The sequence below is a fragment of the Vigna unguiculata genome, chromosome 1 (genome assembly GCF_004118075.2).
Source record: "Vigna unguiculata cultivar IT97K-499-35 chromosome 1, ASM411807v1, whole genome shotgun sequence".
Taxonomy (NCBI): Eukaryota; Viridiplantae; Streptophyta; class Magnoliopsida; order Fabales; family Fabaceae; genus Vigna; species Vigna unguiculata.
In genome coordinates, this window is record NC_040279.1 from 32,435,292 (window position 1) to 32,507,380 (window position 72,089).

The 72,089-nt window shown below is 29.0% G+C and overlaps 4 protein-coding genes across 8 annotated transcripts; 2 read left to right on the forward strand and 2 right to left on the reverse strand.

The window, feature by feature from the left end:
- The first annotated feature begins 13,861 nt into the window (after positions 1-13,861).
- Positions 13,862-15,349, forward strand: LOC114175151 (protein LIGHT-DEPENDENT SHORT HYPOCOTYLS 4-like). The gene is made up of 2 exons (XM_028059922.1): positions 13,862-14,321; positions 14,599-15,349. Exons 1-2 carry the CDS (start codon positions 14,062-14,064, stop codon positions 14,948-14,950), a joined length of 612 nt encoding a protein of 203 aa, XP_027915723.1. The 5' UTR covers positions 13,862-14,061; the 3' UTR covers positions 14,951-15,349.
- A 21,023-nt stretch (positions 15,350-36,372) lies between these two features.
- On the forward strand, positions 36,373-38,075 carry LOC114174535 (probable arabinose 5-phosphate isomerase). The gene is made up of 3 exons (XM_028059373.1): positions 36,373-37,166; positions 37,243-37,466; positions 37,734-38,075. The coding sequence occupies exons 1-3, from the start codon at positions 36,510-36,512 to the stop codon at positions 37,888-37,890; spliced, it is 1,038 nt and encodes a 345-aa protein (XP_027915174.1). The 5' UTR covers positions 36,373-36,509; the 3' UTR covers positions 37,891-38,075.
- A 742-nt stretch (positions 38,076-38,817) lies between these two features.
- LOC114185542 (putative lysine-specific demethylase JMJ16) lies at positions 38,818-45,845 on the reverse strand. 5 transcript variants are annotated; one of them, XM_028073344.1, is made up of 11 exons: positions 45,570-45,845; positions 45,435-45,475; positions 44,312-44,384; positions 43,838-44,142; positions 42,866-42,937; positions 42,700-42,777; positions 42,059-42,571; positions 41,746-41,964; positions 41,418-41,579; positions 40,112-40,483; positions 38,818-39,887 (listed from the first exon to the last, which is right to left on the reverse strand). In XM_028073344.1, exons 4-11 carry the CDS (start codon positions 44,132-44,134, stop codon positions 39,063-39,065), a joined length of 2,538 nt encoding a protein of 845 aa, XP_027929145.1. In that variant the 5' UTR covers positions 44,135-44,142; positions 44,312-44,384; positions 45,435-45,475; positions 45,570-45,845; the 3' UTR covers positions 38,818-39,062. The 5 variants fall into 5 exon arrangements, with proteins under 5 accessions (XP_027929145.1, XP_027929136.1, XP_027929154.1 ...); XM_028073335.1 differs by having other exon boundaries at positions 45,435-45,486; XM_028073353.1 differs by having other exon boundaries at positions 45,435-45,495.
- An 8,718-nt stretch (positions 45,846-54,563) lies between these two features.
- LOC114178852 (protein CUP-SHAPED COTYLEDON 3-like) lies at positions 54,564-60,141 on the reverse strand. The gene is made up of 3 exons (XM_028064978.1): positions 59,787-60,141; positions 57,422-57,687; positions 54,564-55,281 (listed from the first exon to the last, which is right to left on the reverse strand). Exons 1-3 carry the CDS (start codon positions 59,953-59,955, stop codon positions 54,856-54,858), a joined length of 861 nt encoding a protein of 286 aa, XP_027920779.1. The 5' UTR covers positions 59,956-60,141; the 3' UTR covers positions 54,564-54,855.
- Between the last annotated feature and the right edge of the window lie 11,948 nt (positions 60,142-72,089).

Here is a 72,089-nt window from a genome sequence, read left to right on the forward strand (position 1 = left end):
TTTTAACGAAACGGAAGAAAAATAATGAGATGAGTGTGTATGAGTGGTAAATAAGTAAGAGGAAGGAGTGCTGATAATGAGTGAAAGAAACCTTGACTTGGAGTTCAAAGCTATATGCACTGCCCAAGAATTTATGTTATGTTAGGACGAGAAATAGATTACATGTAAATAAATAAATGGAAATAAGTTTTAATAAACTTCAAGTTAAAAAGTTTAAAGTTTTGGATATAGTGGAATAGAAAAAAATATTTTGAAAATTATTTGTTTTTATTCAATAAGAATTAAATACTTGATTTTGAAGTTTGTTCACCACAATCAAGTAACCAAGTATTGCTCAAGTGAGGAACTTATTTATTTGAAATATAGATGATAGTGAGAGATATACAATACCAATTGTCTCTCATATGTTCTTCCTAACATAATGTTTCATTTGCTTATATATATATATATATATATATATATATATTTTGTAAAACAAGTTGTGTAGTAAATATTTAGACGAGTACAAACACAAATATGAATATATTATGGGAATATAAAATATTTTTTATACCATCAATTATTAAAGATAAACATGAGTTGAACTTTTACTTTAAAAGTAAGAATAAATATAATTAAACTTATCACGATGGATACCTCTCCTACAATCAGTAATATTTACTAAAACATTAGTAAAATAGTAAAAAAATGTTTATATAAAAAATTAATTTAAAAAAAAACAACTTTTTTATGTTTACATTCAAATTTTTATTGTATTATTACTTTTAATTATTATATAAATATATATTTATAATAATTTATTTAATATAATTTTATTTATTATATGAAAATAATATGATTAAATGTATTGTTTATTTTACACCGTTTATAAATTATGATGTAATAAAAAGTTTGTGTTGAAAGGGGAAGCTTCCCCAATGAAGATGATTTTGATGATGTCCAAAGCTATACAAACATCTACATCAGTGATTTAGGCTTAGTCCTGATTTTCTATCTTTTGCATTTGGTGTTGTAGATCTAGAATTACATGTAAAACAAACTTGCATTGAATTGTATCAGCTATCAAACTCTTGAATATGACCAAAAGGCAAAACTCGTAAATAAATTAGCTACTTAACTAATAAATTAGCTGAGAGCACTGCACTGATGCAATGAAAATACACTCACGATACTCTATTAGGTGAATTCCTAATCTATTAATAACTGCAGCAGAACTCTGTATGAAATCAGTTTCTGAAATCAGTTTTGAAACAGAGAGAAAAATAACTGAATTATTGATAAACGAATTGAGAGACTTATGTTCTGAGATCAAGATTCACAAAGTTCTTGTGCTTGCCTGGGAGATCATTCAATTGGACATTCAAGAAGATTGATGGTGGATTCAACCTTGATAGTCAAGCTTGCATCTAGGATCAAGTGACAAATCTGCACATCCACTAGGTGTATTCGTTGCTTGTTTATTTTCTTATTGTATTTATGTTTACAATTGATTCACTGTGTGAAGTGAAGGACTAGGTGCAATTGTTTGGATGCATTGTATCTAGGGGGAGTTCTTGATTTGTAGATCAAACTCCTTAGTCTTTAGGGTCTTGAATTATATAGATGCTCTTGTAATTCTTGTATCTCTATTGATCTAGTGGAATCCTCCTACGTGGGTTGCTTAGGAAAAGACTGGACGTAGATTCATCTTGAATCGAACCCGTATAAATTGTTTGTTTCTCTCTTCTTTTACATATTTTCTTAATTGTTTTACACAATCCATTAACACATAACTGTAAAACTGGTCAATTGGGTCATAAAGGTTAAAGAAACTTTCAATATTCATTTAAAATCAGTAAAAGATTCAACAATCAGTTCATACCCCTTTCTTGATTAGACTATATTAGACAGATCTGATTCAACAATTTGACAATAAAGAATCAACTATTTTAACATCTCACACTTCAATTCTGTGTATAACATCGACGGTTAGTTACTTTTTTAAATGCATGCGGGTCATCTTGTATTATCTGTTAGTTACTTTTCTATCTGTTTTTTTATTCACTGTATTTTAATTTCTTTTTCCGTTTTTTACATAAGGTTTTTTTCTTTTTTTACATAGGTGTCCTTCATGGTGAGTTTTATACTGTAAAAAATATAGTGTATAACTAAATAAAATAATCTTATTAAAATAGACGGCTGATAAATTAGGAACACTATTTAAGATATTCTTCTCACACATTACTTTTAATTAATTAAAATTTATTAAAAACAATAAAATGAAGAGATAACTCACACAGCTGCATTTTCTTAGTAAATTAATCAATACAAGTTGGTATTTAAAAAAAGAATGTGTGTTTTTTTTCTTAATTGAAACATAGGTGGAAACCATCAACTAACTCCTTCATTAAGATGTTAAGATCATAGAAGAAATCGATCTTTCTCAACAAATGTTTTTCTCACACATACAAATTTGAGTTGTGACGTGAAATCTTGAACCACATGATATTGTAAAATATAAGATTGTTTCTCCAACGTGTTATTATTTGATTATAGTTGCAAAGAGTATATGAAAAGAGTTTGTTGTTAATAATTTTGTAAAAAAAAGTTGATGAATTTAAAAAGAAAAAGAAAAAAAAAATGACATCACGGGCAAACGGTGTGTGCTTTGAAGAGAGGAAAAGAGAAAGAAGAATTGTGAAAAGTGGATGTCATGCAATGGTTTATCAGACATGCACACTCAGATCTCTTACTGCTATTGGCTTCCGTTTGGGACCAATTTCTTATCACATAAATTTGCTCAAAAATACTGAACAACAAAACAGTAAAATATAAATTTTATATTCCCCAAGTTCAGATTTTAGACTATTTATAAATTACTATTTTGGAGGATTTATTTGAGATGATTTATGAGAGTAATAAATATTTAATTTATGTTATTTAGGATGATTAGTAGACAAATTTTGAAAAGTTAAAATATAATATGAAATGAAGAGAAAACGTGGAATTACGTGAAATTGTTAGGTTAATTACCTATTTAGCCCTGTATGCGGTGTGTAATTACCAAACCAACACTTATCCGTGAAGTGCCAAAAAAAAAAACTGACCTGACCCGTGAAAGCTAGTGGTGCCAAAGTCCCTCACGAAGCTCAATGTCATTTACTCTAAAGAGTAAACTTTTAATATATATATCTATTGAGCTTACCTTTAATAGTTATTATTGTGTAGTAATGAATAATATTTTTGTAATAATATTTTAAAAATATTAAATAAATATATTTTTAGTCTTTAAATTTGGACAAAAAATTAAAATTTATCTATGGTCGAAATTTAATACATTTTGATCTCCAATTTTAAAAAATGAATAATATGGTTCTCTTAACTCAAATGTGTTAACCTTTTTTTAACGGTAATCCAAAATTTCGCTTAACACATTAATAAAATTTAATGTAATTGGGTTAGACGGACTATATCTACTCGTTTTTTAAGTTTAAAGATCAAATTGTATAAATGTTTTAGACAAATTCAAATTTCATTTTAAAATTTAGAAACTGAAAATTTATTTCATCCTTTAAAAAGTTCCTTTTTAGCTTTTGAATATTCAAATAATACGTAGCTTTAACTGATATATGAAAATTCTTAAAAATAATTATACACCACTTAAACAGATATATGAACAAATATTAGCAAAATTAATATAAAGTTATTCAATATCTTTTACCAATCCTTCCTTAGGACGTATTCTTTTGAGCTGATTTATTGTAGGACTGTGATAGAGAGCAATGATCGTAGAGAATAATCATGTTTGTTTTCAATGAATGCAAAGGAATGAAAAATGCTGATTTACGAGATACACCAACATTTTGCATCTTGTTGTTTTGAAATATTTGAGAGAGGTTTTTATCATTTTACCAATTTGTCCCTTGTAATCCATAACACTTCTCTAGCTTTCCACAATTGTTAATGGTCATTCAGAGAGATAGTAGCAGTGACAAAGTGAATCTACAAGTTTGTTATAGAAGAAGTAATGGAACTAGATACATTACAGTTGGATCCGATTCCAACTTCAAAAGCTTTATCTCATTTGTCCGGTTCCAATATTCTTGTATCCAATTCCAAAATAATGAGTTATCTTGGTTCATTTATATATTTTTTCAAATCAAATATATTATAATATTTATTTTTCTAAATTAATAAATGTTAATAATTTTATTTATCACACAAAAATTTAAAAATCAATTACAACTTATCTAATTATTATTTTAAATTATTTTTAACACTAGGAACAATTTGGTAATCAAACTTTTTTCATCAATTACATATTATTTTTTATTAGTCACATCAATCAAATCATCCACAAAATTTATTTTCAAATCTACTCAACTACATAAATTACACTCTCAAATCCATTCAAATCAATCATCTCCGTCTCTCTCAGATCATTCCTCAATAAAGAACATACCATTAATGTGGGAAAAACAAAGATAGTTAATGGTTAAACACAATTTGCCCTAATGCAATACTTAATTTGAAATTTAAATGCCATTTTCAAAGGAAAAAAAGAGAAAAGAAAAAAAATCTATACCACTGTGTATATCGTTTTCATTAGAAATTAATGTGTCACTTTGGTTTGACGAACACAATGTTTTCACATATGTTAACCTTAGGAATATATTCCATATATTATTAGCACTTTGAAAAACATGGTGAAGGAAATCTCAGTTGAAAATCACAATAAACATATTATTCTTTGCTTTTCTTTGATAAAAGAGAAACATGAAAATAATGAGGGTAGATTTGCCTCATATGCACTAGCTTTCATCATTCAAATTGGATGGGAATTTACCTAAAGTATGGTCAATTTGAAATTAGAAATCTAACCATTCAATGCACTTAAACTATCTATGCTTTACAAGCAACGAAGGCATTGATGCTAAAAGAAAAGCAAGATTTCCCACTAGTAAAAAGTTACAAAGACATTTTTTAATATATTTTATTATAAATCAAAATCATGAAAATATAAGTCAGATTTGTTAATTAAAAAGTATAATATAAATAATTGCATCCACCAAGTTTTGTCTAATTGATTGAAAGTTGAGTCTGTTAAACTTGTTAAGGCTTCAATTGATGTTTGTAAAAATAAATCCTTCGTTATAAGATTTTATAATTGTCTTTTATTATGAAATAACGTTTGTTGTTGGTGGAGTTTATTCTTAATATAAAAACATGCTACTCCCTGTGTCGTGACTCGTGTCTAATAAATTAACTATTAATAAAAATTTTTATCTTTTTAAAATTTTATGACTTTGTTCATATGCATATAATTATAAATTTATACTTAGACAATTTTAATTTTTTGGAGGTAGGGGAAGCCACTTAAACAAGTTTAAAAGCAGAGAAAAGTGGAATCCATTATCTTTATACATATCATTTTCATCTTTTCTTCTTCTCACCTACTTTCTTTCTTGAAAATATTTTGATACTTCTTGTTTCAAAATATCTATGACATTTAAAGTTTTAAGTTTCAACATTTTAAATTAAGCAAATTGCTTTTTTCTCTGAAAACATTCTCTAGCTTTATTTGGATAAAAAAATAGTAAATAGTTGTCATCTTATATAATGTGATATAATTAACAGTGTACATGTTTAGTTATTTATACTTTATACTTATAAATTTAGTAATATATTTTTTGTTAGAAGTATGTCATTTAACAACTAAAAGAATTATGTGTAGCTTTTATCAATTCTCATATCGAATGTCATCAAATTTATTAAACATTAACACCATTAATAATAATGCGAAATTAATTGATTCAGAATATAAGAGTCTTTGCATCATTAACATATTTTTTTACATTTGCTAAAGTACAATATTTTATTTTAACATTGTGTCCTCCAATCAATCATCCATCCTCAAATAAACAAATTCTTCAATTTGACACACATTTGATAAATCTAACAATTCATCAATGGTTTATAATTTTAAAGAAAGTCATAACAAAATGTGTTCATTAATTTCTATAATATGTAGTATTATCAAATATAAATGATTATAGTAAGGAGACTTAATCTTCACTCCATCATCACTATCATTAGCATTATATTGGATAAATTGCATTATGTCAGACTTGATGAGGATATCTCAATCTTGAAGACAAAGTATGTCTTGATAAACAATAAAAAAATAATACAACATCTTGCAAGACAATTTGATTCCATACAAGAACAATGACATAAGGTAAACTAATTAAATTTAATTATATTTAAGTTTGCTTGATTTTAAATAAGATAAAATAAAAATATTTCTCATATCTACAACAAGTAAAATAAGAGAATATTATTATAGAAGAACATATTTTGAACCTAAAACATTAATATCTTTAATTATTGTACAAAGTATTAAATGTAAGTCATTTAAGTAACTAGATATTTTCCTTTATACCATATAAGAAAGAAAATGAAAAACCAATTAATAAGACTTTGAGAGGTGATATCGAAATTTAGATTCTCAACTGAATTTTTTATATCATTCTTTCTGTCATCAAAATCGATTGATACTTTAGAAGAACACTTTCAAAAAGTCAGTAAAAATAATCTAAACTTGTGATGTTGTAAGTTGAAGGTGAAGAAGATGCAAGAAGTTGAAAAATTCATTTAAGGAGACTTTGAATAAATTTTCACACACACTTTATATATACTATTTTACCTTTCAATTTTTATTTTTTTACAAATATAAAGGTTAATTTTTTACTAAAATACCCTTGAGCTGTAATTACGTTGTAATGTAAAAAAAAAAACATTTTCCTTGGTTTAATTAGACAACAATTAGAGTGTTTGTTGCTTGGTTATGGAACATGAATAACCCAGCTGTCTATGATCTGTATTATTGTTTTGTGGGTACACAACAGCAATGCTAAGTCCTATTTGTAGTTAAGACCCTGAATCCTTGGTACCATCACATAACTAAGACTGGGTCCACACCTTTTCTCTATCTCCAAATCAAATCAACATTATCACTCCTTTACTTCACCTAAATTATTAGCACTTCTTTCATGCACACACAAATTTTCTACTCAACTTTATCTACAAAAATTCATGTCCTTAGCTTCAAATTGTACTTCAATTTCCATCACTGGTACTCCCATCTCTGAACTCAAAACATCATCTTCATTCTCTCTTCTCAACATTATCAAATAATGCCACACCAAACAACCTCATCACTTCACTTATGATTTATCAATGGGGTTACCTACCATCAAATTTACCCCCTATGTACCACCGACACATATTCGGGATATCAAAACAATGCGACAAACTAATAAAATATTTCATTATAGTTATAGTTGTGCTTCTTAAAATTGAGTTATCGAACATCTAAAATCGTGTATTCAAGTATTAATACTGTATCATAGTCATATCTGTCCTATGTTGTCGTATCTAACATTAGTGTCGTGTTGAATTGAATCCATACAAATCCCATGTATGTGTCTCAGCTTTACCATTAAACTGTTATTTATATTTTCATGTCTTTTCAAATATAAAAACAACGTCCTTTCCCCACGTGAGAGTCTCACATGCACATCCATATATCCATTCTTCAATTTGCTGCATCAGAAAACAGTGCCCAGATTTCCAAAGGGCATATATATAGGTTGCAGAAGGAGATAGTGTTGGAGATTACATATTTCATATATAAGAAAGTGATATATGAGGAAATCGTGTTCAGCTCTTACAAAGAAGGGAAAAACAAAGGAAATTGGAGATTCCAAACAGTGGATGAATGTGATTCCCTACATGTACATAGGACTTGAAAATTCTACTTTAGCAAACAATAATCTCGGTAACCGCGCACACAAATACTAAGAATGAAATAGATGTTACTGTATATGATTTCTTAAATATATAATTTTGTTTTTGCTGCATATTTTCACAACTCATAACAGTTGTTTCATGACAGAACCAATGTCATCCACAGCCTAGAGTTTTGACCACAAGAAGTTTTCATATTCTACGAAATTTTTTCTGTAAAAGTTTAAAATAAAAAGAAAATATGAATTTTGATAGAAAATTCTTCAGAAAAATATAAAAAAAAAAATTGTATCTCCGATTGGTAGCACTCAAAACATTAGTATAATTTGAGCAGAGATTCTGACCCATGTGAGTAAGAAGAGAGTATATGAAGTGTTGTATGGAATTGATTATGTATATTATGATGTGAAAGGCACTTGATGAATTGTCAAGTAAGATTGAAAGTAACATTTACTTTGACATTATATAATTGAAAAATGAGATACGAATTCTTATATCAACTAAGTAGGATGGTCCACCCACTAAAGCTTATTTGGCGGGTGTGATTGAGATAATCTATGATCATGAAACATGTGGTGTCCCCTCACATAATTTTGAAATAATGTTTCTTAGTTGTTTTCCTTTTCGCAAGGGCATACATTTTGCATTTCAAGGATAAGAATATGTACGTAAGTGAGAAAACAAAATTTCTGAGTGCACTGTTCTGATGGGAACAAGAGAAGGAAGAGGAACCAATACAACAATTTTATATAATAACTCTCATAATATTGTGTGGAAGGCAAGAACACAGTCTAAGATCCTAGTACCGGATTTTGTCATCAACAATTAAAAAAATAATCCCAGACAAAAAATTCCCTCTCCTTATGGAATATTTAATTGCCCCACTTGTCCTGCCAAAACAAAACCATTTGCTCAATTAAACCAAGATGAACTGTAATACATGCAAAGAGGAGAGAGTAAAAACACCATAAGCAAGTTGAGAAAGACATGAAATATGACAACTATGATTTCAAACTAGTTCACTCATTTCAACCTAACTGTTTTAACAATATATACAATAATTACCGTTTCATTAATTTTTTTTCATTAAAAATGATCCGATAATGATCCAATATACCGGGATATGTTTAACAAATAATAAATCTTTAAATAATAATTGGTATAATAAATCAAACAAATAACAAATTTTATTAATATCAATGAAATTTATATGATGTTTTAACTTAATTTTATTCTATATAAGATGTAAAATTTTCAATAAATATTTTATCTTATTTTTAGTTTATTACTAAAAATTCTTATATTACATGAGATTTATTTTTGCAAATTTGTTAAAAAAATTTATAAATTTTTTTTTCTATCATTTTTTATAAGAATTTTAATTGACAGATAATTTTTTCGTGGATAATCATTTCTTACAAAATTATTAAATTTGTAAGTATTTTCTACAAAATTTGTTACGAAAAGTATTTTATACAAAATATTTTATAAAAAAATTGGTAACAATTTCTTGCAAATTTTTTTTCATAACAAAATTTATAAATATTTTAAAAAAAAATCAAAACAAAATTAATACGAAATATAAGTTTTTTTAACAAAATTTTGGTAGTAAATATATTTTCAAGTGTAGGGTTTTAACCGGAATATCAACAGAGGGGATGGCGATTGAAATAACAGTGAGTAAGGTGATGATGAATATAAATCTGTAACAGTAACAGTACGTGCTCATAGGAAGATAATTCAATCAACATGTGGTTTGTTAGTTTGACCTTTTCTGTTTCCTTTTTAATAAGAAAGAAATCAAATTGCCGAGGATGGTTGAATTTTTAATAAGTTAATTTTTTTTCAGAAAATTATTGCAGTAAAATGTTGTTTACAATATAATTTTCTTAAAATTAAATTATTGTTTTTATAAATGAAAGAGAAGAATATATAATAATAATAATAAGGTACACATGGATTCTCATATCCTTAAATAAAGTAGATATCTTCTATATAAAACTCTCACGCACAGCACACATTGTTAGCCATAGTGGTTAACGATGACTAAAATCTAAATTTGATAAACCAATCAATCACAAACTTAAAGATGACAAAGAATAGAGTTACTTGTACTCTTTATTTACGTACCTACATTTGAAAAAAAAAACGCACAACCTTTCTTAATTAAGTGAAGAGTTCTTAGATTGAAAATTTTATCTAACATAATTGTCAATTCCCATTGTATTCTAATTTACTTTCAACACATAAAAAAGAAAAATTCATTAATTTTACCTTCTTCTTTTTTTATCATGGTTAGAGCATATATGTGACAACAAAAATAATAACTTTTTTCGTTATTTTTTTTTTTTGAAAAATAAGTCGTTTGTTAAATAAGTGGTGTGTTTGGAATAATAGTTTTAATTTGTAAAATATAGTTCTTGAAAAATAAGCTATATTTTCTTGAGTCTATAAATCTGTATAGTTAATGTTCGTAAAAACTTGTAGTTTGGGATAAAATTAGTATTATTGCAAGTCCAATTATGACTCACTTTAAACATCAACAATTTAAATATCTATATATATGTATCACTTTTAGGATGTGACTTCATCGTGTAACTTCCACTTTTAAAGGTAAAGTATGTGTCCACGCTTAATTTTCTCCCGACAATTAAAAATTAAGCACAAAATAATAAAACATTTAAAAACATAAAAAATAAAAATAATATTTGATGAAAACTTTAGAACTCAAGTTTAGTATTTCAAAAACTAAAATAAACTTTTGTCTTGATCATGGTAGAAATACTTTTGGTATTAAATGTGTTAGAAGATAATGAAGTAGTTTAAATTACACTTATCTACTTGAAGTGTTCTTTACATTGTTCAAAATCTTCATGCAAAACCTAAACTCATTCCTTTACCTAAAACACCCAAATGATCTCTATTATGATGAAATTTAACCACAAAATTGGTTATGTAATCATGAAGGAAATAAAGTCTCACTTTTTCTTAACCTTCACCTTTTTCTTTTCCTAAAATGTCCCACATTGATAAGATAATCTCATATATCTTCACCTTTCTTTGTATAAGAGGAGACCAACAACATGAATAAAGGGGTAAGTTTTATTTAATTTTATTTTAAAAGATACCTTTTGAGAAACATGAAAAGTTTTGACCAATTGAATATGTCATGCTCACTAAAGCTTGTCTTTTTGAGGTAAACTTATTTATCATTTTTTAATGCTGTTTTTTTGTAATAAATATATCTGATAATAATAAATAATGAATACTAATAGTAGTGACATTTGATTATTGTGACTAATTAGTTATTGTGAACACTTAAAGCATTAATTTTTTTTTTGTGTGTTTGGTTCCTATGAAAGCATTGCTAAATATGAATTTTAAAAATACATTTAACTAAGTAAAAAATCAACCTAGAAATATTTAATTATATTCAACATGCTTAATTATATTATAAACCACAATAAAATAGCAACAAAAAAAAAACTTATTAAAGTTTTGTAGAATGAATATGTTCACACTTTAACCTCTATAGGTTATAAATTTATGGTATATGGATCTATGTTGACTAATAAATAATGTCCAACTTACTCCACTTTTTTTTTTTTTCACACTGTTAATCAAACCATAATCTATCTCTATTTTGTCATCCATCATCAACTTTTACTATCACTAGTATGTATGATCAAGTGAATTTTTTGGTAATAAAAAAATAATACTTACGAAGAAGTAATGATAATAATGATAAATAATAAAAATAAAATTGAAGACAATAATAAAAATAATATGTCATTTAAATAACACTGTTTGAATAAATTAAAATTAGTTATAAAAATTTAAAATGTACAATGTAGAGTTATGCAATATAGTATCTAATAAATTTGTATTAGTTCAGTTGCGTTTTCAAAAGATTTATATATTTTTTTTCGGTCTAATCTTATATTGGTGTAAGGAGTGATCTTGATATTTTTAATAAAAATGAATAAATAAATTACAAATAAAATATAAAATTTTCAAATTTAAATTATATTAATTAAATTAATTTTAATTTTCGATATAATAATTTGATATATATATATATATATATATATTATTTTTATTTTTATACATTAATTCTTTTTAAGAACCCATAAATCAAGTCTGTTTAAGTTCATTAATATAACAAATTAAATAAGCTAGATTATAAAATAATTTACTTTAATTTATGTCATAAGTTTTTGTCTGAATTTTTCAAGCCGAAACCCATCAAGGCCCATTTTGAATGAGGAGTCTAGCTCTCTCACATTCATAGGATGAGTAACTAAATCTAGCATTTATTGTACCAACAAATACCATATCAATAACCTTTTTCTTCTATAATATTCTTTCTAAAGTCCTTTTCAATTATTCAGACACTTGATCAATTAAGTTTAAATAAAATAAAATCTAAAACAATGAAAGGCAAACAGAGAAATTAGAACTAGATAACATATAAGTTCAGATTAACTCCCAACCTTTTACGAATTATATATCATATAATGATAAAAGACATATTAATTTTTGATACATTATTTAGTATAAGGAACTTCAATAGGAGTGAAAATTTGGATTAATTTCATTCTTTCTATTATTAAAGTATTATATTTTTTTCATTCACTTTTACTTATGAAAATCGAAATAGCAATGGCAATAGTGAATTATTAAAAATTTCAATTATTTTAATTTAAATATAAGCATATATCTTATATAAGAATAAGTACATGCTTACTTATGTTCTTCACCCAGCTAACAAATTAAAAGTTGGAATTTATTTTATTCTTGACATTAAGGTTATCTAAAATTAGGGGTTTTACATATGTCTAAATATAAGAAGAAAAAAAATAAGAACCACTAAATCTTAAAATTAGTAATACATCTTCTTAATTTCATCAAGTATATATGAAATTTAATCACCTCACAGTATTCAAATTTATAAGACACATGGATACTAATTAGTATATCAATGGATAAAAATGTGATTTTTTTTTCCTTAAGCTAGATATGAAGAGTAAATTACTTCATTAAACATTTCCTATGGTCAATATTTATACCTCTAATTTAAACAACATGTAAATCATATCAGAATAATATTTTAAAAGTAGGACTTCCTTTGGGATTTGTTTGATTCACATGTAAAATAGCTAGAGAGTAAATTTAAAAAACATTTAAAATTTTATTATATAAAAGAAAGGGTTTGAATTTAAAAAATTGATATATATATATATATATATATATATATATATATATATATATATATATATAAAATGAGGGTGAGAAGTGGACAAAGGTGGTGTCAGAAATTAAAGTTTGATCTTTGTAGAGAGAAAGAAAAGGTTAAAAGGGGTAAACTGGTAGGGGTATTAAGGTAAATTGAGAAGGAACTGTCATTCAAGGCTACAGGGTCAAGAAACAGAATCATGTTATTCCCTCATTTTTACCCCTTCAAACTTTTTCCTGTCTCCATCCAAACCTACTGTCCAACCTTTCTTTCCTATTTCCTCCAAAGCCCTAATAACTCTCTTCTCCTTCATCATCTTCTTCTTCATCTTCTTCTCTTTCTTTCTCTCTCTCTCTCTCTCTCTTACCTAACACACAACACAAGAAAGAATATTAACACAACCATTAACAAGAAACGATGAAATTTTGAGTTTGCTCCACCCTTTTAAGGAAAAAACCCAATCTCTCACCCATATCAGAAATCAAAGCTACTAAAAAAACCACCTTGTGACCTTTCTAGTATTGCTCAACACTCAGGGCCACTCACTCCCATCAATCTCATCACATTCTCAACATCAATAAATCTTCTTTTGCTTCACCATTTGCAGGTACATGTGTGTCACCTCTCTCCATCTCTCTCTCTCTTCTCTCCCATTGAATAAAAAAATAGAAAAAACCCCATCGGCTCTGTAACACCAATCAACAATTAATCAGACTTTGTTCCCTTTCCTTTTTTTTTCCTTTTTTTTTTGAATAATTTTCCCCTTTAAGGTTGTTGTTTTCATTTACAGTAACTTCTAAAAGGAAAAAACATTAAAAAAGAAATTATTCAAACAAAAGGACATTTCCTCAACTGTTATCCAAACTATAAGTATAGTAATTGTTTATCTCAATTAACCTTCATCTCTCTCACACTCCTCACTCTGGTCACTGTCTTAGGAACCCTAGAACAGCAACCCAGATACACTATTCCCAGACACACACACACACAAAACCCAAACAATTAACCTTGGATCTGCAAAGCAACCACAAAGAGCCATGGATTCAAATATTCAAGACTTTATAGACACATGTAACTCCGACAACACCTGCAACCTCATCGCCAATAGCACCACCACCAACTTAACCACTAGTGCCACCTCTTCCTCCTCCGCTGCTTCCACCTCCATCGCCAGCAGCAGCCGCTACGAGAACCAGAAACGCCGTGACTGGAACACCTTTGGCCAATACCTCAAGAATCACCGACCCCCTCTCTCCCTCTCAAGGTGCAGCGGTGCACATGTCCTCGAATTCCTAAGGTACCCTCATACAAATACACACCCTTTTAACTACTTTTACACACCATGCACCTCTTCTTTCTCTTTATTTCTCTTTTCCGAGTCTTATCTTCCCTGAGAATAACCAATCTTGCTAGAATCAGATAGCTTAAGAGATTACACGGAAGGAAACTTCTGTCATTCATCATAAATTCATCTGGTTATACCAAGATTGTTTTCCTTCCATTATACATGCGCTTGTTTGTTTTGAATGCAAACTTTTTTTTTTCTGTATTTTCTTTTTCTGCTATGAGTGTAGGTACCTGGATCAATTTGGGAAGACGAAAGTGCACACACCGATCTGCCCCTTTTACGGGCACCCGAACCCTCCAGCACCTTGTCCATGTCCTCTGAGGCAAGCTTGGGGGAGCCTGGACGCTCTGATAGGACGGTTGCGTGCAGCTTTTGAGGAAAATGGAGGAAAACCTGAAGCGAACCCTTTTGGAGCTCGTGCTGTGAGACTCTACCTTCGCGAGGTTCGTGATCTGCAGTCGAAAGCAAGAGGAATCAGTTACGAGAAGAAGAAAAGGAAGCGTCCACCACCTCAGCAACAACCCATGCCACTGCCTCATCATCCTCTCCCTCCTCCAGGTGCAAGTGCAACTCACTAGAGGAATTCAATTCTCACGCCATGCCGAAAATTCTACTCTTTTTCTCTTCCTCCTCAACTGGGATCTCTTAATAAACTTTTAGAGTTATGGTCTAATTTAGTATCACAACATTTAGGGTTTTTTCTTTTTTTCTTCTTTGTCAATTTTTTTCTTTTGTTTTTGTGAAAGCTGCTATATCTGGTCTATATAGACTGTTTGTCTTTGGATCCTGTTTGTTCAGGGAGAAGAAAAAGTTTAAAATTAAATTCTGGGATATCATGCATCTGTGCTTAAAAAGCAGACAGTGCGGTACTGGTAGTAGACTGATAGTGCGTGGGAAGTACTGAAAAGTGGAAGTGAGACTGTGAGATGAGATGAGATGAGAGTGAATGGATATACATGGAAGCCATGATCCTTGTGATGAGAAAACCAAAAGTATGGTATTATTATTATTATTCATAGTTCTACATATTTGTACTTTTCGATGTTGTCAAGCTTAGACTTGTGAAATTAATTAATTATGTCTCTTAATTTCATCATCTTATTTCAATTTTCTATTTTCCAATTTTACAACATATATACCTGCTAACAATTTCATTCCACAAATACATGATCATCATTTTTCTCATATCTTCAAATGAGTGTTCTTTCTCAACTCAACCTCCTTTTTTTCCTCACAGTTGCCACTTATGTGTGCTTTACTGTCTCCCCCAAAAATATTTTTGTGTGTAAAAACAATGATAGTGCCTCTCTAAAGCTTAATCATAGCAACTTCTGTTTCAAACTGACAAGATTTATTCCCTCTCAATCCCTTCTAACGGCTCACTGTTAAATAGATCAAGTTGATTGATGATACTGATTCATATTATATGCTGTAGTGCTGTCATTTCGAATGAAGTGAAATTATAAAACCCAAGCAAAATTAATGGCAGACAATGTAACAAAAACCTTCTATATATGCTTTTCTTTTACACATATAATAGACTAATTAACCAAAATCTCATAGTAGAGTAGGATGCATGTTTTCGTTTGAATTTGGTTATGTCTGTCAAATGGCGAAGTGAGAGTCTACAAAATAACATTTTCTAAAAAGTCTTGAATTTGAATGGTGATACAAAACGGTGGCAATTAGGTTTTTATAGTAGAAAACTAAACTATAATAGGTCAGCAAAAAGAAAAGGAGAAGAAAGTTACTTTGGTAATTTATGTATTTTGAAAGGAACTGGTTTTTATGGTTGTCGTTGAGACAGTATATTTTTTTTATGTGAAAAGTGAAAAAAAAGAGCCTATTCATTAGTGCATTCTATATTGAATATGAAATTTTGTAAATCATTGATATATGTATAAATTATAGTGCAAGTTGTTGAAACGAAACGCACAAATAGAATATGAATAAAAAAGAAAAAGAATTTGGCCGACAAATCTGTGTAATTTTTTGATGGAGGGTTTAATTTGTATTATGCAATTATTTGTTGAAAAGGAAGAAATTTGCAGAATCCGTGTGATGATGAAGAGGCAGGTATTATAGCTCCATTTGCTTAGCAAATACCAATAAGAGAGTGGATATATGGTGGAAAGATAAGTTAAGCTTCTTATTTTCCTTTTTGAAGTGATTCTAGTGGGGCATATATGAGACTACCACTTCAGACATAGAGGATCTATTCTTTCATATAATGATTTAGGTATAAATTTCATAAGTACTTTCGCCTGTATATGAGGGCCATACAATTAAAGCATTTTTTTACCTTTATCATGCAATTCTTTTTTAATAATCATAATGCAGTTAACATCGTACTAAATTAAGTTAACATTTCATGTTTTATTGTTAGTTTTTTTAACTGGAAAGGACTTTTATTCATAAAATATTTTTACCAAAGCATAAAGACAAATATAATTTCAGTATAAACAAATTTGCAAACCATCGACTATACGTACTGTTTTTTCAGAAACAAAAATTGGAGAAGATTTTGGTTTGCAAAGGAAAGAGGTTTGAAAAGCACTGTAAAAAATAAACTGCATTGTTTTCTTTTGGGGGAATGAGAGAAAAATAGTTCCGTTATTTTTCGTCTCCAATTTGGTCAACTTGTTTTTGTCTGTTTAATTTAATAAGATCTTTACGACTTTAATAATTATTTTTAATCATTCATACCTTTTAAAAATATGGAAATTCTACTCTGAAAAAAGTAAAGATAACACAGATTAAAATAATAACAATTCTTTCAAACAGATTCTGCCTTCTTTAACTAATAATGCTCTCATTTAAACTTGTGAAAAATCATTTTTTGATACTTCTTTGAAAATGTATTTTTCTGATAATACAAAAATATATTAGTAGTAAATTTCAGTTACTTATATTAGAAAACTAAATTTGACACTTCTTATTGTTTGTCAAACAAATAATTTTGATATATTTTATTACTGTGTAGAGTTTTTTTTTTTGTTGCCAATTAATATCCTAAAATAGTAGTTAAAGAGTTAAAAAAATTATTGGAAATATGATAAGTTGATGATATTAAATAATTAGAGGAAAAATATATTGATTGATAAAAAAAAAGCAGCTACAGTTGTTTTTTTTTTTTTTTTGAGATAGAAAAGACAGGAGAAAGATCTAATTACACTAAACTAAGTAACTTTAATCACTACAGCTATAAAATCACAAGGTTTCTTTCATCAATTCCCAAATGGAGCAAACTTCATTATGATCAGAAGCCACAAGGTCCCAAGCTACTTCTATCCACTACTTTTTGCCATGCAAATTTTGTCCTTTTTCATTTTATTTTCGGAACACAGCCCAAGATGTTGAAGATAATGCTCTAAATACTTGCAAGAAAAATTGCATAAATAATAATAATAATAATAATAACCTTATCAACCACAAAAGTCAAACCAAACAACTCTCTACAGTTCAGCAGCAAATGAGCAGAGATTCTCAGTTCATCAAAACAGAAAAGCACAAGACTCATTATAAAGAGATGATATCATAGTGCTTTTGATTAAGTTAATTATATGCTTAATCAGAATTATGTTCAAGAAAAAGTTCCATGCATTCAATGTAGAGTGATATTATGTGTTTTTATGATTGCATGTGAGTGCCTATCAGATTTTGGTGTTTGAAAAAAGATTAAAGAATAATTAAATGCATGCATAAGTAAGCATAGGTAATTTTTAATAGGCTCTTCTAAGTCAAGTAAAAGCTATATAACAATGATGATATATTATTACTTACTTGCATTAAGTCTTCATTTCAAAAATTAAATTGGTTATAAACAGCCTTAGATTTTTTTGGTAGAAAAAAATTCATGGACCAAATTGTCGAGGTCATACAAAATTGAGCGCATCTAAAATTTCCCTTTTGATATAATGGACCAAATTTTCGATTTTTGTTTTTGTACGTAGGGTTGTTTAATTAGTGTAATATGTTTTTTCAAGGAAATTTAATATTTAAAAGTTGTATATTACTTATCAGTATTTGCGGATAAAATATGGGACAAATAGAAAATATATATTTTGTTATAAATAGATATTTGTAGATAACACGTATGTGAATTTGTTATATCCGTATGTTAAAAGATTGAGTATAAATATATTAATATCTTTATTTGTAGATATCCTTACTTATGAGTGACTTAGTTTTAGTTTTTTCTCTTTTCTATAATTGCATATCTTGCATCTCGTTCTCATTCTTCAAACACTAATTAATGAATTTTTATTATGTTGAATACAATTTAATATTTTTATTTGAATTTGTATGAAATTGAGTATATTTAGATTTTGTTTCAAACTTATGATAATATTATATTGTATTTAATTTGAATCTATTTAGACGATGTTATCTTTGTCTTTGATTGAAAGTTTAAAATTTAGTTTTATATTTAAAATATATAGTAACTTACTTTTTCATACAACAAATTAACCCTTTCAAATCTTTCTAATAAGTGAATTGGAATTTATTATTCTCAAGATGAACTTAAAATTTTGTTATTCATTGATAAAATGTATTTCACATATTTGGTGAAAATTTTGTTACTTGAATACTTAATATTTCACATATTTGTTATGATTTTTATTGAATAAAATTATCCTACAAATTTCTTAAGGTGTCACAACATTTGTTACTAAGGAATCTTTTCTCAGTTATCCTTCTTTTCACTTCTAATTTATTGTGTTTTAGAGTTAACGAGTGTATATCATTTTCTGTTTAAGTAAAAGTACTTTAAAAATAAATATCATTTCATCAAATAAGTTATTTTAACACAAACATACTCATAATAAATAACAACAGAAACAAAATATGAAGACAGTAAATAACTATATAATCAATTATATTAGTACATAATTGATTATATTTGCACAATTCAATATAGTTAAATAATAATTTTGAATTTTGCATTCATTTTATGCTGCTTTCTATTTTTATAATTATTAGATGACAAAAGTATTTCTTAAATAAAAATGTAAACAAAATTTTAGAATACTTTTCTGTTATATTAATTTTACCATGTCTTAAATTTTTTAAAATATATTTGTATTTATGATAACTATTGATCTGAAAATGATACTAAATTACTTCATTTTTTCATTTGTATGCCTAAACCAAACAAATCATAATTTTTTTCTCTAACTAGTTGTTAATATCTTTGGGGTATATGGCTCCTTTAATTCCTAATTCTCTTAATTAATTCTCAACAAAGTTCCATAATTGTTAATTATTTAAAATATATGGATAACTAAAAAATTATTTATGATTTTTCTCTAAGTATTTTTACTATTTTATCTTATTACAGATATTTTTAGAATGTAACATTCAGTTATTTATTAATCAAACGTTAATCTAAATAAAATATAATTTAATTATATTTTCAACAACTTATTACACAACAAATTTATTTTAATCTAACAATTGAATTTCATGCTTTTATTTAGTATGTATACAAAATTTTATATTATTTAAAAATTAAGTTAACATTACAAAATTCACAATTGATTAAATATGCATCATGTAAAAAGTAATTGAATGGATAACTTTACTGACATTTTAAATAATCATGGTTATAAAAAGAAAATATGAAGAATCCACTTATTAAAACTAACTATCTGTCTCTTGATTTATTCCTTTGTCGTTTTGCCTAAGATATAAACACGTTGGAAGTCCTTCGGAAATTGTGTATTCGATGTTTATGACCAACCGAATACCATGTTTATGTTTGTGTATTAACGTTCTCCATCCTTCCTTGTCATTGATTTTCAATTCTTCTTAACAGATACAATAATATATTATTAATATTTTTAACACGTGATGAGAATGTTATTTAATATTAGGTAGTTAAATTTTATTTATCTAACTTGGGTTATGTTTGACATTTTAATATCTTAAAATTATAAAATTACTCATATGACTATAAGTTGATTAAAACATTTTATTAAAATTAATTTTTTATATTTATTTATTAAATAACTTTACCTAAAATATATGATAAACTAAATTTATCATGACACCTTTTATGTGAGTTGTGCTATGCTTTATTGGTGATCAAGAAGAAGAAAGAAAAACAATAAGCAATAATTTTCTTGTCCTAAAAATTTTTTGAGGATTTAATTTTTTTTAGCTAATTAATGATGATTTTAAATTTATGGATAAATGTTCATCCGTAATTACCAACAAAATTTAACAAAATTTAGTTATCGGTAATTATAAAAAAAATTTCAATCCTTCTCCTACTCTTATTCTTTCTCCTTTCATTTTCTCTTCGTCTTCTTTCATGTTGTCGTGGTTGTCACCTAATTCCTCACTACCACCTCTTTTTTCTCTATTTCTTTTCACCCATCTCCTCTTAATATACAAAAAACTTTTATTAGATTTGACGATAAATTTGTTATTCATTTTAACGATGAAATATTTGTTTGTTATAGAGATCACAAATTATAGATGAACTTAACCATCAGATATATTACCAACGGATATATTGATTGGTAATACAAATTCTAATTTATAAATCTTAACGATGAATTTTATCAATAAATTCGATATAAATGAAATCTCCGTTTGTAGTTTAGATTATAAAATTTGTAAGTAAGATTCATCGATAAATTTAAATTTACTAATGAATTTATTTTTGTCGGTAAAAATTCGTCGGTGAAAATTCTTGCAGTGCACCTAATATAAACAAATAAGATAAAAATGTGATTTTAACTTGTTAAATTAATTGTATATAAAAGGTTGACCTGTCATAATTGGTCATTTTTCTAATTCCAAGAAAGATGAGGTGTCTAATGTGAACTTACATTATTCTTATTTGGTTTTGCTCACCTACATGTGCCTTTTTTTTCATATGAGAGTAGGATACCAAAGAAAAATGTGTCGTAAGATCTTGAAAAATTGGAAGAGTGTTTGTTTGTAGACAATAATGTGTTGATGGAGAGCGATCAGGCCAAAGCACAACAATGTGTGGAATAGAGGCCATGGAGAATAGAGAGAAGGTGAATATATTTCAACTTTCTTCTTCTCTAAGTTGCTAGACATGTATGAAAGATTTCTTAAAGGTAAGAAAAAGTGTGGTAGGTATTCATAGCCAATAGAAGAAATGAAGATAGGAAACCAAAGCATATATTTTTTTCATGAATCTCATATATCTATGTTTGATTTTGTTTCCCTCTTTACAAAGAAAGAGGTTTAGCTTAGTGCATAAAATAAAATAATGATGAAAGAGAAAAGTATTTACGTATTGGTTGATAGTTAAAGGAGAGAAGCATGCAGAAGAGGGTGTCCAAAGTTTAGGTTCCCCATAACTGCGTGATTTAAGCTAGTGACTGCTATTTCTGATCAACCAAACCAAACACTTGCTCCAATCCAAGGGACTAACCACTCAACCTTTCTCTTCTCTGACCACCTCTCACGTTATGTACAGTATTTCACAGATCCAAGTGCAGACTCTCTCTGCTCTCACACAATTATTGCTCATCCTCAACAAAACAACCTCTGTATCTATACCAGGAAGCATTCTTATCTTCAAATATCACCCACCATTAATTACTTTATTAAACACTTTTCTCTCTCTCCCCTCCACCTTCATCAAAATATCTCACACCTTATTAATGAACTGCAATTTCCTTTAATGTTCTTCCACACTATTTTATTACTTGGGTCCACTATTTCATAATATTATTAATTACCTCTCATCTCACTCTGTCCCTCCAATCAATCACACAGACACAGTGTTGCTTTGCTTTTATTTCCCCCAGGATCATAAATACAATTTTAATTATGCCTTTAGTCATTCTTTTTTTAATTTTCCACCACTTTCAAATTTCTATTTTACTTTCTACTTTTTCTATCCAACGTACTTTTCAGATATTTTCTTTCATTTTTCTAAATCATTTTCTACCAAGAGTGTCGTAACACTCTCAATTTTTATTTGTTTTTGCACCAATCCAAATAAAATTTAAGAGATTTAAGTGATCTAGACATTATTTGTCTTTATTACTTCAACATGCAAATTGCACATGATTATGTTCAATCTTTCCTAATTGTCTTGGACAGATAATGTCTGTAATTACCCTCACAAATTTGTGTCTTCCCACAGACAGACAAAGCAGTAAGTTCTCTTTTAATAATTGATTACAATATTTTACTTCCATTGCAACATCAATCTCTATACAATAAAAAGAAATCTGCTTTACATAATGGTTTTGTTCAGGATAACAATGGAGCCATATAAATACAAATTTCATTATACTATTGTCTTTAAAATAAAAATTCATACTTCTTTTTGTTTTCATTATTGTCAAGTATAAAATTTTCCTTTTAACCCCATTCATGTAAGGTAGCCATATTCATATACTCTCTTACTATTTTAAGTATTAATTAAACACTTTTCTATCAAAATAAAAGTCACAATATTTAATTCAATATCAAAATTCAAGAATTTTACTTATAGAAATTTTAGAATATATTGTCAAATCTGAATAATTTATAAACAATGTACATAATTATAATTTATTATAACTATAATATCTATTATTTTTGCAAATATTGAAAGATAGAATACCTTCTGGTTGATTTAAGTGAATTTGAAGGGTGTGAAAATTTGTGATGAGAGATGAAAAATAATTTAAAGATTTTAGTCGATGGATATAGCAATCGAAAGAGATTGGAAAAATTGAAAACATAACATTAATCTCTTCTTGGATCCTTCAATTATTGATTACAATATTTTACTTTTACACCACTAATATTTTTGGTGTTTTCTCAACCTTCGAAAGTTTTGTATAGTGACTTCTTTGAACAACAATACAAACTGCATCGAGAATGCCAACAATGTAAGTATTCCAGAACACAAATTTTCCTATAAATGAAGGAATCATTTTACAAATCAATATTTTTTTAAGTTGGTGGGAACATGATAGTGAAATGGCATATCTCATCGAAAGAACGAGTCAAAAGAAAACAAAGATACAACAGAAGGGGAAAATTGTGTTGAGCAGTTCAAGAAATGTGCTTTGTAAAACTCAAAAAAGTGGTGTGACACTTGTTGATGATTGAGAGCTTTGCAATTTCAAGAAATGGAAATCCAATTACAAAGTCAACTACTATTAAATACTAACATAAATACCGTATCACCGTTCTTCTTAACAGGACACGCTTTACCTGATCCACACTGATATCATTCTCAACCCAAAATCTTAAGACAATAGATTTATGGGTCTTTATTCTTATATAGTGCTCTACTTTCTCATTTCTTATCAATGTGAAACTTAAACTCACATTTGGATTCCTAACAATAAATAATTATAATTTTACGGAAATTTCAAATTTATGTCATTTAGATGTAATTGTTTTGGAGTTGAAGAGCATAAGTACAGATTGATTTTTTGTATACTGCGAAAAGAGATGTTATGTAGATGATCCTTTTGGAATGATTTTTTAAGTTCATCAATGTTTGTATACTCAATCATTTCAAAGAAATAAAAACCATTTTATGGAGACTTTTTCCACATATATTTTAATTTGCAAGAACAATAGAATCTCAAATGTTTAACATCAAGTGAGCCGTTTGAGAATGGTGTAAAACTACAAAGATGAAAATTATAAAGTTGAATTGGTTCATATTAACTTATCTTTAATTATTGTTGAAAAGACCTTCCACTCTTATAATATATATATATATATATATATATATATATATATATATATATATATATATATATATATTGTAGTCTATTTATGATTTCAGTTACTAGATCTTCTAATGGTTTATCTATAGGTATGTGTATAAGTATCATCAATATTAATGTTAGGATGACAAAATAGATATGGGGATTGTCTCAATACGTCTAACTTTTTTTTTTTAATGGAGCACTCTTATATTATTTCCATGTAGGTAAGATTTGATTTTGAAGTAGGTATGAGAATATAAGATGAGTACGTAAACATTTGTCTTCTTTCTCTCAAAATATCTGTTTTAACTTATTAAAATATTTTTAATTTATTAACTAATCTGTAAAATATATTTTTGTTATTTTTCTATTTGAAAAACTTTTTGTATACAATTTTTTCATTTTTTTTTCTCTTTTTGTTTGATTAGTTTGATATTCATCAGATTCACTTAAATTTATGTAACATTTTTTCTCTCATCACAGCACCACTTGTTTATTTTTCTTTTGTTTAAATGATATAATGCATTTCAAAAAACATAAACTTTGATTTAATTGAATTATATTATTTATAGAACATAAATTTCATCATTTCTTTTAATAATCTTACTTGGTGTTTATTTTTTTGTTTTTATCAAAATTACATTATTGGAAGAACAAGACAAAAGAATTATATTTGCTATCATAAATAATGCTTGATGCATTATAAAGAATGTACACATGAAAGAGTTTTACATATGTGCATATTGTTGTGTTATATATATTAGTTTACACATGAATTAAAATAGTTTTATTTTTACAACTTTATATGGGAAATGAGTGAAAAGAAAGTACATATTATAACCAAATAGAAATTGAGTCATTAAAATATTCTATATATTATTTATATTTATATTCTAATATTAATGTTTCAAATTATGTTCTTTTAACAACATACTAAAAAGAAAGGGAAACAAATCTTACTTAAACTATTAAACTAAAGTATTTGTTAAAGCAAATAAAAATAAAAAAAAAACAAATGACACAATTGTTAATTTTATTCTATGAACTCAAAGTTTTCAACATAATATCTAATTCATAGTTAATATTATTTTCGACAAAAGGTAGAACTTTATGTCTTGAATGGAAAGGTAATTCAATATAATGCTACATGTGTGTTTACTTAATTTTCTAACTTCAAAAACATCTTACAATCAATTAGGGATGAGTGTTTATTGTTGTTTAAATCTCAACTTTTAATAGTAAATAAACCATAATATAATATAAACAATAAGAAATGAATAAAAAATTATCTTAATTTATTTAAATTAAATAATTTTTCTTTTCATTTATTTATTTATCTTCGGCATTAGGGACAGACCTCCATTTTACTTCTAACCTAAGCATCCCAATAAAATTTTGTTTCCGTAAAATGTGTATAAAAACTATTTTATTTTTTGAATGTATAATTTCCGGACATATTGACCGTATTCAAAGGAAAAAAAAAGATGCACTCACTAACATACAATCGTATATACGGGATAAAAACATACTCTATCATAGATTTACACGCGTGCAATTTTTATACTTGACTTTATCACAGAACGATAAAAAGAAGTATACAAACACGTGTTGATCCCTGAACTAGGTGGTCAATTTTCTGAGAGTAACTGAACCGAACATTGATCTTTTTTTTTTTCCTACATTTATTCGTATGACACAACTCGAGTTTGAAACACTTTAAAATAACTTAACTGCTCACATTTGTTCCGACATGTTTGCCCGGTTACTGAATTGTCGTCTACTACTTACCTCACTCACAGAAAATAAATTCATTCAGCTTCTTTCTTTCTGAACTTAAATGCCTTAAAATTTTCACTTTCTCTCTTTCTGAACTTAAAAATGCCTTAAACAACAATTGTTTTGGGCCTGGACATCCTCAATAAAAACTCCAGTTTACAGACATAACATCATTGGACTCTTTGTCCAATGTTTTGCAAAATGAACAACCTCATTTGATTTTCTCTTAGTATAAGATTTGATACAAGATGAAAAATAAATATTGAAATTAATTTACAAGTTGTGAATGATGCATATATAGTAGTATAGGGGACCAAGCTAGAAGCCGTATATTGGTGCTTGTTAGTAATAGTTTCATTGTTGTTTGAATAATGGAGTTTGAAAATGACGTTAGAGAATAAAGAAATGCCTGCAGATTGTTATTTTTGTTTTCGTACAAAAAAGGGTAACTTTTATCAAACGCGTGTGTTTTGGAGAAGACTTTTTCAATATCTCTCTTATATATATATATAAAGAAGACCAGCCCCTACGACTTCAACTATTTGTCCTTAGCTAAAGTATTCAAGTATATCAAAATTACAAGAAGCAACATGCAACTTGCACTTCAATTATCTTTATTTTCTATTAAATGTATATTATTTAATAATGAAACTGTAAAAAAATCTTACTTCAAACCGTACAATGCATGCACTTTTATTAACTTGTAGCTTTGTTGTTGCTGATAAAGAAAATGGAGATTTTTCTTTTTTTTGTTTTCATGATAGAGCCATTGTGGCAGAGGTTGGACAATTTCAAAGTTTTTTGGTGACAAAATGTTTTTCTCTGTTAAGATGGCCCATTACTAAAGCCCTGTTTTGTTTTAAGTTTTGTTTAGTACAAAAGAAAGAATACAGAAGGGAAGAAATATATAGGTGAGAAGATATAAGATGAGAAATAAAATGAATAATTTTCTTTTTAAATTATTTATTTAAAAAATAACAATTATTATTAGTTTTATTCTTTATCATTAGTAATGTTTCAAAAAATATAAATAAAATTGTAAAAGCACAGGGGTCACCATGTATTTTGGATTCCCATTATAGACAATGGACCAATTTTATATATAAAATGAAGTTCAAGTTACACCATCAACTGTGTTATATAATATAATTATTGAATTTCTTTTTTTAGTGCATTTTCCTTTTGCTAATTCGTGCAGAATTTTTTTAACCTCCAGTATAAATTTTAATATATTTTTTCACCAAAACACTTATTTAGAATATAACAATCAAGGATAACATGTGGTGATAGATAATTTTTTATACATTTTGGATCTGAATTATTTTAGTTTAAAAATAAATTTATTTAGAAAAGTATTTCTTTAAACATAAACTATTTTCTAGTCTTTCTGACTGAGATTGAGAGTGGACTGATGAAACAGATTTCTGTAATGGGTGGAAAAAAGAAAGGATGAAAACAATTATGGAGAACTCAAAAAAGGACATTTCAAAACATGTTTTATAATATGTAAAATTTCAAAATATGTTTAGTTTGACTTAAGTAAAATATTTTATTGTTTGGTGCTTTGAGCCTTCCTCATGAGTTGCTTTAGAAATGTTAAAAATCATTTTTCACCTTTTTGATAAGCTAATACAAAATTTTAGTTTTCAATTGTTAGATTTATCTTCTATGATTTTAAAAGAATAATAATAAAGTAAAAATACAGAATGAGGACAAGTGAAACTTCTTTTTTTTAATATGAATTTTTTTATTTTACTTTTGTATGTATAATGAATTTAGTAATTTCTTACCTATATTTTATTTAGAATGGATTGTTCATTGGATTGTTATCTAATAAGTTAACCTGATCCAATTCAATCCAGTGAAATTGAATTGGGTTTTATTTATATTCTGATCAAACTTGATCCAATTCAAATTAATCTACACATAATGGATTAGGTGATAAGTTTTGTATAGGTGGTTTGAACCCCACTTTTATATTTATGGTATAAGACAAGTTATGTTATATGTATTTTTATTTATTTTCATGCTTTAAATTAGTTTTGACAAACTTTTGACCTAATCAATCATTTAAGGATGAATTGAATTTAACTGAGTTTAATATAAAAAAAAATAAAAAATCACCTCAACCAAACTCCACAATTCTCAATAGGATGGATAATGAATTTGTCTAAACCCGGTCTAAGTTAGCCAATACTCTTGTACCAAGTTGCTCGTATTCAATTAAATTCTCAAATAAAAAATTTATTTTCATGAGAAATTGTTAATACACCACAATTAGATATTGTTGGAATTCCTAAATCTTTTTCAAATTTTTCTTTTTCTTTTTTAACCATATTTCTGTCAAAGGAAATATATAGTAAAATATATCATTGAAAAACACTCTAAAGTAAGCATTTTTAATAGGAAAATTATGTTCTATTCATATAAAAAAGAAATTTTGTACCAGATAAAATAGTTATAACAGTCGAAATTAAGAAATAATTCATTAATGATTCTTCAAAATGACATAATTATTTGGATGATTTGGAAAATGAGAGGTTATATATAACAGATTTAAGGATGTATTTGAGTTTTTTTTTTTTTTTTTAAATTAAAAAGTTAGTATCTATAACTTGTAACGTCCCAAAAACTGGATAACCTCAAATTAATAAAACATCACATACATGAATATTTAAAGAGTACGGAGTTTAGGGTATAAAGGTATACAATACGTCAGATATACCTAGATTACATGAAAAGGGCTCTACACGGCCCAAACAGAAATACACTGGAAAAACAAATAATTATACTAGGTCTTGTTCATACAAGAAAATCATAACTAATAAAATCCTTCAGTGATGAGCCCCACAGTGGGCCCAATACCCATCCAATTCATCAAGCTGCAGCATCCCTATTAACATTACCACTGCCAGGGGTTCTCACATATGCTCACATCAATGAAATTGATGATCATCGCAATAGAGAAAACCACGCACAACATACAAGCAAGCAAAAGGGTAAGCTACTGTAAAGGAAACATATATCATATCGGTCAACATGCAATTTACAAAATCAGTCACAAACAGCAGACATTCATCCATAGATTTACCAAATCATTTGAAACCCCAAGACTCGACTTATCCGGATATGTAAAGGGAGGCACCACCACCAAGCAGTGGAATTACGTCCTAGCAGTGAGGTGTCACCAGGAGGCCTTCGCGGAATTACACCCTTCCAAGAGGCACCACCACGTGGCTAGGGATGGCAACGGGGCGGGGCGGGTACGGGTATCATGATCCCATCCCCATCCCCATAATAAAAATTCATCCCCATCCCCATCTCCAAACCCAACGGGTATACAACTTTTGACCCATCCCCATCCCCACCGGGTAACGGGTATTTTCTTATACCCATACCCATACCCATTTTTTTATTGTTCCATATATCAATTAAATATTTTTTATAAAAAAAATTTAAAAATCACACCAACGGAATCATGATACTATCAAAATATTTAATATTAAAATAACATACTCTTTTTGATTTTCATGATGTCAAATATTAAGAAAAATATTATAATAGTATAAATCTCAAATTAAAGTATCAAATAACAACTAAATAAAATTCAAATAATTATATAAAAGCTAAAAAATTACACATTACTAAAATTTTATAATAACCAAAATATTTATAATTTTACAAATGATCAGTGGTTTCATTTGCATTCGATCCACCTACACATAGAAAAAAAATGAAAAATTAGATATGATATAATAATTGAAATTGAAAATTTTAATTACTAGAATATAATGTACCTTCTTCATCAGATTCATTTTCACTCATGAGAACATCTTTTCCTTTTAATTTTTTAACACCTACAAACACCAAATGTAGAATATTAGATGAGAATTCACAAAAAATACTAACAAAAAATATTAATAAATTTGAGTAACTTACCTAGATGGTTTGAGTTCCATATCCAACTTCTTGTACACATCAAAGCCTCTATAGTAATATGATGAAGTCGACTACGGTGAGAAGTTAATATCTGACCACCAGTACTAAAAGCAGATTCAGAAGCTACAGTTGTTATTGGAATAGCTAAAACATCCCTTGCAATTGCTTGAAGGGTTGGAAACTTTAACCCATTTGTTTTCCACCATGATAGGATATCAAATTCTTGTGTAACCGGCAAATTATCTTCTTCCAAGTAATAATCCAACTCTGTTTTCATAACTGTAGTTCTAGATTTTTTCTTTTTTGCCATAAACTCTAAAAATTCATTCGCATCATTATCAACATCCTTTCCCAACTCCAATGATGTAGCTCTATAAGAAGAAGTTTCATTCTTTTTTGATTGATATTCCAAAACCAAATCATAGCACATTTGACGAATCCTACTAAGTTTCAGATCAAAATCATTACCATACAATATATAAAAATAATATTCTAACATGTCCATCTTGTACCTTGGATCTAAAACTGAAGCAATTGCCAATATATCATGAATAACGCTCCAGTAACTTTCAAATTTCTTTAACATTTGTATTGCCATATTTTGAATGGTTATCTCAGGAGATTTAACCCAATCATTTATTGCAATCTTGATCTCACAAATCTTTGGGAAAAAGATGTTGGCAGTTGGGTATTTGGAGCCAGAAATGATTTCTGTGATGTCATTAAATAATTTTAGCCTTCGACAAACATCCTTTGCAAATTCCCACTGCATATCAGTTGGCAAAGAAGTGTATTGAGCTTCACGTTGCTTTAACCTAAAAAACACATCCTTATAACATATGGCAATATCAAGCATCTTGTAAGTAGAATTCCATCTAGTTGGGCAATCCAAACTTAACTTTTTAGTGAAAGAAATTCGCAATTGTCTAGCTGTTTCCTCAAATTTTTCCATTCTTTTAGGAGTTGCTGTCCAATATGCTACACTTTCTCGAATTTTTTCCACCCCTTCTTTTAGGACGGCTAACCCTTCTTTCACAATCAAATTAAGGATATGTGCTGAACAACGCATATGAAGCAAAGACCCTTTCTTAATGAGTGTGTCCAACTTCAACTTATCCTTAATTTTTTCAATCATGCTATCATTTGTGCTTTGTTCCATTCTTTGTTTCTCCACCAAGCAGTTTCTTGCAATAGTTACATTTAGCTTTGTATTTTCCATCAACTTTTATCTTTTCAAAGTGTTCCCACACAACACTTTTCAATTTCCCTTTCTCAGGCTCTACTTGTGTTGTTGAATGTATTTCATCATGAACTTCTGAAGGTGTTTGCGTAGATGGATTCAATGGAGATTGACTGTCATTATTGGAACTTTGAAAGGGAGTTGGTTGTTGTGAACACTGTGGTGGACTTGGTACCTGCAAATCTTGATCTCCTGTGCTCATTTTCTCTAGAAACTAACATACGTAACAAAAAAAATCAAACAAAGTAAAAAGGTTAATTTCTTTTTTAACAAAATATAAAAGGAAAACCAATAATCAAGTTTAAAAATATTTCAAATATTTTTTATACTATTAAAAATTTATATTATACCACTTAAACGAAATAGCACAAATAACAAAATTAAATTAATAATAATTCAAATTTAAACATAGATTCTTCATCTTTTGATCTTGAATTAAATTAAGGATTTATGCAATTGAGCACTTAAAATTGAGAATTAAACATTATCATGAAACAAAAAATAAATAATAAATAAAATTATCATAAAGGAGTAAAGATAATTAAATGTGTGACCCAAATTTGAGAATATCCATTTGAACATAACATAACGGAAAAAAAATGTATAATTAAGATTATGATAAAAGGAAAAGTACCTTGAAGATCTGCTTAAACCTTAAAGAACAAGCCAAACAATTAAAAGAGAGTAAAAAAGTGTATAACCAAAGTAACAAAAAGAAGAGCTACAAAATAAGAGTCAAACATTTTCATGAAAATAAATAAATAAATAAAGATAATCAAATGTGTAACCTAAAAATTATTTCATAGAATGAAATTGAGGAACACCTATTTGAACATAACCATGTACAGAGAGTAAAAATTATGTAATAAGAAGAAGAAAAATTACCTTCAAAATTAAATCTTAAAAAACAAACCAGACAATTGAGAGAGTAAACAAAGTGTATAACAAAAAACAAAGAGAATGAGAAATATGTTATATATATATATATATATATATATATATATATATATATATTATATTATATTATATTATATTATATATTATATTACTATGTATATATATATATTATATGTGTGGATATCTTATGTTTATATATATATATATAATTATTTATATATATTATATTATATTATATATTATATTATTATTACTATGTATATATATTATATGTTTATATATATATATATATATATATATATATATATTTATAGATATATATTTATTTTAAGTATATATTATATTATATTATATAATAATATAAATATAATAATATATATTATATTATTATGTATATATATTATATGTATATGCGTAGATATTTTATGCTTTTATATATATATATATATATATATATATATATATATATATATATATATATATATATATATATATATTTCTTTTAAATTTTTATAAATTTGTAATGTTATAAATTTGTTTATAAAAGATCTCACTAGTTAAATGATTAATTTGTTTTATACGTATATATTATATATATTATATTATATTATTATGTATATATATTATATGTATATTATATTATATTATATTATATTACATGTATATGTGTAAATATATATATAAAAGTATATTTTATTTATATGTATATATACTATATTATATTATATTATATTATATTTTATGTGTAAATATATTATTTATTTATATATATTTTTTAGATTATTTAATAAATTATAAATAGTTTAGTAATTTAAGCGGGGACGGGTATTTGGGCGGGTATATATATATCCCCATCCCCATCCCCATCCCCAGTTGAAAATTTCGGGTATTACCCATACCCATACCCATACCCAGTCAAAGCGGGGATTCCCCGTCAAAACGGGGACGGGTTCGGGTGATACCCACGGGCACGGGTTTATTTGCCATCTCTACACGTGGCCTTCGTGAAATTACGTCATGGCCTTGAGGCACCACCACGATACTCGCGTGGAATTACGTCCTTATGTCGAGGCACCACCATGAACTCTCACCACGAGGTTCATGGAATTAAGTCCACCTGGTGAGGCACCACCAGGGGCTCCCATTATGAAGGTCCATGAAATTACGTCCAACAGATGAGGCGCCACCAAGAGCTCTCACTACAAGAGTCATGGAATTACGTCCTACCACACTTAGTTCATGTTTCACCAATCCATCAGACAGTTCTCACAATACTAACATCATGTATAAACAACCAATCATACAACTCATGTTTTCCAACTCATACACAATGAAGCAACATATCTTTTCCACCTCAATCTTATATATATTATGATATATATATATATATATATATAAATATATAAATATATATATATATATATATATATATATATATCATGGCATCATTCCTCAAACCATCCTAGTAAAGCATTTAGATCAGGCAAGCAATCCACACATCAGTAAACCATTCAACGATAGTGCCAAACCTACCCGCAGTCTCGCTCAAGCTAACAGGCCTCGCTCAGGCGAGAGAGGCCCTCTCGCTCAGGCGAAACCCTTCTCGCCTAGGTGAAAGCGCGAAATGGGAACAGTGGACTCTACGAGGTCTCGCTCAGGCGAGCCCCTTCTCGCCTAAGCGAGACCACTCCTCGCTCAAAAAGAACGCACGTCGCCTAGGCGACAATTTGAGTAGCAGATCCTGGGCGAGCCTCTGATAATCTCGCTTAGGCGAGACTAGCTCGCTTGGGCGAGAAAACCAGAACTCGCCACTGTTTTCTCGTACAATAGCCAAACTCACGAATCAAAACATGCTTTAACATACTCCAAATCTAATGCAACGACAACCAAGCCACACAAACACGAAACGACAGCAAAGCAGCGAAAAAAACACAAGAAACAGAAGGTCCTAGCTTCCTTTACCTGGAATAAGCTAGTACGAGACTCCCAAACCCAGATTCAGCGAGCACCGCAGCTCCGAGTATAGCGTAATGAACTGGAGATTAGAGGAACAGAGTGGGTACGGGGTCAATGAGAGAACTTCGGTTGAAACCTCGACAACATAGCTAGAATGAGGAAAGAATAGTGGAGAGGTTAACTTACTTGGAACAACGGTCCTTCCAGCTCAACGTAACGGTGAGAGCAAAACCCTAGTAGAGGCAGCAACAGCAGCTCAAGGAATGCAGAATCTGTTTTACGCAAAAGCACCAAGTTTAGGGTTTGGGCAAATTTAGGTAAGTTTTTTCCCTCTGGGCCAGCCCGAAGGCCCAATGGTTAGGGGCAGCCTTAAGAAGAAAGGGCAGCACGAAAAGTGAGCCTTACATAACTCATGATAAATTTAAGAACCATATAAATAATATTGTCTTTGATTTGTTGGTTGTGAATTTTTTTAATATTCAAATTAGGAAGAGTATGGTGATTTTATTTATGAACGTAATATAATGATGGTGGAGCTAGAGGTTGTCCTAGTTTGACTTCGTGTGTTAATACTTTTAGAAAAAATTTGGGTGAATATGTGAATACTGGATAGTTTTTTAGCTTTTTTAGGAGTACAAATTTTTATTTATGTTAAGCTATCGAGACCATTTATGTTTTAGAACATTCTCGGAGAAGGACTTTAGAAATTTTAATTAGAAATTGATTATTTTTTAGTCTATCATGATTTTTTGAATCAATGAGTGACTTTTTAAAGTCTTAGAAAAAATTACATCCGTACTTACATTTTTTGTATGTGAATACAATTCAAAAATTTTCATGTTTTTTTTAAGAAAAGTCATAGTACAAATAGATTGATTAATTTAACTTTCATTTATAAAGAAAAAGTATATATGATTTAACGTTGATTACAATACATTTATTTAGATTTTTTTTCTGATAGGTATAATTTATTTATTTCTCGTGAAATATAAGTTTTATTATAATTTGATTAGTCTCGTATGATTTGTATTCTTTTTATTTTATTTTTTTATGATTTAATAAATATTCATTATGAGATTACAAATTATAAATGTTAAAATTATGTTTAAAATGAGTTTATTTAGATATATCAAAGTAGTTAATTGGATAAAGTATTACAATATTATCATGTTTTATCATTATAATAAAAAATATAATATTTAAATGAGAATAAATTTAACTTAATACATATAATATATTATCATGTTTTACCATTATAATAAAAAATATAATATTCAAATTAGAATAAATTTAATTTAATACATATAATTTGATTACATGCATGTATATTTGTATATATGTTATGGTTTGTTTTCTTTCAAAATAACAGTGTTATTATTTTTGAAAAAAAAAAGTTATTTCTGTTGAAAAATTTCAATTACTTTGACTGAAAATAGAAGCATCCTAATATTAATTAAAAATATTTATACAAACTTTTTACTTATGTGATGGGATCCACCCGGAAGTGTCCTGTCAGGTTAGCAGACAAAGATGACAGGTGTGCACGTGGGGCTTCTGCTTTTGGACTGACTTTGAACGGTCCTATCCAATGTGGGCCTCTCTCTCCCTTTTCTTAACACTCTTTTCACTTTCTTTTTCAAAAATTACGATGCAAGTACACAACTAAATTTCCACCTGGATTTCGTTTTTCTTTTGCTGCTGTCAAAATATAAACCCACAACTTATATTCACATTTATTCAAATCAAAGGAAATATAAATTTAAAAAAAAACATAACAAAATTATCTTTTTTACTACCGGTGATGTTTGATAGAAAATACAAGCAATGTGTTAAACTGCACTAAGAAAATTAAGCATGGAAGGATTTTTCAAATATGTTGGACAACTTAGGGTTACTATTTTAGCGAAGTTGAGAATTTTATTAATTTTTAAGATTTTTTTCTAAGAAAAAAAAGGAGAAATATTGAGAGTAGAGAAATCTTACCATAACATAATCTTATACAAACTCTTAATATGTGAGATGTGATTGTGTGAACATACAAATGGAAAATTTATAAAGTTACTTAGCCCAAAGAGAACGAATATAACTCTGTACCCTTTAAATAGAATAACTCATCATGCAAGTTTAACACTTTTGGACATGGGCCTTTCCCCATTATCATTGTTATCCAAAAGTAGGAAAGGTTTTGACCAAAAACACACTAAGGTCTGATCAGTTTGTAAAAAATTCAAAACTTGAAAAGAAGTTGAGTAAAACTTGAAACGATAATAGAAAGATCATTCAGCAATTTTTGTAATAAAAAAATAGAAAGCAAAATGGCCAAATTTATTGAGAGTGGGCCGTATGAAAAGTACTTAATGTAATTAGGCGGGCCATGGGATAGAAGATGGGCCTTATTGTATGGTCCATTTGTGAAAAGAATTAATTTTAATTTTAATTTTAGTTTAACGGCAGCAGCAACGCTCGTTTTGTTACCGCGTAAATGAAAGGCATCACCTCCATCAATGCTATTATATGAATCAGAGAAAAAGGGGAAGAGAAAAAAAAACCTGTTTGTTTGATGTTCCTTTCTTGTGATCTGAAGGAAAAGCAATAGTCCTTCGTCACAAGATCGTCGCGATGGGTTCTCTTCCTTCGCCGGCATTCCCAGACGCGGCGGCGAAACATAGCCTTGACGAGAGCAGCCACATTGACGAGAGCGCCCTCACGACGCTGTTCAAGTCCCAGCAGAGCCACCTCAACTTCTTCTTCGAACACATAGACCACTCCCAAACCCTAGCCTTCACGCGCGCCCTCCTTAACGCCACAGGCACAGTCTTCTTCACTGGTGTCGGCAAGTCCGGCTTCGTCGCCCACAAGATCTCGCAGACGCTCGTCTCGCTCGGCATCCGCTCCGCCTTCCTGTCGCCGGTCGACGCGCTCCACGGTGACATCGGGATCCTCACCGAACGTGATGTGCTCGTCCTCCTCAGCAAGTCAGGCGCCACCGAGGAGCTCCTCCACCTGGTGCCTTGCGCGAGGGCGAAGGGCGCACTCCTCATCGCGCTCACCTCCGTCGAAGGTAACGCGCTGGCCGCGGCGTGCGACATGGCCGTGCATTTGCCTCTCCAGAGAGAGCTCTGTCCGTTCAACCTTGCGCCGGTCACATCCACCGCTATTCAGATGGTTTTCGGGGACACCGTGGCCATCGCGCTCATGGAGGCCAGGAATCTCACCAAGGAGGAGTACGCCGCGAACCATCCCGCCGGCAAGATCGGGAAGAGTCTCATCTTCAAGGTCCTCTTTCTGTTCCCTTGCATGTACATTTGTTTTCCCCTAATTTGTTGTTGTCTGATTGGAATTTGAATTGCAGGTGAAGGATGTGATGAGGAAACAGGACGACCTTCCGATTTGCAGAGAATCGGATTTGATTATGGATCAGCTTGTGGAACTGACGAGTAAAGGATGCGGATGCCTCCTTGTGATCGATGACCGGTACCGTCTGATAGGAACGTTCACCGACGGTGATCTTCGTCGCACTCTCCGAGCCAGTGGGGAAGCCATTTTCAAACTCACTGTGGGGAAGATGTGCAACAGGTAACAATCATCATCATATCAATACATGCGTACATACTACCTAGAAAGCTCATAATCAGAACAGAATTTCACAGTAAATGTCATTCATTAGAAACAAATAGGTAAAGAGCAATACTCAGATGCTGTGTTTTCTTCCATTCTAAGATGAAACTCCAATCTTGATCAGAGAATGGTATCAATAATACATATCATTCTGCATTCGAGTTATGTTTGATGCTTGGTTGAGGAGACGAGTATATAACAGTGAGGTTCTTTTGTTGATGTTAGGAATCCAAGAATTATTGGCCCGGAGGCTATGGCGGTGCAGGCGATGAAGAAGATGGAGGCACCTCCGTCGCCTGTTCAGTTTTTACCTGTGATAAACGATGAGAATATTTTAATTGGGATTGTGACCTTGCATGGTTTGGTTTCTGCTGGCTTGTGAATTGTGGTTTTTTGTACTAATAGATATATAATTGCTTCATTCTTTTTAGTTTTTACTTCGATTAGCATTGAATCCCACTCAATTTCAAGTGGGTTTTCTTGTGTACTGTATCATCTCTAATAGGATTCAGAAGCATTTGTATTACCCTTTCTTTTTCTCCTAAAGGACTTTGATTATTTTTGGAATGTCGCACCTGCCGACATTGCGGGCATATTTATATTACCTGTTTTCGTGCTGTAATTATTGATGTAAAATGTTTGACCTTTGATGTTTCTTATTTTCTTCTCAAAACAAATGGGGTGGTGGGGAGGGTAGCAAACAAATTATGAAGTGACAGCATCCATCGATGTTTACACATTTTCCCCAATTTCTGGCTTTTTAATTTGAACAGAAATAAAACAAGAATGGAAGTTCTAAAATGTTGTTGATTCGCATCTGTCCGAGTGTCTGAGGGTATTTGGTCTTTAGTCGAGAGTAACGTTACTCGAAGAAGAACGTGCAATTAAACAACGTAAGGAATGAACTCTTCATTGTCGCTAAACATAAAGTGACCCTGTATGATGATCATATATGCTGTTCAAGGAGAGACATAGACATTGCAACTAATTCTGAGAAATTAAAAAACTGCTAAGCATATATTTGACATTCTTCAGACATCGGAGCTCAATAGTTCTCAATTTAAAGGACTTGAAAAAGAGCCTTTGGCCACTGTATACGTAATATACGTCTATTATGTTGCCATTTCTGATGACTCTAAGTACTGCAATTAAACACCCATCAAATACTGCAAAAATGGTTGTGCACAAATCCTGTTGAACAGAAACATATATAATTTGTACAAAAATAACAACAGCCGAATCAAATTTAGCAATTTAAAGTTATTCAACCATAGCCAATCTATAAAAGAAAAACAACTTCGGCGGAGGGTGCAGAAAAAAGGCAGAAACACCAAATATACCAGATAAAGAGACAAAGAATGACAGTTACAAAAACTCAGGATACAATATGAACCAAAGGACCTGCAGTTCTGTCTATATTAAGTTACAAGGCAATTTTTTTGTAACTATATCTAAAGTATACTACGATGGATGTAGCATCCAAATTCCTACACTGATAAACCTACGAAGAACTACTGATATCTTTCCCGCTTGTAGAAGTTAGCCATTAGCTACTTATGCAGCTTCAGAATCCGATGACGAAGAGCTACTCATACTATCAGATGAAACATCAAGTAACTCATGTTCTTGTAGAAAAGACAAATATCTTAAGTTTGTAACCGGAGCAACATTAGATGCTTTTGGATCTTCTTTCTTTGAAGTTGTTACCTTGCTCCCAACCTTCTCCGTATCAATTTTGGTGCCAACAGAATTGATTCCTTTCTTACCACTTGCACAGCTTGACCGAAGCAAATCTGTCTTCGTTTTCGAATGAGTGCCACCAGAAGTTTGCGGGACCTGGGAAACCACTTCATTTTGTTTCTTTTTGGAAAAACGTGAAACCGCTTCATTTTGTTTTCTTTTTGATGAATTCAATATTTCCTGCAATTGACGTCGTTTCTCTATTGATTCATTTGCTGCTGTCTGGGATATAGATTTTTTCATATGCAAGTCTTGGGAAGGGAAAGTTGAACCACAAACATTTTCTGGGCGTGGTTTTGATCTCACAGAGTTCAAAGTTAATCCGAGATACTCTTTGGCCCATTTAAAGACTGCACTTAATTTCCCGTCCAAGGCTTGACGAAGAACATTCAACTCACTGATTTCATAACGGAACAAGAGAATTTTGTTGCTCCAAGTGCAAGAACAAAAATGTTTTGCATGATCAAGACATGCAAACTTGTCATTTGAACATGAACACCCAACAGCAGACAAGTATAAATCACACAGGCAAATACTACATTCCCTCCTACAGGTGGCATAAAATTTTTCATCCATCCTTTGTGATACTAAAGAACTGGTAAGAAATTTCCTCTTCAAACTTTCACTCTGAATGCGAGACTACACAAAGGAAACAAAATATAAGAAGAATGAATGCAACCTGAATGAAGCAAAACAAGAAAATTATAAAATGAAGGATGGAGAGAAGGCCTTCAGAACTCTCTAATATAACGTCATTTCAGTTTATCAAGATAAATGATTGAAGAATTATTAATGATCAATGGAATTTGAAGTTGATAATAAACAACTTCAGAAAAACTAGGATATCGAGCTGAATGACTTACGTTGAAAGCTTTTGTTAAGAACTCATTTTTCTGATAGGCACCTTTATATGTCAAGCTGTCGGAGGATGTGCTCTTCATGCACAGACCAGTTTCCCATTGGGCCCTGACAGCTTCATTTGCAGCTCCTAATAAAAGCTTGTCATATGAAAGTAATGTCTTTTTCCTCTGTTCACGATAAAGCTCTACAACATTCTGTCCATGAAGCAGCCACTCAAGAGGAGCAAAACTTACTGCTTCAGAACAGTTGAAACCACAATCAAATCCTGAATGATATGCCCCAGGGAAGACGAGAACAAATTCACGAGGATACTGAACACAACGATATACAGGTATACCCTCTGCCTTCAATATGGAGCATGATAATTGCCTCTCCTAGTAACAAAAATTAGCATAAAGACCAACCTCAGTTTCACATATAAAAATAGTGTTTCCTTTCGAAACAACAATATATACCTAATATTTGAGGTGACAGGAATTTATCCATGCTGAATAAAAGTAGTTGAAGAATAAAATTTTACACTACTACTTTCTCTATCATAAATTGATGGCAACAATTATTAAAGTTTCAACAAAGCCAAAGACATATTACTGCAAGCAGAAAAACAAAGTTTGGCAAACTTGGAGCCTCGATGAGATTGGGCTTTATTCTGAAAAAAGGATTGTGAATGACAACAGTTTCAACAAAAGATTGAGCTGCTGAGGTTTGAACATTTAGCAGCAAGTGTTCTTCACATTTTTCAAGGTAAAAAGAAAAAACCCACAACTCAAGGACATTGCATCGAACATTTGGTATTGCAATAGCATTTTTATAACAATAACGTAAGCTATACTTAAGCAAGGGAAAACATAGATCCTATAAGTGAAGCCTTTGCTTCCTTCTCTAAGTGCTAGTAGGCCTATTGAATATCAGTTGACAAAACAAATGAACATACAATTATTCTTCGTTGAAACCTAGGAATCAGCTACTACAAAGACTGTTACTTTGTATTGTCAATGAAACTTTTGACATTCACTAGATGATATAAAGAGAGGAAATATGACAATAAACATGTGGGATGGAGAAACATGTTCATAAATGGTAATAGATGGGAGATACCGACAGGAAATGGGTGGAATTAGTATACAAATAATCCTGCAGAATCAAAATCCACCCGACCAACAATATGATGTTTATCAGAAAAGCATGCATGGATTCATATTGAAAGGGTTAACAGAAGTCACATGAGAAATAAAAGGATGTTAGGTGCGCATCGCAGTTACTTTTTAAAGAACAACAATTGTTCATAACAAGCAATCATATTCTCACCATAGTGTCATGCATATGATGCTTTCCTGCATGCAAATCTGGTAGATACTTTTTCCGAATTGTTTCAAAGTTGACAGCAAATCTTCCTGGGACGCTATACCACACTTTTGGTTCACCCAGATGTATGTACGATAATGAGTATAAGTGGTGTTCTTCAACTTTCTGTTTACGTCAAGTGATTGGATAGAGAAGTAAACAAAAAGGATTCATTAATCAAATTTGAAAATCAGTCTGGAAGTTTCCCCCAGAAAACTATTAGGAGATAGAGATAGTGAAAACAAAGATTTGATATGCATGCAATTATAAGGTAATAAAGCGATTGTATTACCCAGTTGACAGCAGAGAAGCACATTCCCACACTAACATTGGGGGCAAGGTTACATGAAACATCAGGGCTTTCAAACGAAAGAAGGGAACCTGAAAGCATATTATTCAAGTTCCATCCAGATTTCAAATATTCAGGGTAAGAGTGTGCCCCCACAGAATCGGAAACTTTAGGAAATCCACTGCTAAATATTCCAGCCTCCAACTTATTACAACAAAGCACCTAGCATGTGATCAATTAGAATTTCAGAATGAATCAAAAACTGAAGATGGAAAAAGCACTGCATACTGCATATTGAATTTATTCATCAATATACCTCAATTTCTTCGGAAGGATTTTGAACAATTCGGCCATATTCACCCTCAATATTCTCCACAGATGGTTCCGACTGCTGAGGAATAGCTAATTTTACATTGGAAGCTATGGATTTCTTCTTATCATTGTAATTGAAGTACTCGTTCTTAAACACATCTGCATATTCCTTAAATGTTTTGAGACTGAATTTAGGACCAGGTTCGGACTCACAATCACATTCTTCAACATTATGGTTATTTGGGGTGCTAGTGTTTCTTTTACAAAGCTGAGAGCCCAAAGCTACTTTTACATCTCTTTTTCTCTTGCTTTTTGTATTTTCACAAGCACTGGCCATAATTTTTTGATGTCCATCAATTCGCTGAATCTGAGCAACAAATTCAGACTTTTCCCATATGTGTTCTCTCTGAAGAAAGCATGGTGGTTTCCAGCAAGTAGGAGGAACAATTCGGCAAATTCCATAAGTTTCTGCTTTGGAACGTACACTTGCAATATATTTAAGCGTATCTTTGAATTCCTTCATAATGTACATAATTACACAGATATTTTATTCAACAATCACAAGAATCCACATTTGAAAACATAATCAAGATGTGCACAACGCGACACAACGAAAGCATACAACTAGACCTAGGTGGTTGGTACCTCTTCTGTTGGGCGAAAGATAGGAGCTTCTTCCAAAGCTTCTCTTATTGCATCCTTAGGATGCCACCTTGCTGTTACCTGATTCAAGACTTTGATAAACAAACAAAAATAAAGGATGCATGGTCATGCCTACTCCAATGTGGATAGGTAAAGTGAGGATACATACCTTCACACAATTACTGCAACTAGGACATCCACGTATGGTCCCCTTTGGACGAAGAGGATTTAATGGTAGGTTCTAAAAATGAAAAAAGAAAAAAAATATCATTAATTTTCTTTATCGTCAGAAAATAGAAGAGAAACCAGTCATGATGAGATTATGCTCACAAAAAGCAAACGAAAAATTATCAAGTCCTGCAATCCAGAGCCAAACCAACACAAACATCACACAAAACAGTTTAAATACACTATTTGTGTCTAAATGAATCCTAATAACTATGTAGAACTCAAAGAAGATAAGATCAGAAAGATTATGTTCCAATTGTTGTAAGTTACCCACCATCTAAGGACATATGCGGTGAGGTATCTTGATTCTAGTATTCATTGTTAAACAATTTGAATCATACGATTCTATCATTAAATGAATCTCAAGTGAATTTGAATCTCCCAATCAATGAATAAACTTCATTTTGTATCATTGATGTGAATCACATAAAAAACAAATACTTTTGCTTTTACTTTTCTTTCACCAATTTTCACAAAAGAAAATGAAAAATCATGTAAGTTTAAATTGTTAAATCAAAAGAACTTGGAAGAAGGCTTCTAAACTTATCCTATTTGATTATTTCATTACTTCATTTGTCAATCACTCAGCCAATGGATGCACTCTGTTGTTTCATTGATTCATTTCCATTCTTTTAAAATAGAGACTTCAGAATCTTCTATAAAACTAATAATTTGTTCTCAGACTTATTACATTAAACACTTAAACTATACATCATGTGATATATTTAAAGTTACTTTTCATTAACTTCAAATACTACAATTCAAAACAAACTATGGTTACATTTCCAAAATAAGCTTAATAGTTCCCAATTTGAATCTCAATTTAATAACTTGTCTAGGACTATGCCTTTCTAGTTTGATTTTCTTAGCAATCTAACCACTAACCAAAAAAATGCAAGATTCCCAACTTAACCATAGGAAGATGCTTTGTGTGAGATTCCTCAGGCTTGTGGTTGTTGCTCAGGTCCATGTTTATCCATGGCCGATGCATAAGACCCTGCCTATAAGCATTAATGTCATTCGTCTCAAGTTCAGTCTTCATACAGTTTGGCTCTTGTTCAGATGCAGATGGAAAGGTTGTAGATTTATCATTTTTCTTGACATTTCCACCCTTTCTCAAAATGAAAGATGTGAGTGATACAAAACCAGGGGGCACCGAAAGATTTTCGTTCTCCCGAAATTTGGGGTAATCATAACCTGCTTCTTCCATTATTATCACTGCAGGAAAAAGCCAAACAAATATTTTCTAGAAAACCACTTTTTGCACCAATAATTCTTTGAATAGAAAATGAAATATTAGGCAGACAATTTGCTATCCCGCTAGTATTCTTTATCATTCAACAGATTGAACTTCAAACCAGTACAACGGCTCTTTAAAACACCCAACCTTTCAGTAATCAGGATAAGAGAAGATGTCCAGAGAATAGCAAGGTGTCCAACTCAAGATGTTACTCAAGACTCTGGAAGGGGAAACAGAGAACAATAAGTTATGGACACATATCCTTCAAGATTCATAAAATTCTTATATTTGCATAAAACATAACATAAATAAGAGAAAAAAAAAAGCCTGTTTAACACAAATCAAATACTTAATTAAGTGTAAATTCATAATCATACATTCATAAGTTTTAGAACGTCAATAAATAAAGTCATAAATGACAGACATGAAGATATGAACACAACCTGACAACCCAATTAGACAAACAGAAGCCAACAAATTGCTCATGGACAAAGCAAACAGAACCAAGACATACAGAGTTGCAGAAGAACATAACAGAATTGACTTAAACTGAGACGAGCTCAAACGTGGCTGAGAAGAACTCCGAATGTGACAGAAGCTCTGGTCATGATGGATTTTCGTCCAGCAATGTGGGAAAAGGCTTGAGAGGTTGAACATGCAATCACAACAAAAATAAGTGTTCTCCTCTTTTCTCTTAAGAGTAAGGGCTACAATTGGAAGGGTTTGGAAATCAATTGCTAGGAAAAAAGGAAAGAGCGGAACCAATTGATGGTGCAGGCCCACTCATTCTCACTCAGGCTCAGAAATTTACATCACTCCTTTGTAGTGTGAATGAAATTGAGCTGAAAATGAGGGGCGGGTTATTCTAATTAAGAATTTCTCAAGGTAATGTTCAACCCTACCAAGTAAGAAGAAAGTATAATGATTTCCAATCTTCTCCGTATTTTTACTGTCTCAGTGAGTATCCAAGATGAGAAAGTAAAAAACCCATCATTTTCAGCCCCTCTCCACCTTTTATAATTCTACCCTCTATGACATGCACAGAATGAAACATAAACAATTGGAGTTTTTGACCTACTTCCAATAATCCTTACATTAATCATCATAAACATGGATTTCAAAGAGAACCCCCAATGGCGAAAAATAGCGTATAACACGCGCTTAGAAACGCAGAATGAAAAACACAAAAATAAAAAAACTGAAGTAAAAGCTTACAACTAAGAAGCATTCAAACAATGTACAAAAGAGAAAGATGCAATTTTTTACGTACCCAGAATGTCGAAATACAGAGATTGCCCCAAAACCAGATTCCTGCAACAAAACTGAAGAGACTAAAGTAGCATGCAACCAGCAAAACAAAAACAAAAACAAAAAACAAAACATGAATTGAGAAAGGCAAAGTTACCGAGAGGAATTGCTTAAATGATTAATGATTTGTGAACTAGAGAATGAAAATTAAAAATTGAAAGGATATGGAGTCTTCTCTCCCCATCTTGCCCGAACCCAAAGACTACGGATTATCAAACCCTAAAACTAAGCATTAAAATGTTTCGGTTAAATGAAAACCGGCAAGTTGGTAACAAGGGATTCGCAACTCAGAAAATGGAAAGGTGAATACTAGTAACACACGTTGTCGTGGGTTTCATGTGACCTACCCAAAAAAAAAAATGCTTTAGTAAGTTCTTCTGTTCAAATTTTGTTAAATAGTAGTGAAATGTTCATTATTATTGTAGGTAGAACAAGAAGAAGTGACCGTAAGATTAAATTGAAAAGTAATTACTATGAATCAATGCAATGACCTGAACATGGAGAGTATCCCAGTTTTTAAGTAATTTTTCTCCATTTTTTTGGACCCACAATTCTTTACAATTAATTATGTTCTTATTCCAACAAATTCTGATAATATTTAAATATTATTATATTAGCCTTGAGAACAAGTTATCAAGTAGTTTGAGTTTCAAAAAACTATTTTCCCATGATAAAGCAAGTCAACCAAGTCGTTTCTAATTCGATTTGATTAAATTTTACCTTAACAGAAAATATTAAGCAACTAAAACAATTTAAAAGTGGGGGACTTAATGACAAAAGAAGATTTAAACTAATTTTTTTGACACATGCTTACCTAAATTTAAATATATTTGCATATAACTTTTCTTTTTCATATAAAAATAATTGTATTTAGAGATGCCTTGAATATTAGTTGGTTAAGTAGGGAAAATTAACATTAAACTAATTTATTTTTTTACCATAGGCACTAAAACCTATAAAGTATGAAGAATGATATGATCTTCCACATTTTTACTACTCAAATCCAATTGACTAATTGAATTAATCAATTAGCTGTGGAACATCCTAACAAACATAATTTTACCTAAAATATGAAAATGCAACTACATACTGTTTTATTTTCAAATCCATTTAATATATATTCAAACTACATATCCATATAAAATGGGAAAAAATAAGGAAAAAAAATAATTTTTTTTAGTAAAACATGAAAAAACCATGCGTTATTGTATCGAAATATGATTATAATAAATTTATAAAAGCAAATTGTAATATTATTTTTTACCATCATGATTAATTACTTTATATTAAAATCAATTTTAACTTAGTTAGCCTTCTTTTAATCCCTTATATAAGTAATCTCATATTAGTTAAGAGGGAAATCATGGAAGTGTTGGAAAAATGTCAAATGTAAAAATATAAAAGAAAACTTGCAATGAACATCACTTGATTCACACTAGCACCATAAAATCATATTGGCACTTCTGGGAAGACTTGTAAATTATTAGTGTTTTCTTGAAAATCTTCGTGCTTTGTCTTGTTATCTTCCTCTAATGTTTATTATTATTTTTTTAACTCTTCATGACAAAGAGTTAAATCCATTTTGTTGTGATTACACGTAAACAACAAAACTCTCTCTGATCAATATTGTTTATATTTATTTATGTTTTTCCATCCAATGGTAGTATTTTGCGTCCATATTTAATGTTTGTTGTAGTTTAATTATACATAGTTTGTTTTATTAAGTATTCAAAAATATCTTTTGTGATCTGAGACTCGAATAAAATACTAATGAAGGTTATGTTTAACAATAGGGTTTGACTCATAGTTAACCTCTTGATACGAAAACGAGTTTGATTTTCAATGAATTGAATTTTAATATGAAAAGTTAGGCTAATTCTACTAAGGAACTAAGGTTCAAGAAAAGTTTTGGATCGTCAATAATATTAATTTGGAAAGAATTTGAGTAATTAGGGATGAGAACACTTTGATCACAGCATTGAACCAAAATAAACGAAAATATAATGTAATCGAACTTTGAAGATTGGATTAAAATTATGAATTATCTAAAGTAAAATTATTCGTTTTTCTTATTTAAAAATTAAAAACAAATATTACATTTAGGCCAAAACATTTTTTTCATTTCAAATAACTTGATTTTATAATATAAATATAAGTTATTTTTTGAAAAATATATTTAATAGGGGCTTAAACATCGTAATATTATGTTCGGTATTTATGTTATCATGAAGTTGGATATCTTTTTTAATATTTATTTATCTTTTTACTCCATCTTATAGGTGTGGAAAAGTAGGGTTGGCAAAACAAATCAATCCAATCTGTTTTGGCCCGCTGTTGAAAAATGAGTCAGAAATTGTAACCCGCCTCGTTGCAGGATGGGTCCGCCAGTTTGATGGATTAGACAAACCGGACAAAAATAGGCTGACAAGTTGAAAACTCCAATTCAATCTGTCATTTTGTTGGGGGGCTGGTGGGTCAGTCCAGTGAGTCAGTATGATTTTTACATTTTCTTTAACTTAAGTGAGTCGGTATTTAAGAAAAAAAAAACTAAATATAACCCCTTTTGTTAAATTGATGTTTTCTCATATGTAAAAATTTGGGTCCTTTTCCATCTTGAAATTTTTATATTTTTTTTCCTCAACCTTCTTCCACCTCCTGTTACTTTTCAGATGGAAGAAGACAATATTCTTAATTATACAATTCAAAACATATTCTTAATTATATAATTAAAAATATATTTCAGATTCTATACTTCATAATATATTAATACATTGAAAATCTATAAATACATTTTGAAATTTATAAACTGAAATATATTTTTAAATTAGAATCTAAGATTACATTTAGAATTAAATCATTTAGAAATCTATAAATATATTCTAGAATACATAGTCAAAATTATAGAAATGTATTATAAATTAGATAATCCAAAATTTATTTATGGATTACAAAATTTTGAAATACACACTATATTACATTTCAATTAAATAGAAATTTTCAGGACTAAAAGTAAATTTTAGATGGTATAATATGAAACATGTTTCTCAGTTTTACAATACCCAAATATGAAATATGGATATTTTAGATCTTTGTAATAACACCTCATGAAGATGCTGAAAAATATATCAAGGTGCAAAAAGTAATTGAGCATGGACTTTATAACTGACAGTCATCGGATTGTATTGAAAGCCTTTTTGAGTATTTCTTCCAGCACCTCCCTTCTGTCTTTTTGCACTCCCTTAAAATATTTTATCACCATCTCACCCCTAAATAAAATATATTAAAAATGATTCTCTTTCTTCACACGGACCTCCCTCTTGGCCTTCTCGCTGCCATCTCCTTCATCTTCCTCACCATAATCAATTTCATCTTCATCATTTTCACAGAACTATAAACACAATAAATTTCTGATTAGTTTATCAGAAATGCACTTTCGAAATCAGCAATACATACTAATTACCCAATCCGAAAACTTTTTAAAATACACTGAAAGAAGAACAAGAAGATGAGATGCACTGTAACGAGATGCACCCTCAAGAAGAAGAAGAAGGCACTGCTAGAAGCAAGGAGAACAGTTTAATTATTTTTTATTTTAATATCTTTTAATAAAAGCAAATGTGGATTTTCAAAACTTAGGGGTGCAGGAAGAAAAAAGGAGTTCTAGTACGTTTGTGTATATGCACTTTTTTCAAATTTGATATAGCTTATTTGGTAAGAGTTTCAGAGGTTTTTTCGAATGATTAAACACATTTTGTAGTGCTTTATTTAAAAACCTTTTCTCTCTATCATTATTGTTAATTATCGAAAACATATGTATTATCTGTGTTACCTTTTTATAATAACAAAAAATAATAAAATTATAATTATAAAAATAAAGCTTAAATACGGGTTTAGTAATAACTTTCGTTAAGTTTTTTAATTTGGTCATAATATTTTTTTTAATTTTTTTAGTTTCTTCATGATATTCGTTAATTTTGTTTAATTTGGTTAACACCGTTTAAATAATTAACGGATAGTGAACGGTAATTATTATGAAGTGTCATTTTGTGTTTTTTTTTTAAATTATTTTATTTTAAAAAAAGTCTACGTGTCAGACTAATATCATGCCACGTGTCAAGATCAATGTTACGTGTCAAAGTCAATTTTTTATATTCAATTTGGTCATGATATTAATTATTTTTGTTCAATTCAGTCCCAATTTTTTTTTCAAATTGAGCAATTTTGTTCTTCTCCAAATTTAGATCAAATTTAACTTTTATATAAATATTATACTGATATTTTTTATTAAAATTCACATTTTTATTAAAAATTTATAATTTAAAGTTAGAGTTGATTTAAAATTAAAATGAAGAGTTTAAAGGTGGAGAATAACAACATTGGTTTAAAGTTTTAAGAGGTTAAAGATCAAATAAAATAATAGAATCGATTAATATAATGTTGTATGACATATGTGATTTTTAATAATTTATGTGATTTTTAATCTCTTTAAATTTTAAATCACCGGGTTCTTACCCATTTTTTAAATTTTTGTTTTAATTTTAAACAAAGTGTAACCTTAAATTAAAACTATTTAATAAAACATGTGAATTTTAATAAAAATATTAGTTTAACATTTATATAAAAATTATATATTTGATCTCAATTTTAAGAGGGACAAAATTATTTAATTTTAAACAAGATTGATACTGAATTGGACAAAAATGACCAATATCATCATCAAATTGAATCTAAAAAGTCGATACTAACACGTGGTACGATACTGACTTAACACGAAGACATTATTTTCAAATAAAAAATTATAAAAAACAAGAAAAAAACATAGAATATGTCGCAATTACTGTGCACCATCCGTTAATTATTTAAACGGCATTAACAAAATTGACGTATATTATGACCAAATTAAATAAACAAAAATTTTAGGACCACACTGAAAAAATTAAATGAAATTTAATACCAAATCAATATTTAAACCTAAAAATAAATATAAAAAAATTTTACAATTTGATTATAGGTTATTTTTATTTATTTTATAAATGATTTTTATTTATTTGACTTAAGAAAATAATTAAATTTAAAAAAATGGTTAAATTTGAAAATACAGTCATTTGAAAGATAAAAGTAAAAACAACATGAGAAATCATTTTTATATAATACCAGTGTTAACGTTTACTTTTTTATGATCTATAATAAAAAAATTAAAAAATAATTATTATAATTATATAATTCAATATAAATATTTTTATAATTTTATTATAAATATTTTTTATTTATTTTGTTGGTAATTTTTTAATTAAATAATGGTTAAATTCAAAAAAAATAATCAAATTATAAAATACATATATTAAAATTTAATGAAACGGTCATTTAAAGAATAAAATTATTAAAATATTTGCTTAAAAAATAAATATATACACCAAACTAAAGATAAAGAATAAGAATTATGATATTATAGGTGTTAATTGTTTTAACCAAATAATTAAGGGACGTGCTTGAATAGACTTCTGCGAAATATTTATAAAAGAAAAGAACTGAACAGAAAATATAAAATTAACTCAAAACGATTTACACAAAGTTAAAAAACAAAATTTTGAAAAGTTAATACGAAAGTAGCTTTTATAATTTAACTTTTACATCTAATTTTAATTTAAAATGAAATTAATATGATTTTTCTTTATGTTTGCCATTTTTTTAAATATGTCAAATTAACTCATATATATATATATATATATATATATATATATATATACTTAAAATTTGGAGACAATTGTTTCAAATTTGGTGTTTTTTCTATACTTATAAACTTCTCATTTAGTGTATATCTGTCGAATACTATTTAGTTAAACAACAATAATTTAGTGATAGTTTTTTATTTATTTTAAATTTACTGAAAAACACATAACACCAATAGAATCTAAGTCAAAAATTCGTAACAAAGTGACATTATCTCAAACTCAAAACTTTAATGCAATGTATTTATTAGTGTTCTTTTCTATCATATGTAGCTTATAATTCACAGTTGAAATTTCCAATAATGAATTTCTTAAGCCTATATTGAAACATTGACATGGCAAAAAGAAAACAAAATCATTGGCAACTGGACAAATTAATGACGAAAAAATTGAATAAGTGAAAACGTACTCATATGTGTGATTTTGTTCTACTATATTCATCACTGCTCTATGGACTATCTCCTACATATATTTATAGCATGACACATGATTGCAATATAATTTAATTTCACGTAGGTGATAGGGTTGAGTAGAGACCTACACATATCTACGCATATCTACAAGATTAATTAGAAGACAACAAAAGAGTATGATGAGGAGTTCAAAATTCGATAAATTCATATTCAATTTCCCATGCTCAAGTATGCTAATTGTAGCCACAACCAACATCATTAAATGTATTGCTACTATGAAGTGTCAGTGTCTACGTAGTTTTACCTAATTTCTTGTTCCTCTTACTTTAGTGTTACCTAATGGTGGACCAATCTAACTCATAATATATTGCATAACTTCTCACACCATTTTTTTTTTCAACCGTTAATTTCCTTGAAAAGATTATGTCAGAAATTATTCAAATTCATCTCTCAATTATGGACCTCATAACCTCAATTATGGCTATTTGATGAGTCTTTATCAGCTGAAAGCTTGGTACGTCGTGGATTAAGCAGTCTCAATGCAACATTCATAGGAACAGAGATGAAGTGAAAAACATAAAAAAGGAACAGAAAGCAAACCAAATCTGCGATGTTGAGTGAAAGAATCTTGTATGGTAATTGGGTCATAGCGAGAGACATTTCAATGTCAATCAATTATAGTAGCGACAAATAACTAACACACAGTGAAATACGTTAGAAATAATGAAAGAAAGAATCATATATATGACTAATCCTTCACTCATTAATGTTGAAGTGACTACCTACAGAAATAATGTGAGAGACAAAGTAAGATCTGAACTGAAGCTCTGTGTGTGCCTTGATCTCTGCCTCTTTATTTTACTTTAATGTTGTCGTGCAAAAGTTATGTATGTTTGCATCAACCACGTGCACTTTTTTCTTAGTGTTTTGATTTGTCATGCGATGTTGTGTTGTGTGTGTTGTCCATGCACTTATTAATGGATTTAGGTGTCTAATTTTCGTCTTTAAACATGAAAAGATGGAAGATTCCGTTTCATTTCTTTTCTCACATGGTTAACACATAAATCAAATGTACTTCTTTTCAAACTTGTTTGACGAAAACATTTCTCCTTCCTATGGTCGATTTACACGTTTGTGTTCTGCATTGTTGTTTATGGAAAAAGTTAATTAGAACCCTAATATCCTATCCTACCCACGGCTATGATATGTTTATTGGTGAGATATTGGAGAAATCGGGGGTGGGGTTTCAGTTTCAACGTTGCCTTTAAGGTAACTTGCTCTATACAATTTCTTAACATGTTTCAACTAAAATATATAAATATAACAAGTTTCTGTATGTAAAGTCTTTAGTTAATATATTTTATGTCATGTCGTAATCTTAAATTCAAATGAATTTTCCCGTATACCATTAAAGTTGTTAAAATAAAGACAATCAATTATTAGTTCAAATGACACAGAACTTGATTTGATTGTGTAAGATTTCAAGTTTAAGTTTTATAAATCAATTGTAAAGAATTCAATAAAAACTATAAAAACAAATAACACCTTCCTCAAAAAAGTTCTAATAACAGTCCTAATCTAACTCCATGGAAGACTTGATGTGAATAATGTACATGGATTTGATGTACTAAATAACATGATATGACAATTACAATAAAAAGAAAACGTTTGATTTTTTTTTTAAGATATTAAATTTATTTAACATTTTCCTTATAAATAATGACAAAAATTAGTTCAATCAGTGTTATAAAGTTAAGATTATAAACATTACTCTTTAAATAAATATACCATGAGTTGAGAGAGCTTTGCTCTCTTAAGATCTATCATCAAATTATTTGAAATATATATAGACATGTGCAAACGAGTGTCAACCCGTGAATTAACCTAATTCTACATGGATTTAAATTAGATCAGGTTGAGAAAATGATTTTTTTTTTTTATAGACAAAAAAATGGATTGAATTTACTTAAAGCATGAGTTATGCGGGTTTGAGCTGGATTTGACTCACTTAATCTATAATCCAATTATTTTTTTAAAAACCTACAAAGAAAGTGAATAGAGTTGGACTCACATTTTTAACCCAATTTCTGGTGAACCAATACCTATAAAAAAACACAACTTTAAGAAAAAGAATTATAATAAAAAGTGTATATCGAGATGCATTATAAAAAGGTTAAGGAAATAACTAATTTATAAATAATAGAAATTATTGTTTCAACGTTTTTCGGTCTAGATTGATTAAATTAATATATTTTGGAATAAAATATGATCTTTGTATCCCTGAAAGATCAAGGTTCAGATACATCTTAAAAGATAATATTGTCAATTTCATTTCTAAAAGATAAAACAATAAATAATTTAGTTTGATTTTACATCAATTTAATCTTTAAATAGGATAAAATGTTTAGAATTTAATTTTTAACGCTACAAGAAAAAATTTAAACAATAACCAAATTTAATGACAAAAAATAATTTGTCACTGTAGTGATCAATTTATATACTAATTTATAAACTAAAACTTATTGGTAACTAAATTGGTTTAAAAAAATTATAATTGATTTTTAAATTGGTAAGTAACAAAATATTTTACATTATGAATTAGTATCTAAAGTGGTCACTTACATTAATTACTTAGATTTTGATACAAAAAAGTTGATTTTTAAATTGGTCTCTAAACAACAAAATAAAATTCATAATATTATTAAATGAATCTCTATATATAATAATGTCTAATATAAACGGTAAAAAAATCTTGTAATATTATTGTTATTATTATTGTTTTTCACTCGTCTACTTTAATCTCACATCTGTTTTCTATTCACAAAGGATATATGTTAAGTACGACAAATTATTTAAAGTACTAAATAAAGCTTTTGATGGTTTTTGAAAGATATGAACTTTCAGTCTCATCGAAAAGCTTCCAGTGACAACAATAAAAGAAATAACAAGTAAAAGAAGGTAAAATATAAGCAATGCTAATTACATTACAAGCTGTATACATATATGATTAATAGTTCCTAAAATAATAAAAGTAAATAAGAAGAACCTAATGGACCAGAGTATTATACCCTACTACTTCAACAATATACCACAAACTTGTAGTAACAACTAATTCCACCCAATCTATCATGTGACTTGTCCCTCAGACCCAAACACCATAAATACATCACAAATAAACGAATCTTGACAATTTCCGACACATGAACCACATATATGTACACACGACATGACTCATCCTTAACTATAGGAACACCATATTATTTTCATTATTATTATTATCGATCTCGAAGGTTATAGCATCCAAGTTTGAAGCCACGGCATCTTGTAGGCCATTTTCTTCCAAATCCATGTCCCATAAGAAACCATATCCATCATCACCTTTGGAAGTAATTTGAGTAACGATGGTGTTGTTGGTGTTGGTGTCCCGAGAGAAGTGAAGAAGATCCATGAAAGAAGAGTTTTGGTTTGCGTTGAAATGGTGATGATGATGGTGGTGGTGGCTTGGCAATGGCATGGAGGAAGGGAAAGAGGTGGAAAATCTGTTCATGGTGGGCGATGACGAAGCCATGGTTAGGGATTGAGGTGTTGTTTCATACTCGTACATCATTTTTGAACTGTTGTTTTCTTCTTTGCTTTTGTGGAAGACTCTACATAGCACCCAGTCCTCCTGAAACAAATGTTTTTAATATATATTAAGCAATCTTTCAGGTTAATGAAACAATTTATATCAACTGAATAAGTCAACCTTGAGTCTTTGATTTAGAAAACAAGTTAGGTTAGGATCTTACAAGACTTAACCTATACCTAACTTATTTTTTCTCTTTTTATATATTATCATCATCTGTTCTATGTATGTGGACAAATCAAATTGTTGATATGAATAAATCAAAATAAAAAAAGTAACGTTTTTGTATAAAATATTATTTAGAAATAAAGATATCAACAATGTTTGTTTTTTCTCTCATACCTCTGTTGCTAATTAAAGTACACAGGGAAGAAAGAGATTTGAAAAATTTGTCTGGTCCCTCTTTAGGGAGAATCTATTCCCACTTGTCCAGTCAACAACTTTCACCAGCAAAGCATGTCAAGTATATCTTAAAACTAAGGTATAAATTTAAGCATCCATTAGTATTAAAATATTTTTAGTTAGTTTAGAACTTTAACTTATTAAACACTCCTAAAGTTTCAGATTATAAGTAACAAATATATGATATTATATGTATATATTGTGTGTGTCGTACATCAAATAAAAATATACTTTTATATAAGACTGAAAGAAAAATATTAACTAGTATTAATATTTTTTACCATAAATGATTACGTCAGTGTGTTACATATCAAATAAGATGACCTTTTATGTGAGAAAAAAAATATTGACTCAAATTTTGTGATGAATGATCAAGAGTAAAACATACTTTTTCATTAAATACAAATAATATATATATATATATATATATATATATATATATATATATATATATATATATATATTATTGTATATATACACACACAAACTAGTGTTTTAAAACTTTTAATTATCTTTTACTGATTCCATTGACGTGATTTTAATTTTAATTTTCATAAATTGTGTAAAATCGAGATCTGTTAACCCATTTTTGTATGTTTAAAGTTTTGATTGCTTTAAATAAAGTTATCGATATCAAACACATCTTATTCAATGGCCAGTTGATGTTTATAAAAGTTCTATGCACGAATAATAGTTTAGCTATAAAAGTGTAAAATTTTCATATTACACAACAGAAGTCCTATATCATAAACCTTTACAACCAGTGATAAAATATTAGTTAGGGAAAAAACTAATTAAAATTTTAAGATGTGGCTATTCAATTTAGTGTTGGCGATGTCTTAGTAATTTTTGAAAACATTTATTTTATGCTCAAATCTCAACAACAAAAAAATGGCATGTATTATTGCACAAAAAAATGTTAACCTTAACTTATTACCCCTTAGTCTTTATCTACTCTACTAACATTTGATGTACAAAGCGATAATCTTGTTATGTGAACTTAAAAAAAATATTGACTATTAAATTGTATAGTAAAATGGCAAGAAAAAAAAATACATATGTCAAATGTTTTAAATGATTATATATACTATTTTTTTTAATCTTAATACTTTATATATAATTGTAGGACTATTTATTCTCATTACTTTATTATAAAAAAAAGTCCAATTATCTAGATACATCTTATGACATTCTCTACTAGTGAAACATATCACAAGAGCTAGTAAAATAGTAGTACATCTTAAAGTTATTAGTATTATTAATTTTGTGTGAGAAACCTAATAGTTTTAGAGCATGCAATCATGTATTCTCAAACATCTCATATCATAGCAAAACCGCTTGGGAAATATACACCCTAATAAAGCAAACCAACGACAAAAAATCTTTTCCTAGCTTTAGCCAGAAATCACCTAATAGATTTGACCTTAATTAATTACATCAATCAATCCAACCACAAAACACAACAATCCAATTAATGTCCAAAAGTTATATTATCAAAGATCATTCCAACAACAAAAAAGTTTTAGTAAAGGACAATTTTCATGGTAGCAAGCAAACCAATATTAAGAGAAGTCAAATCATTGGTAAAGAACATCTTTTACATTTAAAGAAAGAATAGCTTCAAATAATACTTATCTTTTTTTCAATAACATGTTATTGATTAAGTTTATACAAATTGCACTTTCTGAAAATTAAAGTCATAGTGAATTGTTATAAACGAAAGAAAGTTGCACCCCACGAGAAAAAGCTATAATGATGAGTAGAAAGCAGAGAAACGAACCTTTGGAGGCATGTGTGGGGTCTCCAAGCGGAACTCATGCATGATCCACCCAGTTTTGATGCCATTCGGAGCTCTGTTCCTGTAGAACACCAACGTTTTCCTCATCCCTACAACCTCTTGCGTGGTCGGATCCAGCACCGTTCGATCCTTTCCTGTTGCTTTCCAATACCCTGAAGTGGTTGCTCGGTTTGTTCGAAACCCCGTCGCGTATTTGCGGTCCCGGAAGCTGAAGAAGTACCACTCGTTCGCATTCAGCTTCGCCACCTCTGTGACCATTCATATCAACACATGCATATGACTCGTCAATTTCTTGTACCAGCAACCAGACAACACATGACTAAGCTAAGGTTAAATTAGGTGCAATCAATTGTGTCCCCGAATAATAAATAATTAGGTGCAGCGTAGAATCACCATCACATGTCCGCTAGTTCATTAATGACACCAAGTTTTCAAGTTTCCAATCCTACCAGACAAACATGACAGCAATTTGATGACACTAATTACCACTTAGAAGTTTCAACGTATTTGTCTGTTTGCTATAACTGTGATTTCGTGGTCTGGTTTTTCACTCCCTCTTTTCATAATATTGTGCATGAAAAGAGGACTCAATAATCTAACCAAGAAAGATCATGCATGTCCTTTCATGCATAAAAAAATAGCTTTTCGTGTATTTCACCAAGGAAAATATACTTAATAATTGCTAACGAGTTAAAATCATAGAGCTAGATCGACAGCGAGTCTTGTCCAAGAAAGGTAATGAATGGAGGTGTATATATGAACACGTATGTGTTGTGTGCGTCAGTGTATATTAACATCATCGGTGTTTGTTGCTTGGTGAAAAAGTATTGCTTTTTCAACTTTCTTATAATAAAAAATAGTTACTAAGTATGTCTGTATCTATCCCATAAGCGTAAAACTAAAGGGACATTGTGACCTAAAAAATGATAAATAAATCAAAGGACTCGGTTCTGTGCAGGAATCAAACAAGCTACTTGAAGCTCCAGAGTTATATTTTTGGCCACCCTCTAAATTACTGTGTTAGGGGTTGGTTCCTCTATTTCATGAAGAGGAAAACTCAAGGTCACTCCCAGACTAATCCAGCTATGTAAAATGCATATTCTTAAAAAAAATGATGATAACTCCTGAATTTTGGCACAGACTGACTCATCATGATGAAAAAAAATAATTAAACCAAATAATTTAACCATGAAATGAATAGTTCTACGCATAGTAGTGCATGTGTAGAGTTTATATTTGAAATAAGAAATAAGCAGGAATATAATGGATTTAATGAATGAAAAACAGATAAAAGAATATGCTACTATAGTTCGATATTTTTAAAGAGTAATAGAAAGTAAGAGTGTAAAATAAATTGAATTTATTCTTGGGCAGTTCATAGTTGTAGAAGATCATGTAAATTCTGAAAAAAAGAAGTGTATAAATTGTTTTTTAATTAGATGTTAAACTCAGTTTCTTTTAATTTTTTTATTTTCTTTTCTTATAAGTAATTAAAGAGAATTTTATCAAAATAGAATTTATCTTGCCTAGAAAAAACAGAGAGAAGGAAACTATCACCTAGTTCTTTGGACAAATATTTTGTTCACGAGAAGTTTGAAGAAAATTATCTGATTCATAATTTACATGTATGAAAGTTTTACTAATTTTCAGTTGAAGAAAATATAGAATAGAGCACATAAACCACAGTCATAAAATAAGGGGAAAGAAAAGGTTTGCAAGTGCCAACATGGAAAGAAAAATAAATGATCCAACAATATAAGCAAAAGACAAAAACCCTTACATGGGAAAATATATCAAGTGTTAATTATATAAAGAAACAAATTAATATTATATAGAAAGTACTGGGTGTTGTTTTGTTTAATTTATTGACAGAGGCACACTATTAAACTATTCATCACCAAGTTGGCATTGCGTTAATGATTGAAGAACTGAATGCACTGTCGTGTCTGCGAATGGGATAACATCATAATATCAGAACCCTCTCCTCTCACCTTAACCCTTTCAGTTTCGTGCATTTTCATCTCTCTTTCTCTCTCTCTCTCTCTCTGGTCTCTTCAGGAATCAAACAAACGTGTTTGTCACTTCTCATATTAATTTGACAACGTATGCCGGACATGTACTTTGTCTAAGCAGGTTTATGAACACATGAATATAAGCATCAGAGACACCGGTTCATGAGCAGAAAAGGACTAGTGAATGTGAAGTAATTAATTTCTGTTTTCGCATAACAAACACGAACAGAAAGACAAACACAACAAATGGGAAACCATGTACGGAACATATATATAAACATAGGTTTTTCAGAAATTTTCGAAACGAATTAACATGAACTGGAATGATTATGTACCTGGGAGTTGCCATGGTTCACATATGTGGAGGTCGATTTCCACCAAGGTACCCTTGAGAACTTCCTCATTTGCGATCTTTTTGTAGAGGTAATGGCAGACCAATTCCTCGTCACTGGGATAGAACCGAAACCCAGGAGGCAGTGAAGCACCAATGTCTCTGAGACCCATGTCTGAAGGAGATCTAAGATGTGACACAGTTATATGTAGAGGAAGAGAAAGAAAAATCTTGTGACTATTCAGTGGATATGGATAAAGCTAGGAATGTGGATAATGTATATAATTGAAGCTTGGAGAAATTACTTCCTCTGGGTATTTCAAATATTAAGGTATAGAGGCACAAAGGTTGGTGTCGCCCATATATATATATATATATATATATAGTTAGAAAGATATCATACTTTGCCGTTTAATCAGAATTTCTTTATTCATATTCCATAGCAGGGGCATGCTTGTGTAAGTGGTTAGTTATAGTAGGAAGTTTCAAGAAAAACCAAAGTTACAAGAAACCTTGACAAATAAGGGTAGAACAATAATACGAGTAATAGACACCATCCAAAAAGCCTTTTTTTTTTTTTTGGAATTGATATTATTGAAAATTTTGTGTTCTCCTTTATCTTCCCTTGATTCCAGGAAAAACTATTACTCTATAGTAATAACTAACTAGTAGTAACTTTTGGACGACACTTGCGTTTCGTATAGAAAATCCTGTTAACTTTCTTATCTTGTTTCAGAGGTTACTAGTTTACTTCGTGTATATTTTTTTTACACATTTATCGACTTTTGTTAACATTACCCTTTTGGGATATTTCTATACAATTTTTTTTGGAAGATTTTGTACTCGTAAAAAGGTGTCCCTTGCTATACATCTAACGTTTTCATGATCTATATCTATCCAATACTTTTCCAATAACTTTCTCCCTTGTTTAACGAGGTTCTTTAATCTCAACATTTGTTTGTTTCTAGTTGGATATACTTTAAAGTTTTGAGGTGTTTTTGTGGAAAATGTTATCAACCTGGTTGGAACTAGTCCAACACTTTGATGACTTTGGCTTTTGGATTGGCAGGCATGGGCATCTTAACCAATGAAATAGTAAAGTGAGTTTTTTAAGGTACATACAATGAATCTAGGTTATTTTTTGTAGATGGTCCTAACATCACGTTTTTGGTCTTTTTTTTTTTATTTTCCAATTTCATGCACTCTTTCTATGCATATGCCAAGTCCTTCTCTGTGGTGCACTTTTTGATTTTACTCGTGTTTGATGGTAGGTTGGGAAAGAAATGAAAAGTTGCACAGTAGTTGTTGCAATGCGAGACCTAGGAGGTAGTTTATTAATTTAGAATTATCCACATATGAGATTGGTTTGCATTAAATTAATGGAAGTCCGAAGATTGAAGTGGGAGCACACGTGAGTATTTGATAAATTTCTGGGTGCAGTTTAAAATGGACAACTCTATATATAAAACAGAGGAAATAATTGATGTAGCTGGAAGTAGAAATTAATGCCAATGATGAAGTTTTAAGTCCCATCTGTTCCGTTTTGGATCACAGAATGATAGTTTGGAATGATGCGGGTGTGTGTGGGGTAACCTGATTAATTGTCTTTTATCTCTGGGGTCCCCTATACCCTTGTCATGGAGGACCCAATTGTTAATTATAATTAAGCCTTCTTATTACGTTACTGTACTTTGTACACATATCTCAAATGGAGTTTCAATTTTGCAAGGTCAAATGTAGATTTAATCAGCATATATATGCAAAAGTATTCTTAATGAAGAGGATAATTACCTATATATGCTATTTGTTATTTTTCTAATAAGTTCTTTAGACAATTTTTTGTAAAAGAAGTGACTGTTTTGCATCTATCTGAAAGAAGTAATATTGGAAAAGAAACTATCTATTGTTCACTTCATCGGTATAATATGCTGTTTATAATTCGTCAGATCTACTCATGTGTAGATGGGTTTTTGTTTGTATAAAATATATGTATAAATAGGTTTATTTATTAATTTGGGTTAATGGAGGTTATAAAATGCTTTATTTTTAACTTTTGTCTGGTAAAGTTGGCTCTATTTCTGTGACCTGTCTTTTAGAAATGAGATCTATATTTAAAGGTTTCATATTTCATCCCCTTATATATCTATTGATGTTTTTGTACATGAATCGAGAAATCTCTATCTCTAATGACTCATTCTTTTTGTTTATATATTAATTATTGTAAATAAAAAAAAAAACTATATGCATGAATTTGTAGTAGGTATTTTCTTACAAATTTTAGTGAGTATAGATACAGATAGATATAATTAAAATATTTAATTAATAATTGTATTATATAATTAAAAGTTAATATAAGAATAATTGTGTTCACTTACATATGAGTTAAGGACTCAAGATTATTTTAATTATTTTTAATGTTATGTTTAGATATATTTTGTTTTCTTTTAAAAGTTATGCTAAGGTTAAAAAATGAAAGTTTATAATTGTTGTAAAGCTAAAATGATTTTTTTATTAAATTAAGATATCAACTCTAAATTCAATACACGGTTATAAATAATTGTACCACTCGTGTATAAACTAACATTTGAAGAATGTATACCAATAAACAAATTAATCACATATTGAATTTAATCTTAATCATATACACATAACATTTCTGTCGTAACTAAACAAAATGTTAATATAAAAATAAGTATATCAAATAATAAAAGTGTATTTTTGAGTAAAATTTGTGAAAGATTTTGGCAAATCAATAAAGATAAGATAAATAAATAATTAAATTCCACTATCCAAAGGTTATTTTTTAATATATTTTTAAAGTGTTTGTTTCTTTATTAGTTAATGATAATAATAATGTAGATGAGGACAAAATGAATGTTTGTCAAAAACATGTATCATCTGAATTATATAATAATTAGAAGCGTATGTGACAGATGATGATGATGACATCATCGAGATTCCTCTGATCTCTCTTCCACTATTTGACCACACACAACAATTATGAGTGTCACTGTTTACATTTACGTATTCCATTTAATCACACCAAACCAAACCCTTTTATTTACACACTTTTTGTTTATATATAAACAGGTCAATATGCATGTGTAGTAGACCATATTGTCTTCTTTTTTTTCTTCTGAATTATGTATAAGTATTTTTAACTATATCGATGTCATTATTTATTTCTAAGCTAAATGCAAGAAAAAGTTTGTGTTCATGAGTGTGACAAAAGTGGTGAAAAAGGACTTAAGAATCTTGCATTAATGTCTAACCGAGGAAGAGATATGCATATCAGAATTACTTGTGAAATTGGTTACTTTGGCACATTCAGATGAGGGGCCTCTTTCGCCATTGCAATAAAGGGGGAACTCATCAGTGTGGTCGCGTTGTGAAGTTACATATATGTGGCATGAACGATGAGACAGTTTTTGATGAAATAAGAACTTGGTCATTATTCGTTTATATGACCCTGTCGGAGAAACAGTGATATTCTTGTTAGTGGGACTCGCCACTGGGGCCATCAAATAATTCTTATGGCTATAATGCATAATTAATCATATATATATATATATATATATATATGCTAATTAAACAACCAACGAAGCTCTATAAATGTTACTACTCCATTGACAGCAACAGTAAATTAATGTATAAACCTTGGCTAAATCAAGATTTTTGTTGTCTCACTGGATCCTTGTGTGCAATGCAGAGTGAAAATGACTGATGAAAGGGAGAGGTATTGGTGGGGGACACTTGAATTATAATAACACTGTTTTGTTGATGATTTATATGTATTTGTTTGAAATGGAAACCCTAAATCAACGGGTTTTGGAGACATATGTAATTAATATACGAGTGCTTCATATTAATGTAAACGTGATTTTGGGAGAGAGTGATGCAGAAGATTATTGTTTATTATTTATAAAATAAAATTATGAGTATCTCTGCCAAAGGAAAAGACGATACAAATGATTGTGAGGATTAGGGATTAATGATGGAACATTTGTTGGGTTAAGGAGGATGATGTTGGAGAATGAGTGACGGCTTAATATTCCTCCTTCTCCTCTCTTTAGGACCAATAATTTCATCCATGGTGTGTGTTTTAAGTCTTTTTGGCTAACTAATATGGTTAATTTCACTTCCATAAGCTACATTACATTAGGGTTATATATATACCTACCTAGCTAATTACTCTTTAAACAAAATTTACAATCTAACTACCTAGCCCTTCTATTAACTCAACTAAATCATCTTTCATTTTCTAATTTGCATTATTTCTAGATCATTCACTCAATCCAATTTGAGGTAGGGTATGAATGATTAGTATTATTAGTATTGATATTAGTATTATTGTTAAGTCTAGGGTTTCCTTTTGTGTCTACCTCACAAACAATAATCAATCAATTCATGCCAAGTACGCATGAACCCACGTGGCATTCTTCCATTTTCAATGCCCTACTATTTTTCCTTCATGTGGGATATCGTTTTCATGGTCATTTCTTAAACAGTGTTATGTTTTTTTTTTTGCAGCCTATTTTAACATCTAAATAACTCTTTCAAAAGATTCGCGTGATAACATAAAAATAATGTTGCTTTATTACTGTTTCATGTTTTCTAGTTTTGTTATATGATTGATAATTAATGGCGGCATAACTCAAAAATCCTCTTCCTCTCTCTACGATTCTCTTCTACTTTCTTTTCTTTATTTATTTATTTTTTTAATTTCTCAACATCTTATTCAAATATAGAAAAAGAACATTATATAGATCGAATATTCTGTGGAAGCTATATTTTTACACTGAATGATTCTTAGATCAGATTCATATTAGAAGAAAGATCCCAAGTGAGAAAGAGATATTTTTTTTGGCAACTAAATCCGAAATTGGAGCATATCATATATGTATATATTTAAGTGGAGTTTATGCATAGTAAGTTTTAGAATGAAGAGTGGGAGAAGGGATAAGAGAATGAATGTGAACAATTGGAATCTAGCTATAGCTCTCTATCTAGCAAAAAATTCAATCGTTCACAATGACCAATAAACTAGATATGCTTGTATTTGTATGAATTTTCGTGCCATCGTTAACACTCATTTGTCTTTATATTATTAGAATAAAATTGGAGTGTAAATGATTTTACAAATTTAAATATGATACAATAAGTTTTCCCTGAAAAAAGAGAAGTTAGAGAATGCGTGCATTAAAGAGATAGCCTCGGACGACAACTTTAACCATAAAAATGGCATTTTTGGCACTCCAATTCCAAAACCCACTTTTAAAAAGAGAAATATATGTTGGTGTTCACTTTACATTTGACGCTTTTTGAAAATCTTGGTTTTTTGCCTGATTTGATCGAGAATTCATGACTCGCCATTACTTTTACCTTACTTTATCTTCTGAAAGTAACTTGCTTTCTTTTAGAAGAAAACTATCCAATATAGTTTCTTACACAGAGCCTTTGTGTTATCATATTAAGCGTAACTTTCCATGAAATATACCAGATTGCAGTTTCATCCATCCACAAGCAAATTCATGAATCCAGAAACAAAATTTCTCTTCATTTAAGCTCTCTAATAGTAGAAAAGTGTGTTAAAGTGTCTTTTACCGATTATAATCTTTAAAATTAATATAAAATTTACTCATAAGCATATGAATTTAATCATTGTGATGGTGTGATTTAATCTTTAATAGTATGATCTACAAGGGTCAGAATCTTTAGGTATTGTTTTTTGTCAACAAAGCTAATGTAGCGTGTCGTTTATTAGTTTTTTAGCAACATGTTGAGGAAATTTATCATTTTCATGTGAAATTCACGAATGCGCCTACAAAACAAAAACGGATTATTTGAGCATGGGATATTGATGGCTCTCTGAAATGGATAAATGATTCGTGTCCCACTTTTTAAGACTTTATGTCATTTTCTGTTTAATAATTTGGTATATGATAAAAAATAAATTATGGAAGGAAAAAAATAAAATAAAATAAAAGGAAAGCACATCGAAAGATTCTTGTGATAGCTTGAAAACGTAGGAGATTGATTTCTACAAGCATAAGCATCGTCAATCACGTACGACCATAAGTATAACTAAGAAACACCAGAGCCATCCTATTTCTGAAAGGAAAATTGTATAATCGTACAGATATTATTATACAATAATACCAATTTACGTTTGGATTAAACACAACCCCGTCTTAATTAATCCATTAAAATTTTGGAACCAGAGGGAAAGGTTAAGTATGTTAATCATTTGCTAAGCAACTAGTTTGACAACAACACCTTATTGAAAACTAACTATATAGTTGAAAAAAAAAAAATACATTGACATAGTAGTATTAGTTTTGCTTTAATGTTATATACAATTTTATTCAAAAATATTTAATCTCCCATCAGCAAGAAAAAAAAGTTAAAAACAGTATATTAGTGAGTAACAATCTTCGTCTTATGGATCAATATGGGATTGCTTTCAAGAATATATATATATATATATATATATATATATATATATATATATATATATATATATATATATATATATTGGATTTTAAATTCATTACAAAAACATTTATTCATATACCAAATCTATAAAAGTAATAGTATGTAAAGTCTAATTGATGATAAAATATAAGTGATAACTGTAATGACGGTAATAATAATAATAATAATAATAATAATAATCATAATAATAATAATAATAAAAAATAAAATAAGTAAATAAAAATAGAAAGTAAATCAATTTGGCTCACAAGTTAGTTCATCACAAATTGAATTGGCACAATTTGTCTCACTCTAAAGTGAGTTATACATATTTTAATTGAGTTCAGTACAATAATATTAGAATTGGGCGGACGATTCAATATATTTTAAAAAGTATAAAAAATATATAAATTAATAAACAATTTTATTTGTGAATATATATATATATATATATATATATATATATATACTTAAATATGTTTTTCTTCTATAACTTTTAGGAAAAAATTATAATTAGTTATTTTTCTTAACTTTAGTCAAATTTAGTCTTCAAACTTAAAAAATGTATGAATTTAATCTTTTTAACTAAATTTGTTAAGTTTTACATATTTTCGTTTAAATGTTAATTGAAAAACGCATTCAAAGCGTCAAATCAAATTAACAAAATTTGGCTGGCTAAAATGACTAAATTCATGCATATCTAAACATTTAGTATTAGATTGGTTCAAAGTTTCAAAAAAGGACTAATTATAATTCTTAATTATTGTTAAGTGACAAAAAACATATTGAACCCTGTTTTATATTTGAAAGTAGGTCTCACTTATACCTCAACTCAAAATCATTTGATTCACTAGTTATGATGAGTTGACCGAAGTTTGCAATCTATTTTGACAAATAATAACATTGATGATGATAACAATAATAATAGTAATAATATGGATGACATTGAGTAAATATTGATGGTAAGAGTAGTGATTATGGTGAAATTGATATCACACTACAATAAAATCTCTATAGTAATCAGTTTTAGTGACAAAAGTAAATAGTTAATATAAAGACCTTTAAATATCAATTTACAAAACTAAAAATTATTGGATACTAAAATAATCACTATTATGAATAAAAAATTGTAATAGGATTCTAAATTGGTTTATAAAAGTGTTCTTGTATGGAATCAAGTTGTCTCAAGAATCTTCAATCCTTCGTCTCTTTCTCGTTGGGCTCCCCATAAATTGTTAATTAACAATGATCCCGAAGAGTGGGTACTTGTAAGAACTCCAATGCTGAAGTTAGCGGAGGCTTCAATCTTAAGTGTTTATAAAAGAGATATTCAAAGATTATCCTTACCTTGTGCTTGTGTACAGAACCCTCTCTTATATTACCTGGCTCTAGTCCTGACTTTATTGTTCTCAAGACCGTTTTTATTCCTTCATAAATATTCATAAATCTCATGAATGTCCTATTGTAATTATCATCACATTATCTATTGCTCCTTATTATGCCATCAAGGTTCTTGAATTCACTATCAAATTCCTAATTTCATCTGGAATGAGAGCCTGCAACCTAAGCCCAGATGTGTGCATATACACCTAAGTCCATATATGATTTGGACCGAGATGTACCCGTCCTTAGTTGGGGCTAGGATATATTCATTCTTGGAATTGGTCACAAAGTTTTTAGTTTAGTAATGAAAAAAATTACGATTAGAGAAAAATAGTATTGTATTTTAATTATAATTTTCTTTATATATATATATATATATATATATATATATATATATATATATAATTAAAAGTGTTTATTAATATTAAGATAAGATCATGTTTATATAAGAAAAAAAACTCTAATAATATTTTTCTTAATCTCATATTAATTATGTAAATGATTTAGTTTTAAAAAATTGATATACAATTTTTGTGCACAAACTAATCAGTAGAATTGCAAAAAATAAAATAAAAAACACATGTGCTTGGAACGGAGGAATGGTGACAAACAAGGAAAAGAAAAAGAGCAAGATTAAAAAAAATTACCAAAATTACTAAGAACTTTTTTCCATAAAAACGTGTCTTTAACTTCTTTTTGTATATTTTTTGGAGTCATAGTAATTAAGTTTTATTTGATTGCATTTTTTTTAATTATAATTGTAATTGAAGGTGTTTTTTTTTTTGTCGGACCACAATTAAACATTTTCAATTAAGGTTTCAATTGGTATTGATTCTCGGTCAAAGCAAGCAAGAATACGCGAGCAAGAAAACAATGTATTAAACTTTGTCAAAAACAAGCAAGGAGAATATCCGGAAAAAAAAAGAAAAATAGAACAAGGAAACCATGTAGAATATAGGTACGAAAATTGAGACAATTTTTTTTAGTTTCAAATTTAGTGACATGATTAAAGAGGAAAATTTGAATTAACAATAGATTTCAAGACAGAATCCAAACGTTTTAGATATTGGTTTTGAGAAGTTCTCCTTTTTATAGAAAAAGAGTATTGCCTCCCTACATCACTACTTTTAAATGAATTTAAATTCTTTATTGTGTTTTATCTTGAATGTTTTAAGAATTTAAGCAATGATTCTTTACATCGTTGACTTAACTCATATATTATCATTTTTTTTTCTTTTCTGTTATTTATTTTGTTTTTCTTGGGAATCATTTCTTAAAGCCCGCAAAATGAATTGGTATCTTCAAAAAGAAGTAGGTTATCGAGTTAACTAACCAATACATATTAATGAAAAAAAAGAAGAGATAAACATCATTTAAAATTACCTTTCTTTATATGACTTACCAAAACTAAAATAAAATTTGGTATGACTTACCAAAAATAAAATAAAATTTGGTATGGGACTCTCCAAAAGATGTAATAATAAAATGAAAATTGTTTCTACCATATTTTATAATCTTATATGGTATAAGCAATGGCGGATTATTATGGTGGCAGGGAGGCCTTGGCCTCCCAAAAATTTTGAATTTTTTTTTACAATATGTATTTTTATTTTTTTATTATAGATATTAGGTATTTTTATTTTATTTTGTTATAAATATTAAATTAAATATTATAAATATAATAAATAATAAAATATAAAATCAAATATAATAAAGAATAAAGATTAAAAAGATTTATCAAGATATTTTATATTATTTGTCCTCATTATAGATTGTGTTTTTCATAAATTGTTCTCACATTTCATTCTCATCTATTTTTGTTTTTGTTTTTGAAAAGAAAAAAATCTATTATTTTTTCTCTTATTTATTCTTTATTCTCTTCCATCCTCGAGGAAGAAAAGAAGAAAGTAATTATTTTGTCTCACTTGATAGTGAAATATTAGTTCAATAATTTATTTAATGAGCCTCTTTTATATGTTTATGCCTTGAGTTTCTTAGAAATTGTTCTCATCTTCCATTCTTACCTATCTTCTTTTGTTTTTGAAGAGAAAAAGATCAATTATTTTTGCTCTCATCTCTCAAATGTTCTCTTCCATCCTAAAAAAGAAGGTACGTAATTCTCTTTTATCTCACTTGATAGTGAAATATTAGTTTAATAATCTATTTAATGAGCCTCTTTTATATTGATTTTTTATTTTATGAACATAGAAGAAAAAATGATTGTATTGTGTGTTTTTTATAATTGAATTTTAAGTGTGGTTTGATTATCATCGAATTTTCTTTTGGTATTTATGTCTCTCAATTTTTTATTAGATTATGATAAATCATTTTTTAGTATTTTTTTTAAATAGGTATATTGATGAAGAATAAAAGAATAGATTCATTAGATTATCGTTATACTAAGTTATATATTCATTTTTATTGTGTTAGTGACAATAATGAAATGTATAAATTTTGGATATATTATTTTGGCTCTCCCGACAATGTTGGTCAAGATCCGCCACTGGATATAAGAGTTTAGGAATCGAGACCAAAGATAATTTAAATACTTCTTCATTCTTTTACCCTTTGAGACGTCTTTTATGGACAAAATTATGACGGAGTATGGGTTTCAAAGCGGACAATACCTCAGATAAGGAGTGATTGAGTCTAACAGATGTATTGAATATGGCTTGTATATGATAAGTCAATACGTTTCTTTTGAAAATAATAGAAGACAAAAAAAATACTATAATTTTGTACAAATTTTTTAAAATCAAGATAAATACATAATTGTTATTATATAAACTAAATTAAAATCATGTGTATTAGACGTTATCAAATTAAAAAAATTATAAACTACGGTCATCGTTGCCATCGTAAGATTGCTACTACTAGTTTATAGATTAAATATTTCATTAATAAACATTAGTAATTCAAATTGAATTACTAGTAAGTGTCAAACACATATAAATCATTCAAATTGAAGTATTGGTACATCACAAAATATAACTATATTGTTAAATAAGTAAAGTACTTTCTCTGGTTATAACATAATTTTATAATTGATGATATTTTTATAAGATAGTTTATAATTTCTACAATGTTTCTTAATTAATAAGTAATGAAAATAGAATTCTAAATGTAATAATAAGTATGAACTTATAGATGGATATGCATAGAAAACAAAAGAGAATCTTGTCACAAAGCTGGTTAGGAAAGTGTTTTTTTCTTGAGCTTGTGGAATTCTCAACATTCTTTTATTTCTTTGTCTTCAGAAATATGTTCTGTTTTGCTTGTAGAATAATTATCTTAAATTGTTATATCCTTTTTTTTTCTTGGTAAGTTATAAGTGTTGTTTTCTCTTTCAATTCTATGCGATATTTTTCTTTGGTGTTTTGATGTGAGAAAGGGTTAGAACACTCCAAATGTTTTTGTACTTATATATTTTTTATTGCTGATAAAAAAAAATAATAAAATGTTTTAAAATAAAATCAAGAAAATAAATAAAATTAATATTTTATTGGTTGCTGAAATAAATTTTTTGGAGACTTAAAATTGTTATTAAGTATTAGTATTATGTAAACCCCCAATGCAAAATAACATGTTATTGAAAATTTGATTCTGTTCTCTTAAAAAATATATTAAAGAGCACATACTACATTATCAGGTTATCATATAACCAAATAATAGTAAATTGTCCAAAAAAATATAATTTAAATAATGGTTGGTTTACGAATACTTGCTATATTGTTATTGATAAAATTGATTGAATTAGAAAGAAAAAAAAACCATTGATAAAAATAATTAATTAATTGATGATACAAAATTTCTAAAGCAATGTGCTGGAAAGATTATTGATGTGATTTGGCTTTGAATGAAGGACAAATTTTAGGTGTAGCTATATCGATGGAATGAATGTACATATGGGTAATAGTTGTAACACTTTATTTGGTCGTTGAAGCTATAACACCTCTTTATAACTTACTTCTACTTTTAATTTTATTGGTGAGGCTCTAAGACCTATTTGAACCACTTGGGGTACACAATTTTATAAATATTCATTACTATGAATAACTTCATTTTGAGCCACATTCGTTGCTGATTTTTTTTTTTTTTTATCATAAGAGATATAGAAAAATATTTTTATTAGCATAGGCATACACAAAATTGTGTATTAATATCCCAACAGAAGAAAATGAATTGATTTAATATGTATTAAAAAAATAAAAACAATTTATTTCTTAATACTTGAACGAGTGAGATCATCTATGATGCAATACTTCAACTTGGGTCACGTATTTGTGTCCAACATGTATCCGTGTCCAATACTTTAGGATACTTTATTCATACTTATCAATGAAGTATTGAATTTATAAAGTCGTACTACACTATAAGAAATTTTTTTTAATAATGACTAATTTTAGTAACAAAAAATAATTAGTCACTATATAATGACCAATTTAAATAC

Excerpts from the sequence above, each read along its gene's own strand:
- LOC114175151 (XM_028059922.1), top strand. The coding sequence starts at position 14,062 with ATGGATTCAAATATTCAAGACTTTATAGACACATGTAACTCCGACAAC. Across the intron at positions 14,322-14,598 it reads CATGTCCTCGAATTCCTAAG|GTACCTGGATCAATTTGGGA; the intron begins GTACCCTCATAC and ends CTATGAGTGTAG.
- LOC114174535 (XM_028059373.1), top strand. The coding sequence starts at position 36,510 with ATGGGTTCTCTTCCTTCGCCGGCATTCCCAGACGCGGCGGCGAAACAT. Across the intron at positions 37,167-37,242 it reads GGAAGAGTCTCATCTTCAAG|GTGAAGGATGTGATGAGGAA; the intron begins GTCCTCTTTCTG and ends TTTGAATTGCAG. Across the intron at positions 37,467-37,733 it reads GTGGGGAAGATGTGCAACAG|GAATCCAAGAATTATTGGCC; the intron begins GTAACAATCATC and ends TGTTGATGTTAG.
- LOC114185542 (XM_028073344.1), bottom strand. The coding sequence starts at position 44,134 with ATGGAAGAAGCAGGTTATGATTACCCCAAATTTCGGGAGAACGAAAAT. Across the intron at positions 41,580-41,745 it reads GCTTCTCTGCTGTCAACTGG|AAAGTTGAAGAACACCACTT; the intron begins GTAATACAATCG and ends TGACGTAAACAG. Across the intron at positions 40,484-41,417 it reads ATCATATGCATGACACTATG|GAGAGGCAATTATCATGCTC; the intron begins GTGAGAATATGA and ends TTTTGTTACTAG.
- LOC114178852 (XM_028064978.1), bottom strand. The coding sequence starts at position 59,955 with ATGGGTCTCAGAGACATTGGTGCTTCACTGCCTCCTGGGTTTCGGTTC. Across the intron at positions 57,688-59,786 it reads TGAACCATGGCAACTCCCAG|AGGTGGCGAAGCTGAATGCG; the intron begins GTACATAATCAT and ends GAATGGTCACAG. Across the intron at positions 55,282-57,421 it reads CCCCACACATGCCTCCAAAG|GAGGACTGGGTGCTATGTAG; the intron begins GTTCGTTTCTCT and ends CATTTGTTTCAG.